Source organism: Schistocerca cancellata, chromosome 8 (genome assembly GCF_023864275.1).
Source record: "Schistocerca cancellata isolate TAMUIC-IGC-003103 chromosome 8, iqSchCanc2.1, whole genome shotgun sequence".
NCBI classification, from domain to species: Eukaryota; Metazoa; Arthropoda; class Insecta; order Orthoptera; family Acrididae; genus Schistocerca; species Schistocerca cancellata.
In genome coordinates this window covers 200,856,286-200,928,374 of record NC_064633.1, presented here as the reverse complement: position 1 = coordinate 200,928,374, position 72,089 = coordinate 200,856,286, and the positions used below count along the sequence as shown (strand labels likewise).

The window sequence follows — 72,089 nt, the reverse complement described above, 5'->3', positions numbered from 1 at the left end:
CGGTGTACTGGTCTATAATGTTTGCACTTTTCTAGTGTAATATCATGGTCAAGTTAACATCACAGCACAGATATATTATGTAAAGCAAAATGGTCAAATGAAGGCTTGAAGTAAATTGGGATCTAAGGAATAGTGTTTATTCTTTGGTTACATATTTAAAAGTACTAACAGTAATAGCAGATTTATATATTTGAGCATATTACACTGCACTCTACCACTAAAAATATACAAATTGAACAAGAACAGTTAAAAATATGCAGAACTCAGGACATGCAGTAATTCCTGTGTTCAAGTATCTGACCTAACATAGTCTGTAAGCACCTGATACAGCTTACACATCTTTTTACGAATTTTTGTACTGGATAATATCTAACTGTATGCTACATACTGGTCAACTTAAGTAAAAATCAAGTTCATTAATACAGCACGGTTGAAATAGTGATACAGTCACACTGAAATACTAGAAAATATTAATCAGTTCTTCCAAAATTTGATCATACAGTAAAACCACGCTTTTGCACTTTTCAAGGGACTTGAAAAAATGGCGTAAACTGCGGGAAAATGTAAAATGTGGGAAATGACTTTTTTAAGTTTTACTGGTTGTGTATGGGGGCCCCTTTCCATTCCCGTAGTTTTGTATGATATATGTAGAAAATAGGCAACAAAATGCTCATCAGGGAATGTTCATTATTTAATAAAGGTTATCTGAATTGAGTGGTATGTTTAGCGGGTGGCAAGACATTCACCAACACTTTATCATGACAAATCGCATTAAAAATGACGCAAACCACGCGGCCGCCATGTTGGTTTACGTGTTTGCAAAGCTAATGTGGTGCAGTTGTTGGTTTTAGTATTTATACTTGCCTATGAAAAGTGCAGGTCAAGTGTATACTGCATTAAAGATCTCTCTAAACTGCATTATTTTTAGTGTAACTTTCCAGCGAAAGTGATGTCAGCCGATGTATACAATACCGGCCATTTATCCTGCTGTATGAGCAAGTAATAACGCCTAACCGGGGAATAATCGCGGAATATCCAAACCAGTGGCAGGGTTAGTGAAGTTAACCGGAGACTGAGTTTTGATAATAGCAGGAACATTTACAGAATTAGTGATGACAAGATTGTTAGAATAAGGAAGGAGAAGAAACGGGGACACCACACATATTATGGAAGAATATGACTATTCCAAATTTATACAAAAATTTCGTACTACTAGTTTTCGATCTCATGCTTGAGAGTGAAACTATTTCCTAACATAAAGCTTTTTGCTTGTAGTAGGCCATGACTTATATTCTGTCATGTTATAAAAATGACCAGTATTGCCAACACAGTCTCGCTTCGTGGTTTGTGTTACAATTGCTGCAATATTAGAGAGGCCTATTTTGCTTTATCTAGCAGACAGTGACTAAATAAACAGATAGAGAAACCACACCATTTCTTGGGCACTATTTGTATTAACAGCTATTTCAGTATTAGACGACGACATTTCGATTCTTCACGTAGCAAAATGTTTGACAAACTTTGATGAGATAATACATTCTCTTGCAGAAAGGAAAGCATGCCATGTGAGGCTCCAGCGAGATTATAGGACCTAGGACCTAAGGACTGAAAAAAAAATGTACTGCTTGCTTATCTCTTGTCTTTAGTGGTTTTGTGTATCCTATATTTAATTTTATGCCACATAAAACAACAAGTTATTAGTTAATAGTCAGTAAAGAGTGCAAATTTTCTCGAGTTCTTGTTCTCCCTGTTACAAATAATTCCACCCAGTACTAATGTTTTTCCACTGTCCTGAGTATAGTTTGATGGCATCCATTACAAAATATACACGTTTGAGTTTCTCAGAGCAAAATACAGTGACGTGCTGTAGAAGAATGCTGTGTGAAGAGGTGTGGCACTGCACTTTGGCACACTTAAGACCGAATAACATGTCTTACATTTACTCGAACATATGTTTTATGTATCAAACACTTCAGGAAGATGTGTGCTACAAAACGAGCAGATTTTTTTTTAAATTTTTGACATCCTATCTCAAACTCTAGAGGGAGGGGAGGGGTGTGCCACTATCTAGTATTGTCCCAGTTCGGAAATATCGTAGATCCTGAGATCATGTGCAGAGCAGTCTGAGTTATAGTGAGGAGGTGGGTAGTGTCCATGTGACCCATGTTTCCATTTACTGGCTTTGCTGTTTGCTGCTCTCACTTCAAATGAAAACAAAACGGATTTCTGTGGCCAGTAGCTATCAAGTGAATTAATTACATTAACATAAAAGGCTAAAATATATTATTAGTTTCAGATTTTATTTTATTTCCGCCTTACTGACAGTCAAAGATTAATCGCCTTGCAAAACAATGAAGTTATTTTTGTCAGTTTGCTAAAGAAATTTGGCTCTTGTTAATCTTTTACGCTGAGGCAGTCAATTTACTTGAAACACAAGTTTTTAATTCCACATTTTTGTCTAGTTTCAACTGTTCACAGCATTTTAAGTGGCTGTTTTCATCTTCTAGCAGGCCAGCCGGAATGGCCGAGCGGTTCTAGGCGCTTCAGTCTAGAACCGCTATGGTCACAGGTTCGAATCCTGCCTCAGGCATGGATGTGTGTGATGTCCTTAAATTAGTTAGGTTTAAGTAGTTCTAATTTCTAGGCGACTAATGACCTCAGATGTTAAGTCCCATAGTGCTCAGAACCATTCATCTTCTAGCATGTACAGCATTATGCCATAATAAAGAACCAAACATGAGGTAATACAGTACTGATAATTCAAGCAAAATTTACATCCCGAAAACCACACTGCAAACCTTAATATCAGGTCAAGGCCTACTTCATTGGAAATCTGAACATACGAATGTGCACTTAACCCGAATTATACATTTTCATATGGTTCGCAAAATTACGATGCTCTTGGAATATCCTCTGATATCTCGTTTCTTTTCTGACATAATGTAAGATCTTTCAACATTTTACACGCACGAACATATAGGCTTCCTATGTCATCGTAGCTGAGCAACTGCGGTGACGCCTCTTATCTGGCGCTCTCTGGCAACTCCTGAAACTGACCTGTGAACTGTGGTTTGAAAAGCATTACTTTCAAAGAAAATTTCTTTTTACGGAAGATGAACTATTGCGAGAATATACGATGAATTTCTTAAATCACAGAGCGTTTTTCTTTCGTTTAGAAATCAACTCATTGATAATTTTTAAACAAAAGTGAAACGCTCTGTGATTTAAGAAATTTGGAATTTTGACCCCAGATCAGACATTTACGTCGTCATTAAAATTTTTACTGGCACATTTGTGTGATGTAGCTTAAAGTGTAACAAGCGAAAAAAAGTTAGGCATTATATGCGAGAGCTTAGCTTCTCTTGTAACTTATTAACTTAGAGACAAATATAATATATGAAAGCTTTACTTTTCTTGTAGCAAAAGTATGCGTATTAATTTAAACCATTAGCTTTTCCTGTTTTTGTGTTCGCACTGCTTAACAGTGATGTTGCTATTGGCCAACTGCATCAACTGTCTTATGATCTGACTTTCCGCTGTCATCAGCTGGCGAAATCACGTGACATGAGCTATGACTGGCTTAAAAAAGCGCATCACAATCTCGATTTCACTGCTTTGGAAAGTAATATGTCGTGTTTGGTGGAATTAGAATTTATACTTTCGTAATACGAAAATATGCAGAGTAAATGTTGCTGTACTTCAAAGTTATTTCCAAATCGTGTTTATTCCCCGAGTTTCGTTTTGTAAAGTACCAGGAAATTCTACCCCACTGTATAAAACCATAACCATTCAAAAGATTGACAAAATTTTTCAGTTCCAGGCTGGTGATATTTAATTTTTTTATACTTTAGTTGCTAGATTACCTTTATTGTTAGTTTTATTTAGGGTTTATGATTTTTCTAATACTTTATATTTTTCTTTGATGTTTGATTTTGGTACTTATTATTTTATGTTTTGATCTTTTTCAGAGGGAAAGTATACTGTCACCTAAAATGAAAAAAGTGCATTTTTAACCGGGAATTTTTTTCCTGGTCCACATATACATGACAGTGTAACGTAACAGTCGCAACACTCACTGCTGTAAAAGTTGTTACCGTTTGGCAACTGAAGCGACACTAGCGTTCCAAGGAGCGAGAAAGTAGACCTTCAGATGCGTCGTAAGCATAATATTTGTTTTGTATCCCTTTCCTACGTGATTTACGAAATATTTGAACTAATTTTTTATCTCCAAGAGTTTGTGCAATATCAGAAGACACAGATGTTTCTCAAAATGATTCTAAAGTAAACACAAGTAGGGATAAAAATTATGAATCCAGTGGCAAGTTATAACACATTCGTGAAGAAACACTTGTGACACTGAATATAACTGTAGCTTACCGTGTTGATAGCAACGAAATAGACACACGTAGATTCACACATATGAAGCACAGACACGTCTGCATGCAAAAGGGATCGACACTCCATTTGTCTTTCCATAGGGCCAATCTTTTTTAGTCATTTTTCGTCGCCTGTTGCCCCAAGCATGACCTTCATCTTTATATTACTCTAAGTGGAACAAGCAACTGCCAAATAGTGCGGGAAATATGAGTGTAAACCCCTAAGTCCTCAAAGCCAATAACACTATTAAAAGTACTGTCCTATGTTAAATTTGCCATTAGAGACGTTTCGTCCAATGATATATGCACTAGTTTATCAGTACCGAAGAACGTCTGCATTAAAAGGTGGAACATATTGTCACTCAACCCACATTTTATTTGTATGCCTTCCACATACCTCTGTAATGTACACACTGATGGAAACATAAAACATTTTGACAGAACTTGTTTGCCTGAGTGCTGTAATATAATAAATCTAAAGCAAACGGCTTATTTTCGTCTTTACATCTCGACAACAAGTCAAGGGAATCTTTGTTTTAGTGGAGGGGATCCTACAGTCTTCAAAATTTGTTTGCACTTCTTCACTTGGTCCTTATGATAGAGTTTCTGTTGCTGTCTGTACTTGACCTTGTCCCATAACAATTTTGCATGAAGTCTAGCGACGTGCACATTCCGATACTCCTCCCGCTATTTCTAGATACGAATAACTACACTTAATTTTACAACTTCATCGTCAAAGCAGGTCTGTGTTGACGATTCAGATGAATCTGACACTGATATATGGAGAGTTGAAGTGGCTGCTTCTGTACCATAGGAGTGTTTTACAACTTTGGACGGATTGTCGAACCTTTGTGGCACTTTTCTCCTCATCGTCTGTTGAGGAGGCCATTTGGAATGTCAAACAATGTGGTTAACTGCATTCCACACGAGTCTATTATTGTCTGTGTTCGTGAACTGGTTTTATTCGACGTGTAGCGGACAAAACTAAAGATATTATAAAGGTAAACAGGGTATTTTTTTCATAAGATCTTCTTGTATGCTATTCACAGCCATTTCATCCCCCTAAAACAAAACATTAACCATCAATATTCTCGTAATTTGCAAGTGAATCCTGACGACACAGTTAGTATATATAGCCCTCAGGGTCCTTAGGGAACCAACAAAAAAGATGTGATGTCTTCTTGTTTTTGCTGGAATTCATTGCGCTATGCTACACTTCCATTTGTAAAGCCGGGTTCACACAGGCAACAAAAGGATCGCCACTGCTAGTGGCGAACTGCAGTTGCTTTGTAGTTGCATGTGTGAACTCCTAGTTTACGGTGGCGCCATTTAAGAAGCGCAACTTTTCTCACGCCACAAAAAGTTGAACTTGGTTCTACTTTGTTGCACCATTTTGCATTCTCCACAATCGAATAACGTCATTCGATTGCCACCTCACGGCTGGATTCAAACCTTTCTACTTTCTAGTGCGTATTCGCTCGCAGATAGTGCTTTTGTTTATGCGTTTGCTATTAATATGTCGAAAAAGTGGTCAACAGCGACAATTATGAGATTCTTGGAAGTGTATCAAGAACGAGAATGCCTTTGGAACCACAAAAGCGAATCATACAATGACAGAAAATTGAGAGATGCTGCATTAATTGAAATAGTAAACAGTATGAGTGAATATGTACCTGGAATTGATGTAGCTACAACAAAATTAAAAATTCGAAGCATTCGAAATGCTTACATGAATGAACATAAAAAAGTACTGAAATCACTTAAGAGTGGTGCCTCTACAGACGGTATTTATAAACCCAGCCTTGCTTGGTTTGATTCTGCAGACCGGTTCTTAAAACATGCAGTCGAGACAAGAGAGACGAGAAACACTTTGGTAAGTAATATTTTATATTTATTATGTTTCCAAAACATCTTATTTAGTAATATGTACAGCCGTTTTATCAGCTGAGACAGGTGACGCCATTTTGCAAGCTGCGCAATTACAAAGAATTTGTGGCGTCCTGTGCGAACGGTAGCTCACAGCGCCACTCCAGAATGACTTGACCTGTGGCGATACTTTCGTTGCGTGTGTGAACCCGGCTTAAGAACCATTGTACAAACGAAAATAAACAACTGCTATTCGCTTTCGCGTCGAACTCAACAGTTTAACTTACTGGCCGCTTGGCTCAGTAGGAAACAAAATCGAGGCGAAGTGTCGCGACTGTTATGTTAGACTGTGGTATATACCCTGTGAATGTTCCTCAGAAGTTGCAAGTTCTTCCAGCTTCTATCGAAACAGTTACATCCATCAGCCACCACGCCGAGGCTGTGGTTGGCAGCGGCAGGGTTGAAATCACGATTTGTTCCGACTTAAGATTTGCTGAGTGGAGCACCCTCGTGTCAAGAAAGTGAACTGTGTAACCTATATAAACACTGCTTGAAGACAAACGCAGTGCCTGCGTAATTTTATTGTCAATCACGCCAGTTTTTTTCTCCACGAACATTATTTCATAAAACTTAAATCGCGGGAAAATTGCCGATACGTTAGTGCAAAAACAGGTGCGAATTAACATTGTGAACATAGGAAATTTGAAAAGAAGTCGTAAACGCCAAGAAAACGTTAGTTCTGGGTACATGAAAGCGGGGTTATACTGTAGTTTGTACATTGGCCTTCTTATGAGAATGAGATCACATGAGTGTGATTTGCATGATGACATACACTATGTGATCAGAAGTATCTGGGCACTTGTCTGAAAATGACTTACAACTTCGTGGCGTCCTCCATGGGTAATGCTGGGAATATGGCGGTGATCCACCCTTAGCCTTGATGACAGCTTCCACTTTCGTGAGCATACGTTTAATCAGGTGCTGGAAGATTTCTTGGGAAATGGCAGCCGATTCCTCACGGAGTTCTGCACTGAGAAGAGGCATCGATGTCGGTCGGTGAGGCCTGGCATGAAGACAGCTTTCGAAAACATCCCATAAGTGTTCTGTAGGATTTGGGTCAGGACTCTGTGCAGGTCAGTCCATTACTGGGATATTATTGTCGTGTAACCACTCTGCTACACGCCATGCATTATGAACAGCTGCTTGATCATTTTGAAAGATGCAGTCACCATCCCCGAATTGCTGTTCAACAGTGGGAAGCATGAAGATGCTTAAAACATCAATTTAGGCCTTTGCTGTGATAGTGCCATGCAAAACAACAACAGGTGCAAGCCCCCTTCATGAAAAACACGACCACAGCATAACGCCACTGCCTCTGAATTTTACTGTTGGCACTACACATGCTGACAGATGTTCACCGGGCATTTGCCCCACACCCTGCCATTGGATCACCACATGGTGTACTGTGATTTGTCACTCTACACAACGTTTTTCCACTGTTCAATTTCCCAACGTTTATGCTCCTTACACCAAGCGAGGCGTTATTTAGCATTTACTTGCGTGATGTGTGGCTTATGAGCAGCATGAAATACAAGTTTTCTTACTTCCCGCCTAACTCTCACAGTACTTGCAGTGGATCCTGATGCAGTTTGGTATTCCCGTGTGATGGTCTGGATAGTTGTCTGCCTATTACACATTATGACTCTATTAAACTGTCAGCAGGTCTGTGTCAAGTCAGCAGACAAGGTCGGCCTGTACAGTATTGTGTTGTACGTGTCCCTTCATGTTTCCACTTCACTATCAAATTGGAAACAGTACCTATGTATGTTTAGGTATGTGGAAACCTCTGTACAGCCGTATGACACAAGTGACACCCAATCACCTGACCACGTTCGAAGTCTGTGAGTTCCACAGAGTGCCCCATTCTGCTCTCTCACGAAGTCTAAGGACTACTGAGGTCGCTGATATGGAGAACATGGCAGCACAGTGCACAAAGACGTATGTTTTTGGGACTGTCCGGATACTTTTGGTCACATAGTGTACGTATTGCTACCTCTGATACTTCCTTTTTCGTCACACCGTTGTTAAAAACATTGATTTCAGTCCAACATCTAAAATTCATTGAAGGTCCTCTTAATCAGGATTTTGCCTGGTTTATTAGAAGTAACTTTGATCCATTAAAGTTTTGTAATGTTAACTTTCGCTGTCAAGAAATGTTTGTGCTCCTTTTTTTTATTTAACATCTATAATGAATTTTGTGTGTTCTGGAGCACTGCATTTAATCTTTTAAGTTTTCCAGTAGTGGCAAATTCACTGTCATAATTTAGAAATGTGTCCCCTGACTAAGAATTTTTGGTTTATTTCTGTGTACATTTTAATGGAAGTTAAATATACCCGCAAAATTATCATCATTTTATTTGTATTCTGTTCACAACAGTTATCACTCCATGCTGCAAGTTTATAGAATCAGTTTCTTTGACAGTTTGAAAGACACAGGGTGCAACTTCATAACTTCCCCATCCTGATATTCCTTCATGCCATATATTCATCACACTGGTGTTATTCTGGAAATGGATACCAAGGTTGAAATTCAAAAATTGACTTTGGTAGTACATATTAGTAAGAGTTAAGGTTGATTGGTTGATTGATTGATTTCTTTATTAATCCATGTAACAATTTACATTGTGTGGATTTCGTCAGCAAAATCATATACAATACAACATACCTACAATTATACACATAAAATTTGTATTTCCACACATTTTTGAGGTATCTTAAATTAGTTTTATATCCTTGTCTAATTTGTAATTAATCCATGTAACAATTTACATTGTGTGGATTTCGTCAGCAAAATCATATACAATACAACATACCTACAATTATACACATAAAATTTGTATTTCCACACATTTTTGAGGTATCTTAAATTAGTTTTATATCCTTGTCTAATTTGTAATTTTCTTGTAGTACTGTACAATTTTTGATTTCATATTATAATTATTTCCTCATGTATTACAATGCAGGCTACTTTAATTACATTACATGTTTTAATTCAGATAGTCCATTACTGCATAATAACTTTTATTTAATAAAAAAAAATTAGTTTTGTTTTGAACTGTCCGATTGTGCCAATATCTTTTATTTTTTGGGGTAATTTATTATATAATTTAACAGCATTGTACAACAAGCTCTGCTGAGTTTTAACTTTATTTTTCCTCTCTAGATGCAGATTGTATTGGTTTCTAGTTTCATAGCTGTGTACTAAAGAATTTTTCATACAGCAGTCAATATTTTTTTTTACATACATAACACTTTAAAAAATGTATTCACAGGGGACAGTTAGGATTTCCAGCTTTTGGAAATGTTCAAGGCAGTGAGCCCTACTGCCACTCTTGGTTATTATACGAATTGCTCTTTTCTGTAATTTGAAAACTATTTGAATATTATTACTGTTGACTCCCCAAAATATTATTCCGTAGGTAATAACAGAGTGGATATAAGAAAAATATACAGATCTGACACATGTAGTATCACAAACTGCAGTCAGAATTCTCAGAGCATAGCATGCTGTAGCGATTCTGTTACTAAGTATTTTAATATGTTCTTCCCACTTTAACTGACTGTCAACATGCATACCAAGAAATTTTGTGTACTCTACACATTCTATAGTTTCATTGTTTAACTTAAAGTTGTTATAGTGTGGTTTTCTGCAGACATAGAAGTTAACAGCATTTGTTTTTTGAAGATTTAGTGTTAGTTTATTATTGGATGCCCACTCACGTACACTGTTTAGTGTTTGTTTGGCTTTTTCTTTTAGTGCATCTGGTGATTTGTCACTGATTAGAACATTTGAGTCATCTGCAAACAATATTGTTTGTCCATGCTTGATGCTCTGTGGGAAGTCGTTTATGTAAATGAGGAATAGTACTGGGCCAAGGACACTACCCTGTGGGACACCTATATTTACATAATTTGGATCTTAAGTATACTTTACAATATAGTTTGAGCAACTTGAAATATGTGAAATTTCAGTTATCTGTCTTCTATTTTTTAGATATGACTGGAACCATTTGTTCACAAGTCCCCTTATTCAAAGTTCATCTAACTTATTTAACAATATGTTGTGGTCTACTGTATCAAACGCTTTAGTTAGATCAAGAAATATACCTGTTGTGTAGTTCCCATTATCTAATGCTTCTAGAATGTGTTTTGTGAGGTGTGCTGCTGCTGATTCTGTGCTTTTCCCTGATCGAAATCCAAACTGGTCAACAGACAGTAAGATGTATTTATTTAAATAATTCATTAGCCTATCTTTCATAATAGTTTCTAATATTTTTTCAAAGCATGATAGTAGAGAAATTAGCCTATAATTTTCAATTATTCCTGCATCACCTTTTTTGAAGAGAGGTAGTAATTTCGCATATTTTAAATAGTCTGGAAAGTAGCCCTGCTTGAAAGATTGATTTATAATATCAACTAAAGGTGGAAGTAGGCTCTTGATACAGTCCTGAATTATAAAAATGGGGACTTCATCCAGACCAGCTGACTTTTTGTTTCAATTTGCTGACTGCTTTATAGACTTCTTCCTGTGTTGTAGGGAATAACACCATTGAGTGTGATACACCATTTTTTGGCTTTTTGACCTGAGGGGCTGTTACAAAATTTTCCTGTAATTTTATTCCTATGCTACTAAAATAATCATTTATATAGTTTGCCAAATACATTGGGTCTTTTATTAGAGTCCGTTCCTCTTTGATTTTCAAGTTTGACAGATTCATTTTCCTCGTACCAATTTCCTACTTCACAATCTTCCATACTGCCTTATTTTTGTTTTCAGCAGAGTGCAATATTTTGGAGTTATGAGCTCTCTTTGCTGCAAGCAATATTTTCCTATATCTTTTATAAAAAGAGTGAGAAAGCAGGATTAGTTGGCTGTGTTTAATGGAGCTCAGCTACTTTAGTGTTTCAGATGATTTTTTGATTCCTTTTGTGACCCACTTGCTTTTTCCTGCTGTTGATAATGGACATAATACTTTAGGAAATGTTTCTTCAAAATTTAATTTAAATAATGTCATGAAATTTTCGACTTTTTCCATTTGCATCTACCTCTGAGTATACTGAGTCCCATGTTTGTCCTGCTATCTGTTTGGCAAACTCATGTCTATTTTTTTTTAGAAAAAATTCGTCTGTAAATATGCATTTTCTTTGTTTCTTCTGGAGCCACTTTTATATTAATGATTTGAGCTGAGTGATCAGATAATCATAGCTCTGCTACCACCACTTCACAGTTATCTTTGCCTAAATCTGTTAATACCTGATCAACAGCTGTCTTTGAGTATTTTGTTATTCTGGTTGCACTGTTAACCATTGGAACTAAATTGAAACTTTGAGCAAGACTTTGTAATGAGTCCTATGTAGAATCAGGATTCAGTTTATCCACATTTAGGTCTCCACATATGACAATGTGGTTCTTTGGAGTGGATATCTTGTTAAGAACATGATTAAGTTTGGAGAAAAAGATATTGAAGTCTCCACTAGGAGATCTGTATATACACAAGATAATCAACTTCCTACACCTGTATTGGTCCCTGATTTCAACTGCTGCCAGTTCAAAATGTTGCTCTTCACTGATTACACATAAATCGCTTCTGGTCTTATACTGATAATTTTGTTTTACATAAATAAAACACCCTCCACACTTCATAGAAGCCCTACAGTATGCGCACGATAAATTATAAGACTGCACAACTAACTGATTAATTTCAGCCTCATTGCACAAATGCTCAGTGAGACAAACAACTGAGCAGTCTGTAGAATTCTAGCTGTTGTGTCTTATTTGCTAGGGAACATATATTTTGGTGGACAACTGTTCGGTAATTTTTTCCAGCATTATTTGCATTCCCACTTTTTTTCGTTTTAATGTCGTTCTGTTTTGGTTCAACTGCTTCCTTAATATGATTACACTCACGTTTTTTGTTTGCATATGGTATTCTTGGATAGTTACCCCCTGTAGACCGTATTAGTTTCCCTTATTTTTTATAAGTTTACATAAATCCAGGAGCATTTTACTGAAAGTTATTGCGCCTAGTCTGTTTAGGTGCAGGCCATCCCTACCCAGACATTTGTCGTCGAGAAATTTATTTGGGTCAACAAATACGACACCAAGTTCGTCGCACTCCCAGCTAGCACTCAAGCTTATTTCAAGGTGGATATTGAGTTTAGGTTCAGTTGAAAATTCAAGATTGAAATATCAACCTGTTACACAGCTTATTTCAAGGTGGATATTGAGTTTAAGTTCAGTTGAAAATTCAAGATTGAAAAATCAACCTGTTACACAGTTTACATCAAGCTGTAAAAATTTAGCTTGAATTAAAATAATTTTCCCAAGCTTGAAATAAACTGTAATTTCCCTGGAAGGCTGTACAGCAGATGCACGCGCAGCATAGCTTCCATAGACGTCCACAGGAAGCGCCACAAGCGTTTATAAGCCTTGCAGTTGCACTGACTCTGCTAGGTTTACGGCCATTTTATTTTTGTGACGTGCGTTAATGATTGTTGACTGTTGTGAAGTTTGTTTTATACTGGAAAATAGTTCGGAAAGTGTGTGGCGTCCCCTGCCTTACTGCTACACCGGGTCTGAAGAAGATATATAGTGTATTACAGGTACTCTGGTGCATTTTTTCTCTAGTGGTACGTTAATATTACAAATGTTAAATATTATTACGTAACGTAAAGAAATATCATATTCTTTTATGTAGAAAAATTGAACCTAGATGAAAGTGAAATGGATTACCAGCTAAGAAAACATATTACAAGTTGTTCAGCAAAAAGAGGTCATTTTAAACTAGCTCTCTAGTACGTGGCACCAATAAATTAAAGCTTAATGTTATTTTACCTTTTTAAAATCTCGCCTTTTTATATATATCGCCCTATTACATTTTTTTACTTGTAAATATTCGCGTGTGTCACACCATGAATGAATAATCGTGAAGTGTGAAAAGTTTCTTTGCTAATACAAATAGTAATGACATGGTGAACGGCAAAAGTGCATCAAGAACCAGTCACTACATAGGTGTCAGTCTTTTTTATTTACATAGCTTTGACTGGTCTTCAAATGCTCTTAATTTTGTTGTTCCCTAGGTGAAATAATACTGCAAGGCCTACTGGTACTTCTTACTTTTATTGTTATTTGTAATGTGGGTGAAATCTAATAAAAGGCAATATTAAAATATGACAAGGAGAACATTTTTTGTTCTTTTACATTTCAGTTCCACTGAACTGGTAATTTCTTAAATTCATTCGATTTCATCTTTTATTTCATTTTGATTCAGTTTTACTGACCATAATATAATTGTGGATAGAATAAAACGTCTACATTTTTGTGAACGGTAGTTTCCTTATAAGCTTACAGTATGAGGTTTATATGATTTCAAGTAATTGTTTCTTTATAATTCAGATTAAATGGCCCTGGAACTGTTAGAAATAGTGATGTGTGGCTTCTTTGTGACGTCATCGCAAAATTACCCAAATGTCATTTTTACTTTCAAAATTTCAAACAAGAAGTTCTTTCAAATTACTTTAAAAACTCTTTGGAATGAAGTCACCAGAAGCAACTGCTTACTCAGTGACGTTTATACTAGTTAATGATTCTTACTACATCAGTGAGTTTGAAGCTAATTTGCTAATCTGGGGCATAAATCATATTTAAGTTGATCAGTTTCAACTTTTTACATTTTTTATGTTTAGGTATGGCTAACATTTTCTTTTCCTGTTACAGGATCATTATACCAGCAGAAGTCAGCGATATTTGATCCTGCTCTGGTCTGTGCGCTGGGGCTTCAGAATAATTAAATTTTAAAACAAAACAATTTTAAACACTTTGAAAATAAAATTTTTTAAACATACATGTCTTGATAATTTTTTTCACGCCATTTCCATTCTGATATTTATTTAATTAATTAGGTTCAATAAATTCAGATTAATAATTATGTAGCTTAAAACAAGCTGTAAATACCAGGTTGTATTCCACGTGTGTAGATACAGCTGGAGCCAAACTTCATAAGTCAAGCTTGAACTCTGCCAACTTTGATGTTTGTTTCAAGCTTGAATCCAACTACTAGGCCTGAATATTCCAGCTTTGATCAAGCTTATATACTTGAACTTTACATCTGGAAACAAGTTTGAAACCGGCTTACTGTGCTATCTGGGCTGTTCCCTAATGCCAGTGTTTATTTTGTTTGTATACGCGTTACTCACCGATCTTCTTTGTAGAATTCCGTTGATAAAAATTCTGGAGCTTGTAAACAAACCTTTGGCTGACCGAATTACATTACGAATATCATTTCTGATTTCTTCTTGTCTACTGCTTCTAATAGAGTTTGTCCTACGTGAATTATCACGCCTTTAAAATTTGTGTTGGAATCATTGTTGTTTTGGTTGGATTTTTCCGTGTTCCTAATGTTGTTGATGTTTCACAATTTGCTGTGGTCGGATTCCAGGGCGAACATCGACTTTACAGTTCGGAACCACTACATTTTTTAACATGGAATCGCCGATGTCAAAGAAATCACTTTTGTCGATCTGTTTTGCTGGATTTCTTTCACATTTATCTTTTTTCTTATACGTCACAGTATTCCACTTATATTTGCTTACAGATTTACCGCACGAATCGTTTTCCGACACTGTTTTCACTGGGATTTGCATATGCGAGTTTACATAGGTTTGTTTACTTCCCAATAACGGAGTTTGCACGCGGGAGTTTATTGAATTTCCACATGTTTCGCTTTCTGCCACTGTTTTTGCCGGAATATGCACATGTAAAGGCCGGTACACACGCAACGATCTGTCTGCGCAGATGTCTGTACATGCAAAAGATCGCTGCTAATGTGTTCTGTTCACACCATGGAGGTTTTACCTCCATGGTTCACACGACACAAACTCCAATCTACTACTCGCCTGCCATCTGTCGGTGTAGAAAAGAAATATCAGTGGCTAGCGACTACGCTCGCCGAAAACGTCAGACGTTTAATTAATTTATTTTGAAATTTAGGAATTGAAGAAATTCTGTTGTGGTCTGTGTGCGCAACTTAAGTTGCAAAAAATATTCCGACAAAACGCAGGAAACAGAGAGAGCGGTCAAAATGGTATACATAGTGGCTGCTAAAGCGAAAGCATTTTTCGCACGTACATTTACTGCGGGAGTTGCAGGGCCACCCTGACTACTGGCGTAATTATGGATGTCGAAACTTACAATTGTCTCTTAACGCTCGTAACCTCTCATATTATACGAAATAATACTTGAATGAGAAGAGCAATTTCTCTCCATGAACGGCTGACCTGTGACATTAAGATTCCTGGCATCAGGAAGGAACTATAAGGACTTCAAATTTTCAACTGCAATTTCTAAACGAGCATTGAGGGAAATTATACCCAACACAAGTGAAGCTATTTACGCTGTCAAATGGCTCTGAGCACTATGGGACTTAGCTTCTCAGGTCATCAGTCCCCTAGAACTTAGAGCTACTTAAACCTAACTAAATTAAGGACATCACACACATCCATGCCCGAGGCAGGATTCGAACCTGCGACTGTAGCGGTCGCGCGGGTCCAGACTGTAGCGCCTAGAACCGCTCGGCCACCCCGGCCGGCTTTACGCTGTCCTGAAGGATGAGTTCATGAAGGTAAGTCAAGTACATTAATTCTGTCAAGTTACAAATAATATGCTGATGAAGAATCACAATATTTTTGCTGTTTTAGACGTATTTGAATCTCAAAATACCACAAACTTGGCTGGTATATTTCATCCACTGCAACACCAGATATTCGAGATTTTTGAACTTTTGATAATTATTTACAGTAAACAGTCCACAACGATTTTTATTATTACCGTTTCTCAGTTCGCCGGTGCACCAACTTCTCGTAATTTTTCAATTAATGCATTGTATGCAGCTGTCTTTTTGTTCCTGTCACTGTACTCTTTACTTTAAATCTTCCACAAACATGGGTCATTTCTATAAAGTTCAATGAATTCGCTGATAAACTGTCTAGAACAGTGACGAGCGTCAGCCTTTTTAATGCTCCGTGCGCACAAAGACAAACACTAGACTGAGCAAGCAGCTGTTTAGCGCCAGATTTGCGGCGATCTCCTGTACACACGCTCCAACTTGTCTGTGCAGATGTGGTTTGAACCCAAAGATTTGAGACGATTCGCTCAAACCTCCAACTCCAACTTCCAGGTTTGCACACACCTCATGTCGGTGCAAATCTCCTGTCCGCACGCAACGATCTGTCTGCGCAGATGTGATGTGCACAGACAGATCGTTGCGTGCGGACGTGCCTTAAGTTTTCACGCTTTTGTTTTTTGCTCGCGAACGGAGTTTGCACAAAAGAGTCCTCACATTTCTTTGTTTTGTTCTGTAATGGGTTTCCACATACGCAGCTTGCCGATTCACTTTTTAGCTTTGCGTTTTCTTCTTTCAGAGACTGAATCTCTTTTTTGAGAGTTCCGATATCACTTTGTAGCACTTTAATTATTTCTCCTTTGACTTTATGGTACTTACAAGTTCTGATGTCACCCACTGCAAACAGTCGGTGCATGTCCACGGAACTTCGTCACTAATGAATTTCAGGTTCACTTTAGCGCACTTCTCATGAAGCCAAAAATTGCACTTTACGCATAAGATTCCTTTTATCACACGTTTTCTGCATTGCTTAATGTAGAACCACAGATTTTTTCCTTTTTGGTAGAGACAGACGTGTCGTTACACTTTTCATTCGGCGCAATCTTGGGTTGGTAAATAGAGCACCTTTTCTAAACCAAGTACTACTCTAGAGGTACTAGGAATTTCATTTTTTTCCCCCTAGATTTCAAATGATGAAGTTTTAGTTTATTTCTGAACTCTGTTTTAGCTGTTCCAGACAATGCTGTGATTTGACAAGCTAACAAATCACATGCTGTACACGTCTCTTTTTGGTTGTTTAAAGGATAGTTTACTTTTAAAATGCTTATTATACATTAGATAACAGAAACAGTACTACAGAGTGCTGTCATGATACTGTTCCTTAAAAGCAGCATACAAATCCTGCAAAAGATATTCTGTCCCAGAATCCTGCCTCCCACAGTGGATTACACCCCCTGGAAATGATTGTATATGCTCATGGACAAGAGCGTTGTCATGAGTAAATTTTCATAGACTGGGTTAGCACTATTCTCAATTTTTATTAACAGCTGACACTGGATGCAGCAAAAATTTTGCAGAAAATATTCTTACAAATTACTACAATTTCCCCTACGACGTTTGGAACAGTATACATCATGATTGTTTGACATCTATTTTCTTAAGCACCTCCATATGTACTGCACCTGTGTCTTGCAACATGCCTAACTTGCATTGGGCCTAGAAGACTGTTTGTTTACAATGATCTAACTTATAAAAACCATCAAAGAGTGAATGTTTTTGGTGATAAGGTACATGTTTTAGCTGTAACACAGACCTTACCAACATTTCTCAACTTTGTATTTCCTTCAGATAATCTTCCTTCTCCTTTCTTCCTTCACGTCTTAAGGCCCTCATCTGCCATAGTTTACAACAATGATAAGCCTTTTCACTGTAGGCCTAGTCGTTCACAACACACTACAAAAATAGGCAGCAACATAACCTAACAAAGACGACTGACAAATCATGACGCAAGTTGCTGGCACATCAGTAGTTGATCCCTTTATACGAGGGTGAGTCAAATGGAGACCTTAAATTTGGAATAACAAATCGAAATTTCACACAGTTATCCTGTAAGTTGGTAAGTGTGCTACAAACAGTGTGCAGAATGGCCTGCAGGTGGCAGCATAGTGCAGATGCACACATACGGTCGCAGTATCAGTATAAAGAGGCCACCCCACATGTGACTTGCACCAGGGAAGAACAGCGTTCTGTTATTCAGTTTTTGTGTAGTAAAGGTGTGAAACCTATTGAAATTCATCGACGAACGAAGGTTCAGAACAGTGATGCATGTTTGCCACAGTAGCAAGTATACGAATGGAGTAGGAAGTTCACAAATGGTGTGACTTCAGTGGAAGATGCTCCTCGTCCAGGTCAGGCACAACGAGTTGTGACTCCACAGAACATTGCAGCAGTTGAAGCCATAGTGAAGGAAAACTGCCGAGTAACACTGAATGACATTGCAGCATGTTTACACAGTAGTCATGGGTCAGCACACCACATTGTGCATGATGGGTGCCATGGCAGCTGACTTCTAAAATGAGAGAATGATGTGTTGATGCTTGTGAAGAACTTCTTCGGTGCTTTGAACGAGAAGGTGATGGCTTCCTTGCAAGAATTGTTACTGGGGACGAAACCTGGGTTCATTTCCACCAACCGGAAACGAAGAGAGCGAGCAAGGAATGGCGCCATTCCTCATCACCAAGTGATTCCCATATGTTTGGACCATTCAAAGAGGCAATGGAAGGAAAGAAGTTCCGTTCTGATGAAGAGGTATGCCACACAGTGTATGAGTGGTTGCACGGACTACCAAAATAATTTTTTTCTAAAGGAATTTATGTACTTTGTAAGTGCTGGAGGACTTGCATTGAGCGTGGGGGAGATTATGTTGAAAAATGATACAGCTTTGTACCCCTTCTGCACAATAAATAATATTTTAAAAAAATATTTAAGGTTTTCATTTGACTCACCCTCGTATATGCTGGCCATCTGGCACATACACCCAGTATGTGCTATTATCGATTGTTGTATCTAATAGGTACTGTCTTGGCTCTTAAATCTCATTTTACATTGTTGGCATTGGGCCATAGATCACATTTTCAGTTAAAAAACAAAAGGCATTTAGAACCCTATTTACTTTAAGCCTTCAAATGTCTTTAAATTACTCAGACAAACCGATAAGCCAGAATAAGTCTTTGATCAGAGAACAAAAACTGTTATTATTTGAAAACTGTAGCCTAGTACCAGGATGACTGAGAACTTGAATTTAGCTTAAATTGTATGACAAATATGTAGGTAGGCAACTGTAACAATCCTCTGAGGCAGATGTAAGCTTACTTGGCAGTTTTCCAGCAAACTGCCAATATGAGCCACACACCAGTTACTCTTAACCCTCAAGTGTACATGCAGTTTTTCATAACATGAGCGGGCGCATGGTGTACTTTGCACATGTTTAAAGAATAGCTGTCTGCAATACCAAGGTAAACATATATGAGTAAAATCCAGTTTAATTAAAAATAAAATGAACTTATTTTATATGAGCTAAAGCACTGTTTATATATTCAGACTGAGAACATATTCAAGGATTCTGCAGCAAACCAAAATTGGGGATATTGGTCTGTAATTTTACGGGTCCATTCTTTTACCCTTCTTATACAGGGTGTTACAAAAAGGTACGGCCAAACTTTCAGGAAACATTCCTCACACACAAATAAAGAAAAGATGTTATGTGGACATGTGTCCGGAAAAGCTTAATTTCCATGTTAGAGCTCATTTTAGTTTTGTCAGTATGTACTGTACTTCCTCGATTCAACACCAGCTGGCCCCATTGAAGGAAGGTAATGTTGACTTTGGTGCTTGTGCTGAGATGCGACTCATTGCACTACAGTACTAGCATCAAGAACATCAGTACGTAGCATCAACAGTTTAGTATTCATCACGAACGTGGTTTTGCAGTCAGTGCAATGTTTACAAATGCGGAGTTGGCAGATGCCCATTTGATGTATGGATTAGCACGGGGCAATAGCCGTGGCGCGGTACGTTTGTATCGAGACAGATTTCCAGAACGAAGGTGTCCCGACAGGAAGACGTTCGAAGCAATTGGTCTGCGTCTTAGGGAGCACGGAACATTCCAGCCTATGACTCGCGACTGGGGAAGACCTAGAATGACGAGGACACCTGCAATGGATGAGGCAATTCTTCGTGCAGTTGACGATAACCCTAATGTCAGCGGCAGAGAAGTTGCTGCTGTACGAGGTAACGTTGACCACTTAACTGTATGGAGAGTGCTACGGGAGAACCAGTTGTTTCCGTACCATGTAAAGCGTGTGCAGGCACTATCAGCAGCTGATTGGCCTCCACGGATACACTTCTGCGAATGGTTCATCCAACAATGTGTCAATCCTCATTTCAGTGCAAATGTTCTCTTTATGGATGAGGCTTCATTCCAACGTGATCAAATTGTAAATTTTCACAGTCAACATGAGTGGGCTGACGAGAATCCGCACGCAATTGTGCAATCACGTCATCAACACAGATTTTCTGCGAACGTTTGGGCAGGCATTGTTGGTGATGTCTTGACTGGGCCCCATGTTCTTCCACCTACGCTCAATGGAGCATGTTATCATGATTTCCTATGGGATACTCTACCTGCGCTGCTAGAACATGTGCCTTTACAAGTATGACACAACATGTGGTTCATGCACGATGGAGCTCCTGCACATTTTAGTCAAAGTGTTCGTACGCTTCTCAACAACAGATTCGGTGACCGATGAATTGGTAGAGGCGGACCAATGCCATGGCCTCCACGCTCTCCTGACCTCAACCCCCTTGGCTTTCATTTATGGGGGCATTTGAAAGCTCTTGTCTACGCAACCCCGGTACCAATTGTAGAGACTCTTTGTGTTCGTATTGTGGATGGCTGTGATACAATACGCCATTCTCCAGAGCTGCATCAGGGATTCCATGCGACGGAGGTTGGATGCATGTATCCTCGCTAACGGAGGATATTTTGAACATTTCCTGTAACAAAGTGTTTGAAGTCACGCTGGTACGTTCTGTTGCTGTGTGTTTCCATTCCATGATTAATGTGATTTGAAGAGAAGTAATAAAATGAGCTCTAACATGGAAAGTCAACGTTTCCAGACACATGTCCACATAACATATTTTCTTTCTTTGTGTGTGAGGAATGTTTCCTGAAAGTTTGGCCATACCTTTTTGTAACACCCTGTGTATGGGAGTCGCCTGCACTTTTTACAGTCGCTTAGGACTTTGTGCTGGGCGAGATATACATGATGTATGCAGGCCAGGTGAGGGGCCGATGCTGTGGAGTACTCAACAACTGAGATTCCATCCAGATGTGGTGACTGATTTGATTTCAAATCTTTCTGTTGTTTCTCTACGTCAAGGATGCTTATTACTATGTTGTCCATACAGGAGTCTGTCGATGGTCAAATAATGGTATGTTTGCATGACTGTCCTGCGTGAATGATTTCTTGTATGTGAAATTTACAAGTTTGGCTTTTGTTTTGCTATCTTCAACTGTTGCACCAGACTGGAACAAGGGACTGAATGGAAGCCCGAGACCTGCTAGCGATTTTACAGAGTTTCATAATTTTCTCGTGTTCTCTGTCAGATCTTTTGCAAAGGTGTGACGCTGGTAGCTGTTGTATGCTTCACACACAGATCTCTCCACAGACAAACAAATCTCTACTAACCTTTAGTTGTCATTTGTGCATTCTCTTTTGAATAATGAGTGCAACAGCCTTTGCTTCCTCAGCATCTTCGGAAATTTGTTATTAAACCATGATCAATCCTTTCCATCCTTTATCTACTTACCAGGAACACAACTCTCCAGACCACGATTTACAATCTGCTTAAACTTTTCCCATAATTCCTCCACATCCATCTTACTGAAACTAAGTGATGTTAGTTTACTGTCTGAGTGAGATGCTAATAACTGCATACCTGCTCTACCTAACAGAAACACTCTCCTAGTCTTCGTGACTGATTTATTAACTTTCATAAAACACTGCAGTCTACGCTCGGTAGGAAGTCTTCTCCAGATAGTATTGCATGATCTGGGTATTTACATGCTACTGACAGTAGAATCGGGTGGCCAGTGAAAACATCCAACTTGGTTTCACCTGTATCTGTTATATACGACCAGTTAACTTCACTGTCACACTCGACTTGAGTTGTCGAATGAAGGTGTTACCACACAGTAATCACCCACTCTAAGCATCAAACAGCACAGTTGCCTCATTTTGGGATTGTGCAGCTAGCTTGTAATTGGGTCACTATCTTGCACATATTGCAGTAGGTGCACTTTATACACAGGTGCAACCGCTAATGTGTTAACAATGGACAGTAGAGCACATCTTCATTTATTGGTTTTGGTGGATGACTCTCAAGGTGGAAATACTTGTTAAATAAGCTGGTGTCTTCTCACTATATTCCGATTAAAATTACTTTTTGATTGATGTTTCAGTGGGTCGAGTGGTAGGAGACAGACATTCAATCCTAGTTCTTTCTCGAGCGCCACGTGCTTGCTGTGTTGCCTGTTTTGTAAGTATGTATAGTGCCTTTAGCCCTATTCTGTATCATTTGGTCACTCTGCTGGTCGGTTCGGTAGGCGAGCGCACCAAGCGGTAGGTTTACTGCAACTGATCCTCTGTGCAATTCCATAAGCCATTCGGTAGCAAGTCAGTGTGGCTCCCGAGGAACTGAGGTGGGCCTGTACCATGTTGCTGTCTATCCCTGTGCCAGCCAATCAAAGACAAATGACAAAAGCTGTGGCCACGCTCACCCCGCACAGCACACCGCAGTGCCCTCAGTGCCCCACACCTAAAGCAGCCAGCCAACACAACTACCAGACACACTACTGCCACTACTGTTCTCGATTGCAGCCACAGTGAGACTCCTCACAGCTTCGTCAATGCCCCCTGAGACGCTTGGCTGACTCATGGCAGCTGAATTGTCAGCCCCTACTGCTTTTGATTATACCCATGTCCCAAGAGGTTGAGAGTTGTCAAAACCTTGAAGAAAAAAATAACCATTGAATTTGAAGACTGATAAGAATTGTTCAACTGATTTAGTCATTCCAGGATTTGTTAAACAAATGTACCTGAAAGTACAAAGGGATGGTTGTTGCTTTTTGATGGGCCCTCATGTATGGCTGTAGTTCTTAAACCAAATTACAGACAGCCTCCCTGCTCAGTCTGTAAATTGCCACAAAGTTGCTCTCGGGTATTTCAGAGGGGTTCAGCTCATTCTGCAGATTACATTGTCAAACCACATGTTGCTGCATTTCCTCGGGCCACCTTGCCTGCATTTGTTGCTCTTGCCTTCTTCTTAACAATACCACGTGCACTTCCATGATTCTCAGCTGAAATGCATGCACTTTCCACTCTGATGTTTCCCGATGATTCATCAATAAAATCTAATCATTAAGTCTGAAAATAAAAATCATTCAATATTTCTAAAATAAGGGGAAGGGGAAAGATGAGAGTGTACTTGTCAGTTACAGCTTGAAGAAAGGTAACTTTAACTGACAGCAGTCTCTTACAATGTTGCCAGCTGGTGTTGCAGAGATCACTCCTCATTTGGCTCCTCCCCCTCCATCCTGTGTAACCCGTCCTGCCTGATAAGGCTCTGTATATTCTGTCAAAACAGAGTGAGCATGTGGGGGCCAAGAAAGAACTGTTGCTAGCTGATATCTGACTCCAATCACCAAACTGATAACCACTAAATTATTACTTTAATAAATGATCAAGGCTGGTTTCTGTATTTCTTAAAGTAATGTGATCCACAGCCACAGAGCACTCCATTTTCTGGTGCTTAGGTGTGCTGCAGTTGTCCTTGATGCACAGATTAGGTTGAAGCAGTTTCATGATTGGCTCTTATGGATGGGACAGCTGATGCTACTAAACTGGATTAATTAAAAACACTAAATTTCATAATTTCTAGCCATATGGTCTATACAAAAGTGTGACTTTTTACGCCCATACTATTTCATCTAGTACCAAGCCTAAATAAAGGCACTTTGATACTGTTCAAATTCAGAAATTCTAATCGGATTATGGATATAGAAAAACAGTGAAATTGACACATTTTAATATTAGTAAAACATCATTTACGAATGACTACTGCAAGGCTACTGCATTGAAAAGTCTATGGAATGCAAGAAAAATCCTTTAAAATTGTATTTATTAATCTGCAATTTGTACTGCTACACTACAGTTGTAGTTGTTTGTGTGATGTTCATAGACCACAACAGCATGTCAACCACTTTTCAGGACAAGGTGGGGAGCAATAATGATATAATATGTAGGAAACTGAACACTGTGTTGGCACTGCGAAGTCTCCAAACATTACATAAAGAGCTCATTGTGAAAGTAGCCAACCTTTTGATTGCCCAAAGTGCATAGTTTAAGAAACGGTTAATTTAATCTCACATACTCTCTGCTGAACATTTTAATATTGTCAGATGATGTGGGTAAATCACTTATGAAAATATTCTTACCAGATTTATTACTATTGTAGTGGACATGCATTGGAGAACATAGCGCATCCACATTGCTTTCACACATCAACTTCTGTGCGGCCACATGCCTGACGCAGTGAGTGTGGCATAGCGGTGAAACACCCATTGTTAAGTGTGTGGCAGTCAATGTGTTAAACCAATGTGTGTACCTTTCCCAATGATATGGTATACGCAATTTTTACAGATGGTCAAACAAAGGGAACTCCAGGTTGGTATATCAGCAATATTAGGAAAAAGGATAGTTTGCTACTCACCATAAAGATGACCTGTTGAGTTGTAGACAGGCACAACAAAAAGGATGTTACACATTCACACAGGCAAGCACACCTCACATACACGACACCTACCACCACCAGCTCTCACTGGAATGTGACTGTCACACGAATAGGAATATGGAGTGTGGCAGGGAAGGGGAAGGGATAGCAGGGTATGGGTGGGGATAAGGGCACTGTCCGGCAGGATGTGCAGGGACTAAATGGTGGCCTGACAAGACTGCCAGGCATCCCATTGGTTAGTGGGCACACCGTTGGACAGTGGGGTGCGGGGGAAAAAATGGGGAGTGGAAATGGAGAGGAGCAGGAGAGAGGAAAGGATGAGCAGCTGCACTGACAGAGGGCAGCACAAAATGAGAGTGAGGGGCTGTGAAAAGGGAGGAGGTGATAGGACAGAAAGGACAGTAGGTTAATGTGAGGCTGGGATAATTTTGGCTAAGGAGATAACTCCCATCTGCGCAGTTCAAAAACGCCAGTGTTGGGGGGGGGGGGGGGGGGGGGGGAGGATCCAACTTTCCATGGCCCTTCACCCTCATTGTGCACTCCCCTCTGGCAATGCACCTGCACGTCCTCTCTCCTTTACTGCTCCTCTCCCAATTCCTCATTTTTTCCCGCACACCCCATGTCCCAAACCTGTGCCTTGCTGTTTTGTCAGGCTGCCATCTAGTCCCTACATGTCCCACCAGACAGCGCTCTTCTCTCCTTCCACTAATACTCTGGTATCCCTCCCTGTTTCCTGCTCTACTCCAGATTCCAATTACATGCTTTATCTGCTGAAGAAGACTTAGCTGAAAGCTATAATGTGCAACATTCTTTTTGTCACACCTGCCTGCAACTCAACAAGTCATCTTTACAGTTAGTAGTAATGTTTATAGGGGTTCAGCCATTCTTAACGTAAAACCCAATATCTGCATGATCTTTGAAACATTAAAGTGGAAACCCACTGTTGTACTGAAATATTAAGATGACATAAGACTAAGGCTACCCTGTGTGTGACAATATGAGGTCTGTTCAAAAAACTCTGGGACATTCATAATTTTTCGCCAGTGGTGTGTTGGAGCAAAATGCCGTTGGTATACCTGCACACACCTCTGATTAATGTGTAACTATTGTAAGTTTCATCGTAGTATGTCTGCTAGTTATTGTTCAGTGCTGTACAGAGTAGAACGCTGTGTCGCACAGTTTGCGAATTTCAAGATAAAGGAGTTAGAGGAGCAACACATCTCCATTAAATTTTGCATGAAACTCAAGAATACCTTTATAGAGACACACCAAATGATGCAAGAAGCCTACAGTGATGAGTGCTTAAGCTGCATTTGATGTTACGAATGGTTCACACAGTTTAAAAATGGCCATACGGAAGTTACAGATGATCCTCGTTTAGCACACACTTTGACAACTAGAGACGACGCTCATGTCAGGAACGTCAAGAAAATGGTGCATAGCAATCAGAGATTGACTGTCCGAGAGGTTGCTGAAGAACGTAACATTTCAATTAAAAAAAAAAAAAAAATTCACCAGGTCAGGTCAAATATCAATGCCATGCTGATAGTTTTCTTTGACTTTGAAGGATTAGTCCATCATGAATTTGTGCCATAGGGACAAAATGCTAATCGATGGTACTATCAGGAAGTGCTGTGACACCTGCAAGAAAATGTGAGAAGAGAACGGTTTGAAATGTGGTGAAGTAATTCATGGCTATTGCAGCATGATAATGCACCCACACATTCATCCTGTTGGTGTATGACTACTGCACAAAAGACGTAATCACTGTCCTGCCTCATCATCCATACTCTCCAGATCTGGCCCCTGTGGACTTTTTTTATTTCCAAAGTTGAAAACCCCATTTAAACGACAAAGATTTCCAACAATTCACAGATGCCGCTTTGCTCGATCCAGCAAGAGGCATACCAAGAATGCTTCTGGAAGTGGAAGAGGCACTGGGAGTGATGTGTCAATTGTGGAGGAGAGTATTTTGAAGGGACCATATACAATAAGTAAAAGATAAATGTAGAAAAATTTTGTGGATCAAGTATGGAATTTTTTGAACAGACCATATATTACCATTTGATCCTGATGGCTTTAAAAATTCTTTTCTTTTTGTGAGCAGGTTTATTACTTTTCCAATTACAGGAGAGAGTGCTATTTTTTAAAAATATCCAGAGAGGCTTTTTGGATTTATAATAATGGACAGCATCCTACTGGACAGATTTGAGTTGACCCTCAATAAGAGTATCATCTGGCTGCAGTGCCAGTGCTATACTGAGGTCACACTGAGCAGCTTCGTAATCACCGAGCCTGCGCCAAGCTTGTACAATGCTTTCACACTGTGCATCCAGTTCCAGGGCATGGCTGCAGTACATCAAAGCCTCACAGTAGACACTGAAATGTAACTTTGTTACAACCAGATTTAGCAGGCACGCTAGTTCTGTGCTTGCTGCAGCACTGATACACTCTGTTGAGAGCACAGCCCGCTGGCAAGAATATCACCAAATAGCAAGATTTTTATATTACTATTTTAAATCAATGTTAACAAAGAATAATACTCTACTGTATTAATTACACGTTGTGGGAACTGTACTCATTTACTAATAGTAGGGGGAAATTATTTTCAATATAACGTTTACTTGTTTATGGATGTGTGCATTGTATTGATGTAAAGTGAGTAGGTCACAGATGTAACCTTATAGCATTGTGAGACGGTATGCCGTATTTACAACTTTGAAGTCCATAAAGTGGAAATATTTCACAGTTCACATTAGTTCATTTTCTTTCATGCCTATCATTTCACCATATATTTCTTTTTACACATCTGACAGAATTTTATAACTTATGTTTTAAATTAATCTGTGATCGTGCATAAGCAGTCCGTCAACACCATTCTAGTTGACTAAGCCCACGTTTCCAATTTTATCCCCACAATTTCGTAAGATACAGATTATAAATATTTTTCTCCATGTCTGCATTTTTATTCGTACATGTTTCTGAAAATAATTTTGAATAAATATATCAGTGCTCTGATCAAAAGACAGATGGAGCAGTCGGAACGTTTAATTTGGAATTCTTTGGTGCCTTAGTGAAGCATGAGAAGTTATACATCCTGAAACTTTTGGACCCATAGAAGATCAAACTACGTGTCAAATTTCAAGTGTTCCTTGATGTTTCTGTAAAACAGACTGACAGAAATTTTGATTTACAAACAAATTTGACGGCTTACATATGCATTTATCAAACAAGAACCAATTAATTGCTGGACTATTATCTGTAACTTTGAGATACCTGGCAAATGGTGTAGATTTAAAGTTTTGTATCCTGCACTGCACATCGTACACTACTCTCTAGCGATAAAATACTTCATGACACAATTACACACAATGTGACACCTTCTACAAAAGTGAAATAAGTTTGACCAATTTGGTTGGTACTGCACACCTGCTTGGCGGGAAACACCGAAATTGACAAACAAGTTTGACTCTTTACAGAGGCCTTTATGTATACCATGTATCTCTAGTAAAACTGCTCTGTGACCTGCAGTGAAGTTGATACAAGACATAAGCAATTTACTTACATTTGGATGGATGGTGATCTGAACTGCAGCTCTCCCAAATGCAAGTCGAGTGCCTTCCCACAACAGCATCTCTATCTTTCCTATTTTCTCTAGCCCACTAGCATGCGTGTGGTAGAAACCCTTGTTTCCAGGCTGAATGGATGAACTGTCTCAGGCAAGAAGTTTCAAACATTCTGTATGTAGATAACGATTCAATTTTTTTAGTGTCCAGAGATTAATACAGTTATTGGTGGTGAGACTGCAAACTAGCTTAAAGTTTCATACCTACCTGTGGTGGGCTGATGTCAGTCATCCTGCAACATAACTTAACATTTGGTAATTTTATTTTCATGTATATAAAAATCCTTTCTTTAAAAATATCCAAAGCTTTTAGTTTGGGAAATTATAATTAACACTGTTGTAGTCATGGGATACCTATTAATGAATAACACTATTGTCTCGCAGATTGAAGATAAACCCATTTCAGAATTAGCACATCTGGATTTGGTAACAATTACATGGGTTTTACTTAAAAAACTTATACCACTTTCTTCTGCTGGTATGGTCCACCAGTAAATGTATAACATTGCACTTTACTTTTTGTACCTGTCACCCCTGAAATAGTCACTTTGCAAGTTTGCAGCTCAAACACTCACTGAAACATCATCTTGAAGAGACGTTTCTCAGATTTATAGTAATGGACAGCATCCTGCTGGACTGATTTGAGTTCACCCTTAATAAGAGTATCATCTGGCCGCAATGTCAATGCTATACCAAGGTCACGTTGGGCAGCCTGGTAATCCCCGAGCCTGTGCCAAGCCTGACCACGCCTGTACAGTGCTTTCACACTCTGTGCATCCAGTGCCAGAGCACGGTTGCAGTACATTAGAGCCTCACGGTAAACATTCTGACGTAACTTGGTTGCAGCAAGATTTTGTAGGCATGCTAGTTCTGTGGTTACTGCAGCGTTGATACATTCTGGTTGGGAGCGCAGCCTGCTGGCAAGAATATCACCAAGTAGTAAGATTTTATTTTAAACTAGAGTGAACAAAGAATAATACTTTACTGTATTAATTAACACAAATGAGAAATGTAATCAGTTATTGGCAGTAGGGAGAAATTATTTTCAATGTAACGTTTACTCATTTATGGAAATGTGCATTGTATTGATGTAAAGTGAGTAGGTCATAGGTGTAACCTCAATAGCATTGTGAGAAGAGCATGGCATGCTGTATTTACTGCTTTGAAGTCTATACACTGGAAATGGGAAATGACTGTTAACAATTTCAATTCAAACCATGACACCCTTGCATTTTGTGACCATTGCTCTTATCAATGGAGTTATCCTGGCATGCCCCACAGTCTGTCCCAAATCATAATTCTGGAAATAAAGCTCTTGTGTTCTGCATGTTCAATTCAGTTATCTCCTGCATACTTCACTGGGGTAGCTCTGTGGGAGGAAGGATACAACAGAGAAACTCATAAGTTCAGCCTAAGAATTGTTTCCAGAATGTATCTTTCAGTGTCTGTACTCCTTTTGTTAGAATATGGATGAATAAAATTATCATCCTCTCAAAGTATGAGGGTTGACTGAAAAGTGATGCCTCTACCTACATAACTCTTCAACAGTTGGCAGCATTGGTATGCAGCAGGTACTGGCTTGTTCCATAGCCTTTTCTCTACAGCTCCAGTTGGCAGGAAGGCTTAGCATTGAACAGTTGTGTTGTTACAGTGTAAAGTATGGAACCCTGCGTAGACAGTCAGTCAATGGGATGTAGGCAATGTGCAGGCATTGAATTCTCGACAGCAGAAGGTTTCACCCCAGAGGAGATTCATCAGAGAATGAAAGCAGTTTATGGTGATTGTGTTGATGTGAATACTGTGCATCTTTGGGCAACTAAGTTTAAAGATGTTGAGGCAGGAACATCTGACCTGTGTGATAAACAAAGAGTTGGACATCCTGTGACAGGAACCACCGAGTTTCACAAGCAAAATGTTGACAGATTGATTCAGGACGATCGTCATATCATTCAGAGAGAAACTGCAAGAACAATCGGCGTTTCACAAGAATGTGTGGGTCACATTATTGCTTTGCTTGACTATCGGAAGATGGGTACCCTGGTTGTTGACTCCTGAAATGAAAGCGCACAGACTTACAGTACTCACAACAACACAATCCTTATAAACTGCTTTCATCCTCTGATGATCCTCCTGACACCTTCTGCTGACAAGAATTCAATGACTGCACATTGCTTAAATTGCATTGACTGACCGTCAGCGCAGGGTTCCATATTATACACTATAACAACACAACCATTCAATACTACGGCTTTCTGCCAACTGGAGCTGTAGAGAAGAGGCTACGGAACAAGCCAGTACCTGCCGTATACCAATGTGGCCAACTGTTGAAGAGTTACAAAGGTGGATGCATTACTTTTCAGTCAACCCTCATATATTCAGAGTTGCTTTTAGGGCATGAGTAAAATTTTTGGGATGGAAGTACTCAGCAAATACTGCGTGTGTTTGAGAGAGAAAGAAAGGGGTGGGGGGGCAAAACATACTGTAAACACTATGGTGGTTCTACTGATGTGAAGATGGCTACAAGAGAAAAGTGGTAATATTAAATGATGTTTTCAGAAATTATAGTCCTAAATATGTTTTAAAAAATCTTGACAATGGAGACTACTGTACTTAGTATTCTGGAATTGACCACACAGCAGAAAAATATAAATTTTGGGGCATATCCAGAAATATATGAGAAGTGAGGATAGTAAACTGACACAAAGTATCTAAATATAGAAAATTAATCTTGGTGTCAGTCAACACTGTAAATATTGCATTTGATACCAAAATTGTGAGAATGATAGACTGGTACTCACCATATAGTGGAGAGCTGAGTCACAGATAGGCACAATAAAAAGACTGTCAAACAAGTAAGCTCTCAGCTGAAAGGCTTTCAATGGAATTAGATGACACACAACTCTCTCCGAAAGCTTACTTGTTTGACAGTCTTTCTGTTGTGCCTATCCGTGACTCAGCATCTCTGCTATATGGAGGATAGCCTTTTCATAATATTGTCATTATTCCATCCTGGATCTTCCACTGTATTTGATACCAACAAGACATAGCAATTAGAGACAACATTTACGGACAGTAAGTCATGCAGAAGGCATGTTGTTCACAGATGAACACAAATGGCAGTTTTTCTAAATAAATATCCACATAAATGAATTCATGGCTAAATAGAGAATAACTTCACTACTTTACAACACTTTTCTGTTAAACAACACTGATAAGCTAACAACTGCTCTCAGTTCCATTCACACCTGCTGCTGAAAAACAGGTGTGTACAATCAATGTTTTATCAAAGGCAGTAGTGTTTCGCAGAAGTAAAAATAGTTGGTTTGACAGTAAATGCAGCATGTCTGATGCTCAAAATAGGTGAGACTCTCTCCTCTCAGGGTTTCAGAGATCTGCCCTTTCTTTTTAACCTTCTCCAACCTAGCCCTCTTTCCTTCCTAAGAAAGGGCTAGTGGTTCTGGGAACTACAATAGTTTTGTGTACTTTCACGTTTGTGTGTGTTTATTGACTGTACTAAAAATTTTGCATCATGAAGTTATGTGCTAGTCAGCAATTCTGTCTCATAATTTTAAATATAATTATTGACTTAGAGTGGTGGCTTCAAGGACTAAACTCCTTTCTTACATCATTTTTTTATCTTATTTATGAAAACATGTCAGATCTTACCATTCTATATACCGGAGAGCTTTCTGATATTTAGATTCTGCATTCGTCATGTTTCCTTTCCTGAAGTAATGGTTTCCAGAGTTCTTTATCTTCACTATTGCATCTTCAATGTAATTCACCTAGAAAGGGAACAATGTAATAAAGTTACTTAATATTTCTCAGGAACATTCTATGGTAAAAGCAATGAGAAATGTGCTTATTAATAATATAGATAGAGTAAAGAAGAGAAGGGTGAATTATAGTAGTTGTGGTTGTGGTGGTGGTGGTGGTGGTATTATGTGGCTGTGGCTCATCATTGGCATTCTAGAGTTTGAATCATGTTGAATCATGGCTTCAAGTACATTGTTACTTTTTAGTCTCTTTACCTAACCTTTATATGTTCCACCTGAGGATTATTTGTGTTCCCTTCCTCTTATACCACCAATACATCTCTCATCATATTCTAATTTGTACAAAAAAAATATTTTTTTAATGCTATACAAATATGAGTGGACATAACCAACCACCTGCAGCTGAATGGCAGTTCACATCCTGTGTACTCCTTCTGTTTTACTACTTGAACCATTCAAAAACAGTCCTAACACTGAATTCACCACAAAACAACACTCAAATTATGGGGTTAAAATACAATCATGAATTCATACAGATGGTCACTAACTAGTGGATGTCTTTTTCAAGTAAATAATTAAAAAGCTCATTTGGGCACTGAAATTAAATTACACACACACATAATAAAAGCAACACACCAAACAATTGAAAAATCCATTACAGAATGACAATAATAATATGAAAAGGATAGACTGCTACTCACCATATAACAGAGATTTTGAGTCGCAGACAGTCACAACAAAAAGACTGCTAAACACCCAAGATTTTAGCCAAAAATCAACTGCACTTAGCTGTCCTACCCTTTCCCCTTCTCTAACCCGTATGCTCCCACAAGAAGCACTTTACTGTCCCCCACTGCTACCCTGCTATCTCTCCCCTCCCATTCCAGCCTCCTCATTACCCCCATCACCCAGAATGTTTCTCCCATCATCCGCTGTTGCTTGCAATCTGGCCTTGTCAGCCAGAGGAGGCAGTGGTCGTGTGTGTGTGTGTGTGTGTGTGTGTGTGAGAGAGAGAGAGAGAGAGAGAGAGAGAGATTCAGAAGATCAACACTTCCACTATATGATGATCAGCAATCTATCCTTTTCATACTATTGTTATTATATCAAACTATTCATTTAAAAAGTTGCTGACACAATAATATTAAGTGAAAACCCAATAATCAAATGAAACAATCTTAAACAGTTGATTTATTTTCATTTAATTCCTATCATTATATGGCACAGATGTTCAAAAATAAAGAATGTTTTGATATATAAAAAATACTAAGACAATGTACAAATTTTATTTGAGACTTGAGTAAATACAAGCAGATGACACTGTTATTAATTTAATGTATCAAGCATCTGTTGACATATCTGTAAACACTGTGCTTCTGAATACAAGTTAGCTAGTAAGATGGGCATCGAGAATGAAGCTTATAAAAATGAAGTCTCGCTTTTCAAGTAGAACTTCTTCAATATGGGATGCTGATAGGCATCCTGACTGACTCTTTGTCATTCTTTTGTGTTTGCATATGTTAAACCAGAGAAATGTGGTGGCTATTCCAAACATCTTTATGTCAGACAGTGAATGAGTAATATGTGCAGCCTGCCAATGGACGCCCTTCCACAACTTCTAACTGATGCCTAAATTTATAACAGTTGACTAGTTTGATTGTTGCTATTCTGGGACTTTCTTGGAAAAATAATCCAGAACCCTCACATTCTCAAAAATGTCTGGGTGAATCTATTATTTATTTCTTGAAGCACTGGAGTTCATTTTTTTTTAAGGAATTGCAATAATGTATACAACTGTGTGATGGATAAACTGTACTCTTCCAAGCCAGGAAGGAAAGGTTATTTAAGAGAGGGCAGCGTGGACATCATCACATCCAGAACACAGGCACTGCTGAAAATAATGAATGACGATCACACATTTTACTTCAATAAATGTTAAAAATAATACAGCTGTTTGGTGCAACTTCCTTCAATTCTCTTAGACAAATGAAGTTGCTCTGGTTTACTTCCGACATGAAAATCTTACTGTAAATTACATGATCAACCACAGGAATTACCAGTAACCACTGGTCTCCAGATAATGCTAATGGTGTCTCTGTACATAGTGTTTATGTTATAAGCATTTCTCAGCACTCACAGCAAAATTACACTGTAACATTTCTTTCATTCAACTTACTTACGTTAACAATGGAAGCCCATATATAGCCTACCAAGGTAGGTCATTGATGTTTTGCTAAAAAAGTTGAAGCACACACTGGAAACATATTTCTACACATTGCTATGTAAACTGAAGGTGAAGTGTGGAGAAAAGAAAGGGCAGGCGAACTAATGATACCAGCTGCATCGGGACTTTATGCAAAATCAGCCGTGTCAAGTGAAAATGTGTGCCGGACTGGGACACGAACCCAGGATCCCCTGCTTACTAGGAAGTTGCATTAGCCACTGTGCCATCAGGACACAGTATTTATCACAAATGTACAGACTATCTTGGTACACTGCACAGCTGATTTACATTCCAACCTAGCACCACCTATCCACAGTGGCCACCCGTGTCCTCTATTCTCACTAGTTTGAGCTTCCCACTAGAGGTCGAATGTAATTGTGCATCCACACTGAATGTTGTTTATTCGTTGCCCATTGAGGTGAATCAGTTATATGAATGACACCATGCATTTATATAATATTTCTATACTCTGATTAAAATTAATGGTATTTGATGTTTGTCAAGTCACACTACAGTGATGTCACATTGGGTACCAACTGCACCTTTTTCAAGGCTCGGACAACAGTGAGAGGTCAGCCAAAACAGGCAGAATACAGTTGCTGCTATGGTTAACAACATTTAAATGGGCTATTGAGAGTGTCATAATGGATTACACATGCACACCACACTGCAAGTGAACATACACTTTAGTACAATGGCAATGTCAGATGGTATGTATGTGAACTGAGAGCTTTGAATGGAAGAACAAACTTCAGAAGTGAGAAGTGTCATGTAACAAGAAATTTGATCAAAGTGTAATAGAGTCAACTGAGAACATTTTATAACAGTAATGGAAATTCCTAAATGGAATAATATGTACAATAAGTGAAAGGCAACTGCTCACCTATAGTGAACTGATGTGTGGCATGTAGACATACAGGTAACAGAATTGATTTTGAGCTCTTCATAATTTCTTGCAAAGTCACAACAACCACATAGACATCCAAACAATGTACCCAAGACCATGGTGGAGCTCATTATTGATTGTTGAGAGCTGTTGCCTAGGCTGATGGATGTGGAGAGGGGATATGGACAGATGCAGAAGACAAGGAGGGACAGCGGGATAATGTGAGGCTGGTCTTTCAATAGATGACTCGGCAGCTGCACAACGAGAGGGTAGAACATACAAAAGAAACAGAGAGAGGGAGAGGGGGGGAGCAGAAGGGAAGGAAGTTGGAGACGATGGACAAGGCAGGGAACAGATAGACAAACAGAGAGGGGCGGAAAAAGGGGGAAGGAGGCAGGGAGAGGGGGACAGAGGGGAGGGGGGGGGAGAGAGAGAGAGAGAGAGAGAGAGAGAGAGAGAGGGAGGGAGGGAGGGAGGGAGGGAGAGGGGGGGAGAGAGAGAGAGAGAGAGAGAGAGAGAGAGAGAGAGAGAGAGAGAGAGAGAATATGCCTGTGTGAGAGAGGGGGGAGGAAGAGTGGTTGGACAAGGCAGCATACAATGTGGGCACAACAAGTTAGCAGAGGTTTAGGCCAGAGGGATTGCAAGAGTATAGGGTATGCTAGAGAGACAACTCCCACCCGCATAGTTCAGAGAAACTTATGCTGGAAGGGAGCATCTAAATGCCCTGCATGGTGAAGCTGTTGAAATAATGTGTTGTGGCGTGCAGCTTGTTTGGTGGCTAGATGGTCAAGCCTGCAATTTACCTCAGTTTGGTGGTGGCCATTCAAGCAAGTAGTCAGTTAGTTGCTTTTGAAGCCCACATAGAATGCTGTGCAGTGCTTGCAACATAACTGATACACAGGGTGTATCATAATTAATTGCATACATTCACAGAGTTGAAAGTATGTGATACCATAAACATGTTTCAGTTAACATGGGCTCTAAAAATGCAAACCAATGCTATGAGCACTACTTCACCTTCAATATTTTGAAAAATCTCTGCTTTCCATATTTTGAGAAGTGGTAGTATGGATCAAAATATGAAAAAAAAAAAACAGTAAACATGGGCTCTAAAATGTGTATATGAAGAGCTTGGAAGGTAATGTCCCTGTTCTGTAGCTGGACTGAGCCAATATGACATGTTACCTTCCAAATCATCTGTCACTGTGAGATTACCTCTGATACTTCTTACCGCAATTACTTTCTTGTACTATCACTTTTCTTGAATTTTCTTGGTGTACTAGATGTGCTATGCAGTGCCACCAATTCTTGCTGTGTGACTTTGTCACCTTCTGAGTACACTCTAGGACTGGAAGAGAACTTCAAATGATTCAAGCTATGAAATTATGTAACCACTTTTTAAATAACTCTTCTGTAATTTGTTACACATAACAGTTACAACATTAGGCGAACAGATCTCTTTATTAATTCTTATCTCACAACAAACTATTATAACATGCATCGTCTTGCTCTGACATTAGCAATTGAGAGAGTGACTGTTCTAACAATGGTTCTTTAGTTGTTTTATCATTTATATTCTTGCATGTGTCCTTTTGCTCCCTGTCCTCTAAGGCACCACCAAGCCATGATGTACAAAGAACAAGCGAAATTTGACAGCAGACAATGATGCACAATTGCCATTGCACCTTGTCGAAGTATGGACCTGGCAGCTGATTGTACATATGTTAATAATACCTCTCACAGCAGGATGTCCTGACACTAACAAACCACCTAAACTACATTTCAAGTTAGCATGAACATCTTTCACCAGCCTAAGATGATATATGTGAGACACGTTAGTCCGAAGAATGCCATATTACACCTCAAGCTGGAACACTTCTTCGTCTTCACTACTGCGAAACACACCTCGTCTACTGAACAAGTGCTCATAGCTCTTAATATTATCATTTTAGATCCCATGTTTACTGGACATTTGTTTTCTTGTTTTGGTCCATAGTATTGCATCTAAAAATATAGAAAACAAAGAGCTTGCAGTAGAAAAAATTTGTTTCACAGTATCGACTATGAAGAAGAGCTCATAAAGTACGCATTTTAGAGCCAATGTTTACTGAGTTTTTTTGCTTCATGTATTGCGTATTTTCAACTGCATGCATTTACATCATTAATTATGATACACCCTTATAGTATGCCTGTTTTTGCACAGTCCTGCCTTTTACTGGGTAGAAAACACCTGTGACTGGACCGTGGTAGGTGGTGGTGGTTGGGTGTATGGGACAGGATCTGCACCTAGGCCAACCACAAGAATGACCCATGGGGCACAGGATTGGGAGCAGGAATGGACAGGGATATTCTGTGGGTTGGGTGGGCAGCAGAACATTACTTTGGGTGATGCAGATAGGATATTACACCTATCAAGACACAATGAGAGGTAGTCAAAGCTCAGGTGACAGATGAGGTTGAGCTTTTAAAGGCCAGGATGATACTGGATGATGGGTGCTGCTCAGTGGTTCATTAACAGGTTTACTGGTGTCAAGTGAGAAGACCTGTTTATGGAAGAGTGGGATAGGATGTCGTCTGTCAATAAAGGCTCTCGTAAAGTTATCGGCATATTTTGACAACTCCTAATCTTCGCTGCAGATGCGGTATACACAGGTGGCAAGGCTGTCAGTAAGAGACTTTTGAGTTGTAACAGATAACAGTTCTCAAACAGCAGGTCGGTTGCTGGTTTGCTCAATTTGGCCAGAAGTACTTATAGAGCCATCAAAGAGATGAGAGCAAAACCTAGGAATGTGGCTTGTTGAACTGAGGACTAGCGGCAATGGATTTGATAGTAGGTATCCAGAGTATAGGGAAAAGAGCACAGGTTGTCTGCGCCACAAGTACAAATCATAAAAGTGTCACTGATGAATCTGGGCCAGACAAGATGACCCATAAATAAGTTGGCATAGGATGGTGCCATGCAAGTACACATGGTAGTATCACAGATTCATTTATAAATTTGGCCTCTGAAAGCAAAGTAGTTGTGGGTCAGGATGCGGTAGGCCAGGAGAGTTAGAAAGAGTTGGTGGGTTTTGTATCACGAGGAAGTATGGAAAGGTAGTGTTCCATGGCCAGAAGGCCATTGGCATGAGGGATATGGTGTATGCGGATGTCACACCCAAGTGACCAACAAGGAGTTTCGTGATAATGGAACTCAAACTGAAGAAAGGTAGAGAAGGAAGTGAGCAGTGCATTGAATGCAGGATGAGAAGTTATGGACAATAGTTAAGAGGTATTGTTCAACAAAGGCAGAGGTTAGTTCTGTGGGACCATTGAACCTAGCCACAATTGGGTGACCAATAGGGAGGCCTGTAGGTTTAGGAATTTAAAGAGTAGATAAAAAGTATGAGATATATATTTTTTTTGGGGGGGGGGGGGGATTGCTTGTGTGAGAAAAGAAAAGGGTACAGTTGTCAGGTTTTGAGGTCAACATAAAGCCTTGAGGAGAGGCTGGAAGTCGTTGGATTTCTGGTATGAGACCATGGCAGGGTGCAGAGCTATCAGAAAGTTGGTGAAGACCCTCAGCCACACAGTCACTGCAATTTATGACCACTTTGGTTGATCCTTTGTCCTTGGGAAGGATAATATGGTCTGAATTGATTTTCAGGTTATTGATAGCTGTGTACTGTAGGGGGGATGTTGGATTCACTGGTGAGGGATTTAGGGAAGAAAGGTGTGTGTATGCACTAACCATTAGTCCTGTATAGGTGAGAAGATTTTATTCAGGTTTAATTGAGTTAACAGGTGAATTGCAAAAAAATTTTGTTAGTTGTTTCGTCACAGCTATAATTAATACTCCTTGGCAACAAAAGGTAACTTCCTTTCCACAAAACAATTAAAAAATAGCTTTCATTATAGAAGTGCCATTTATAGTGTTCGTGACTACCAAGCAGGGCACTCAAGTTCAGTTCCCAGTACTTTCAATACTTTTTCCTTGACTGGAGGACTGGAATGAATGGCACTGCGTATAATGATGACAACTGAGGAGCTACTGGAAGGAAAGGTGCAGGCTACTGTTTGTGAGAGCCAAATCTACGAAAAAGGCTTGTTGAATTGAGGACTAGCTGCAGTGGATTTGATACTACACTATGTGAGCAAACGTATTTGGACACCCCCAAAAACATACATTTTTTATATTAGGTGTATTGTGCTGCCACTACTGCCAGATACTCAATATCAGAACCTCAGTAGTCATTAGACATCGTGAGACTGCAGAATGGGTCAGTCCGTGGAACTCACAGACTTCAAACATGCTAAGGTGATTGGGTGTCATTTGTGTTATACAACTGTACGTGAGGTATCAACACTCCTAAACATCCCTAAGTACACTGTTTCCAATGTGACACTGAAGTGGAAATGTAAAGGGACACATACAACACAAAAGCGTACAGGTCAACCTCATTTGTTGACTGACAGCGACTGCCGACAGTTGAAGAGGGTCATAATGTGTAATAGGCAGACATCTATCCACACCATCACATAGGAATTCCCCCTGGATCAGGGTCCACTGAAAATACTATGACAATTAGGCGGGAGGTGAGAAAACTTGGATTTCATGCTCTAGCAGCTGCTCATAAGCTACACATCATGCTGGTAAATGCCAAACGATGCCTCAGTTGGTGTAAGGAGCGTAAACATTGGACAATTGAACAATGGAAAAACATTGTGTGGAGTGACGAATCACAATACACAATGTGGCGATCCGATGGAAGGGTGCGAGTATGATGAATGCCCGGTGAACGTCATCTGCCAGCGTGTATAGTGCCAACAGTAAAATTCGAAGGCGGTGTTGTTATGGTGTGGTCGTGTTTTTCATGGAGGGGACTTGCACCTCATGTTGTTTTGCATGGCACAATCACAGCACAGGCCTACGTTGATGTTTTAAGCACCATCTTGCTTCCCACTGTTGAAGAGCAATTCGGGGATGGTGACTGCATTTTTCAAGACGATCAAGTAGCTGTTCATAATGCACGGCCTGTGGTAGAGTGGTTACATGACAATAATATCCCTGTAATGGATTGGCCTGCTCAGAGTCCTGACCTGAATCCTACAGAACACTTTTGGGATGTTTTGGAATGCAGACTTCGTACCAGGCCTCACCGACCGACATCGATACCTCTCCTCAGTGCAGCACTCCGTGAGGAATCGGTTGCCATTCCGCAAGAAACCTTCCAGCACCTGACTGCACGTATGCCTGCTAGAGTTCAAGCTGTCATCAAGGCTAAGGGTGGGCCAACACCATATTGAATTCCAGCATTACCGATGGAGGGCGCCATGAACTTTTAAGGCATTTTCAGCCATGTGTCTGGATACTTTTGATCACACAGTGTAGGCATCCAGATTATAGAGGAAAGAGCAAAGGCTGACTGTGTCACAAGTCCAAATCATAAAAACGTCACCGATGAATCTGGACCAGACAAGATGACCCATAAATAAGTTGGCATAGGATGGTTCCATGCAAGTACACATGGCAGTATCACAGATTCATTTATAAATTTGGCCTCTGAAAGTGAAGTAGTTGTTCGTCAGGATGTGGTTGGCCAGGAGAGTTAGAAAGAGTTGGTGGATTTTGTATCACGAGGACGTATGGAAAGGTAGTGTTCCATGGCCAGAGAGCCATAGGCATGAGGGATTTGGTGTATACGGATGTCACACCCAAGTGACCAACAAGGTGTTTCGTGATAATGGAACTGGAACTGAGGAAAGGTAGAGAAGGAAGTGAGCAGTGCATTGAATGCAGGATGAGAGGTTATGGACAATAGTTATGAGGTATTGGTCAACAAAGGCAGAGGTTAGTTCTGTGGGACCATTGAACCTAGCCACAATTGGGTGACCAATAGGGAGGCCTGTAGGTTTTGGAATTTGGAGAGTAGATAATAAATAAAAAGTAGGAGAGTTTTTTTTTTTTTTTTTTTTTTTTTGGGGGGGGGGGGGGGGGGTTGCTGGTGTGAGAAAAGAAAAGAGTACAGTTGTCAGGTTTTGAGGTGGACATAAAGCCTTGAGGAGAGGCTGGAAGTCATGTTGGATTTCTGGTATGAGACCATGGCAGGGTGCAGAGCTATCAGAAAGTTGGTGAAGACCCTCAGCCACACAGTCACTGCAATTTATGACCACTTTGGTTAATCCTTTGTCCGTGGGAAGGATAATATGGTCTGAATTGATTTTCAGGTTATTGATAGCTGTGTACTGTAGGGGGGATGTTGGATTCACTGGTGAGGGATTAAGGGAAGAAAGGTGTGTGCATGCACTAACCATTAGTCCTGTATAGGTGAGAAGATTTTATTCAGGTTTAATTGAGTTAACAGATGAATTGCAAAAGGGTTTTGTTATTTGTTTGGTCACAGCTATAATTTATACTTCTTGGCAACAAAAGGTTACATCCTTTCCACAAAATTATTAAAAAACAGCTTTCATTATAAAAGTGCCATTTACAGTGGTTGTGACTACCAAGCAGGGGACCCAAGTTTAGTTCCCAGTGCTTTCAATACTTTTCCCTGATGGGAGGACTGGGATGAATGGCACTGGGCATAATGATAACTGAGGAGCTACTGGAAGGAAATATGGTGGCTACTGTTTGTGAGAGCCAAAATTACATTTGAGAGTGAACTGTGCAGACCACTTACCTCTCTGTACCAATGTTCAATGACATCTTAGGCATTGGATGACCAGCACTCGATGGTGTGCATTCTCTACAAAGCCCGATCATCGAGTTCTTTTCTTTTGGCACTTCTATATCTATTTCTACAACAATATCTGATATTCTAGATATTTACTAGTTTTATATCATAAGCTGTAATTCAAAGTGAAATTCAGTGTATGAAAAGTCCCATGTGCTAAGTTAATTTTAGGTCCTTAGAATTTATATGAACACACAGTTCTTTTGCAGACCTTTGTTGTAAACACTTGATTAAAAACTGAGCAAGTGGAAAAGTATTTTAGCTTTGTGCACAAGATAGTGTCTTAGGTATTAATTCTACAATCAATGTAAAACTGAATGGTGTACTCAACCGATCAGGTAGCTGAGGCTGTAATGTACCAGTTCTGTGAGTCAGAGTTTCTGTGTTTGACTCCTGTTTACTTATTTCAAAGTCATGTTAACCAAATGATACCATTTAAAGAAAGGGCTTTTACACATTTTTCTCTAAACTCTGCACGCACACACTCAACTGAGGAAGTGCCAGTTCACTATGTCTTAAAAAGTCTTACGCTGTGTGTAAGTGTGATGTCCTAAAAAGAACAATAGATGAGCACAACAAAAAAATGCATTTTTAACAGGCTACCTCTTTGGTAGGAAACTGCCAGTCTTCAGGATATGGTGGATAAATGTCTTCTGTGCCATCATTCTCATTAATCCCCCAGTCTTCACCATAACAAAGCTCTCCACAGCCAGATACCACACAATCCTACATAGAAACAAAACAAAAATTCTGAGGTAAACAACACAAAATGATAACTGTTTATTGACAAATATGTATGACAACAATTAGAGGAATCAGTTTGGTGCTCCAAAAAAGATTCATAGCATTCACTGACAGTATCGACTTGTAATTGAGCCATCTGCTGGAATTACAAGGTGTTTCACATACAAATCTTATGCTGTGCCTGATGTTGCATGGGAACCAATACCGGGGGGAGAGCTGGTTCCTCAGATTCTGGCACATGGTGCATTGGTTTTAGCCAAATGAGGGAAAGTTGTAGTGGCTTTGCAATGAAGTTCAGGAAAAACTGTTGCACCATTTAGCACTTCAGACTGATATTAATAAATTTAATTTATATAATTACAATTAAAACAATTAATTATATTAAAGTAATAATATTCATAAAATAATTTATCAACTATTAATAATGTAAAATATTTGATTGTCAGCAGCATCTCTTCATAAACTGAAACTGAAACCTTCCAAAGTAATGTTAGTGCATTAACTCGTTGCTCTCCTATTCAGTTTTTTGTAACAGATACTTCTGAAGCCACATCAAGAGAGTTTATGTATGCTGATGAGTGAGCACTTGCAATGAGAACAGAGATATTCATAAGTTCAGAAACCTTAAACTTATATTTTATTCTCTCAGGGACAGGCGTCTTTGATTAGTTTGGTACACATACCGTGACAAAAAAAAAAAAAAAAAATAAATAAATAAATAAATAAATAAATAATAATAATAATGGAAACAGCGCGAGAATTACATGTTTGAACACACATGCAGATCATAGCTCCCTACCAGGTAACTATTGATGTATGTCCCTGCAAATGGAGCTTGCAGCAAAGTATCACTATGACACAAGTCTCAGTGGTCCACCTAAACAACAGGTTGGCCAACAAAGAGCTTACAGCCTACTTTGAAGGAAGGCTACTCTGTCATAACAGGAACCTGAAGAAATATCTATGGGTCACATATTATTGGACTCTCATTTACAAATTACATCTGTTAATAACATCTGCCTAAATTAAAACTTGCTATAACATTCTCCAGAAGCTCTGTAGCACGTCATGGGGCTCCTCTGTGTCAACACTCTGTACTTCAGCTCTGAGACTGGTATACCATGTTGCAGAATATTTCTCCCCTGGTTGGATAAATAGTACTTGCATAAGACTGTTAGACACACAGCTCAACCATACCATGTACCTTATAACTGGCACAATGAGATGTACACCTACTTGCTCACTACCCATGCTTATCCACATACCACCTCCACCTTTACAGCGGCAGTACAAACTACAGGGTGTCCCAAAAAGAAAGACCCAATTTTAACTTGTAATAATATTGAGACAAATGTCACTACGTAACTGAAATAGCGCTAGATGTAATCGGTATGGTCTAGAGTCTCAGAAAAAAATCCGCTAGATGTCGCTACAAATGCTGACCTGGAGCGTGCAGCCAGTCTCACACAATATGGCGTCCGCACAACAGAAGCCATATTGTGTTACTGAATTTAATTGTACTGAATCAGTGATCACAGTTCAGCGGGCATTTCATATTCAATTTCATGCTCAACTGCCATCACCAAAGAACATTTGATGGTGATATAAACAATTTGAAGAAACAGGGTGATTCTGTAAAGACAAAAGTCCTGGCCGGCCACACATTCCTGAACAAACAGTGGAACAAATCTGATGAGCACTTGAGTGGAGCCCCCGCAAGTCTATGCGTTGTGCTAGCCGAGAACTTGTGTTACCGCACATGACAGTGTGGCGTGTGTTATGGCGTCGTTTAACCCTCACACCATACAGATTACAACTGGTGCAAGCTCTTCGAGATACTGACAAAGTGAAGCAAGTGGACTTTAGCAATGCTATTTTAGAAGACACTTTTACTTCATGGTTGATATTCAGCGATGAGGCAACTTTCCATATTAGCAGTAAGGTTCATCGTCATAATGTGCATATATGGGGGCTCGAAAATCCTCATGAAACAATTGAAGGTGAATGTGATTCACCAAAAGTGAATGTTTTTTGTGCTGTTTCACAAAGCAAGGTTTATGGACCCTACTTTTTTGAGGAAGAAACCCTAACAGGACAATCACATCTTGCAATGCTACAGAACTGGTTATTCCCACAACTTGACTCTGACAATTTCATCTATCAGCAAGATGGAGCACCACTGCACTGGCATAACAACGTGCGCAGTTTCCTCAATGCCAACGTGCCTCAACATTGTGCAGGGCGTACAGGACCGCGAGACAGGCTTTACACTCTTGGCTTCCTAGGTCCCCTGACTTAACACCATGTGATTTCTTCCTGTGGGGATATGTTAAACAATGTGTTTACATTCCTCCCTTGCCTCGTGACATTGATGAACTAAGAACCAGAATATCAGCTGCTGTAGCTTCAGTGACAGAAGACACCTTACGCTCAGTTTGGGACGAATTCGGCTGTCAGCTAAGTAACATCTGTGCAGCCAATGGAGGACATATTGAACATTTATGATGGATTTTCTGAGTAATTTAGTATGCAAGTTGTTGGTGTTAAGCCCATCTTTCTAATAAATAATTCTATTTAAAATCAGGTCATTCTTTTTGGGACACTCTGTACAAAAAAATCCTCATCTCCCTGATCACACACACATTCAAAGCATTAGCAAAGGAAGGCTTCGCTCTCATCACTCAACTCCGGAAACTGCAAGGATGTTAGCTGACAATGGCTTCAATATTAATGACTACTGCAGACATACATGGCCGATTAATGCTACTATGGAACAACTAAGATGCTGTGCGAATCGACCTGGCTTTGAGTTGTAACACAAGATATGGTAAGAACTTGACCAAATTAGAACCAACACTTAAAAGTGTGCTGATGTTATGTGGAAGTGGAATAAAATATCTTCTTCAAGTTGTGACTGTGGCATTGAACAGCAGACTTTCACCATGTAATTCAAGACTGTCCTCTGACAGCTTACCCTGTTACCAACAGACTTGATTGTAGTGACGGAGGGATCAATAGATTACATTTGTGGCCTTCTATGTTAGTCTGTAATTTGATAGAACTGTAAATAATTTTTTGTGATGTAGCCACAAGCTAAATAAAATAAATAAACTGGCCAATTCAGATACAGTTGCTCGATGTCAGTATTGTAACCGACTATTACAGTTTCTTCACGAAAGAAAAGTGGATCCTTAAATGCTCTTTCTTTCTGATGAAGCATGGCTGCATTTCTTGAACTCTCATTTACATAATATTTTACCAGCCAACCGTAAGTTGATTGGTACGTGAACAATACACTGCAGTCTTTTCTCAGAGAAATAACAATTAATGAAATTACTCAAGGTTATTTCGTAAGGGACAATGAAAGAGCAGATCTCACAATGTTTCTATTACAAAGTACTTTTTATGATAGGAACTATCCATGGCTCATCAGAAAAAAAAGAGTATCTTTCTGTCATGCAAAAACTGCAATACCTATCTGCAAAGCACATGTCGAGCAAAGGTGTCCGAATTATTGAACTGATGCCATGCGATTACTTTGTAAGATTTCAGTAGGTGGCAGCTGTGTGATTAGATTCTACTGATACAGCTGTCTCAGTTGCTTAATGCAACAACGATTTCTTCATACTTCTTTCCGAGACCTAGGAATGTTTAATTCAATTAAGGCTGATGTCCAACATACAAGAGAGTGAGGAACAGGCCACAGTGTGTGTGGCAACTGAGACCTGCTGTTGCAGCATGGTCTTTGCACAGGTCTTCACAACCACAGAATTCTACAGCAGGGCTCTGCAATAGTGCTACAGCACCCTGCAATGTGATGTCCTGCCATCAGTGGCAGACCAGGTTGCTACACAGTGTAGCAAAATGCTGTTTCCACAGCCAAGCATGTGATGGAAGTCTGTCTCCTGTAATAACACACCTGGCCAGACGGAATATAAGGGGTGTTCAGAAAAAAAGGTGTGAAACAACACTGTGGATATGACTGAAGACTTGATTAAAAAATAATCACCAGAGGTCTGGTCATAAATATCCTACTGTTTCATGTGCTAAAGGATTCCCTGTTCCCAGAATTCCTGTGGCTGTGACAGGAATCAATCCTCCATGTGTCCAGTTCATCATCCGAGCTGAAGTGCTTACCTTCGAGATGTTTTTTTTAGTGGACCAGGCACTCGGAAATTGCAGTGTGACAAACCAGGGGTGTTGGGTGGATGATCACACTGCTTCCACCTGAGCTTTGGCATTACATTTGTTTGACATTGCAGACATGTGGATGTATGTTATCATGTAGCAGAATCATTCCCTCCAAGAGCGGCCCAGGCCCTTTACTCTTGATGGACTGGCATAAGTTACAGTGTGTCTCAGAGTACACGTAACTATTAATTAATTTTTTTTTCGTGAGGAATTTGATTCAATGAGGATCACTAGCCATCTCAAACACAGAAAAAGACTGTGAGCATAATCTTCCCTGCTGGAGGCACAGCTCTGAATTTTTTACAAAGAGGCGATGACATAGATCCATGCCGGACACTACTTTTGTGTCCCTACATGTCTCACTATGTTATCCCAAAGCAATGTATCAAAATTTCAACCAGTTGGTTGTTATGTCGCATCATACCTTTTAATTTGAACACTCCTTATACAGTTTAAGATATCCACCTCTGTCCAGGGCGTCTCAAGACGTGTCTTCGTTGCTCATCAGGGCTCAGTTCAAAGCAGGACTCATCGCTGAAGACAGATCTACTCCAGTCAATGAGATTCCAGGCCACAGACGTGCATGGACATGCACTGGACAGATGTGGGATACCAACCTGAATACCACACGCCATACTGCCGACCACCAGGAGTGATAGTCTGGGGTGCCATTTCTTTTCGTGGCAGGACGTCTTTTGTTGTCATCCGTGCAATCCTTACAGCCCAACAGTGCGTCTGCAATATTTTATGCTATATTGTGCTGCCCTTTATGGAAAGTGATCCTGGGCTTATGTTACAAAAATATAACGCCCGCCTGCACACGGCAAGAATTTCTGGTTGCTTGTCTTCGTGCTTGCCAAACATTACCGTGGCCAGCAAGGCCACCAGATCTCTCCCCAATCGAGAACATTTGGAGCATTACGGGTAGGGCCCCTAAATTGGTCCAGGATTTTGGTGATCTAAGGTGCAAATTGGACAGAATTTGGGATGATATCCCTCAGGAGGACATCCAATAACTCTATAATAAATGTCAAGTCGAATAACTGTTTGTGTAACAGCCAGAGGTGGACCGATACCTTACTGTTTTCTTGGTTTGTGACGCTCATTCTCTTGAATAAATGATCCAATTTTTCTGAAGTTGTAGTCATTTGTTTCTCTATATCTGTACATCACATCTACTAATTTACACTCCATCTGGCTAATTCCTTCATGGTCTGTCTGTTTTGTCTTAAGAGTGTATATAATTGCTCCTAGCTCAGATACAGCATTACTTTGGCATTGTGCATTTGACCAGTGCAGTCTCTGCATAAATCGTTGGCACTTGCCATGGCAATGGAGAACTTGTCTCACAGCTTCCCACACACGAAACATCACAGTCGGAAGTGGCACCCGGCATCTCTGGTGTCAGGAGATCAGTACCTAAAAGCAACGTGGCAGAGAGATGATCTGTGGCGTCTCCTCTATGTGGTGAGTGGAAAAGAGCTGTTTTGTACACAGTAGGGTTGGGCATGCAGCATCTAATCACCTGAACAGGAATTCTGGACATAACACTAGGGAATGTATGGAATGTCATGGTTAGGACTCAAGAGATCATAATTAGGTGTGTTCAGGGCCAGGAAGTACAACTGTCTTGTTGATGCTGGTTCCTCACCAAAAGATTTTTTCCTGCTACGGTGGACACAAACTACGCAATGAATGAACCTGAGGTTGACAATGTTAATGCAGAGGCAGTCCAGAACTTACTGAGGAAGATGGTGCAAATGCATCAGACAATACAGAGCTGCACAAGGAGCTGAGTGCTTTAAAGGACGACAGGAAGAAACAACCCTTGTCTAGTGTGTCAGCACCCTTCCAAGTTGCTATAACTACTAACCTAGTCTTTGCTTATTCAGTTATGGTGGTAGAGAACATGTTAGTAAAACACCCGATACAGAAGCAATTAACTGCAAGTTAAATTATTTTAATAACTGGGAATGTACATGATCTCACCTTTAGTGGACGGTCATTCTCATCAGTGGGCTGTTCAGCAACACACTTAACAACACCCATTCCCGCTCTGACCTCACCAAAAGCAACATTTTTCCCATCAAGGTGTGGGCAAGCTACAACAGTGATAAAAAACTGTGACCCATTGGTGTTGTGACCAGCATTTGCCATGCTCAATACACCTGGCCCCGAATGCTGCAACAAAGTAAAACAGACATTGCTTTATTACAATGTTAACTGCACAATATGTTCTGCGTAACTAAGGTCTTTCATCAAATACTGATATTTAAAGTTTTTTAATTCACTCATTCAAACACTGCGTTCTATAAGACTCATCATGAAAGAATACTTTCTGGGACATGGAAAGAATCAAGTTATACATTAACCAGCTGAAGCAGTCATTCCAGGATATTTCTGTAAAGCATACTGACAACTGATTCTGATTATTAATAATCTATTTACATTGATAATTATTGGAATTACTTCTAGATTATATGATGTACAGTATACGGGGAAAAGCAACTACTTTCATAAAAAGTCACTGCTCTTCATCTCACACTACTGAGCTGTTATTTTTGTCTACTAGTTCATACAACATTATAAATGAAATTTGAATTCCTGGGGCCAAATATTCTGAAAAGTGTAGGGAGTGACTAATAAGGCATTATTTTGTTTTAAAATGTCTTGGGATGTCCTGTCCTGTTTCCCATCTAATGAATACTAGGAACCTGTTGCAGACTTTTGCACCAGAACTGCATTTTAAACCCTAGACAAGGATACACTGCACATATGTAAATTAATTTTGCTTCTAGTATTGTGATTGTCAGTTTCACAGTTTGACCAAAATTCACTCTTGACAACCACAAATACGGAGTAAATGTATTGGGATATGAGAGCAAGAATCCAAAACTCCATGGAGAGGCTTCTGTAAGTTGTTCAGTTATCGGCTTCACACATCATTTTTATTGCACAGTTCCGTAAAAAGTACGCAAATTATGTTAGCTAAATTTAGTTTTATTCCTCTGATATCATTTTGTTAATGTGACTGCATTTTTTAAATTTGTTGAGTTCTACAAGAAGTAAGATTTGTCAAGAACCCTTTACAACAGGCAGATTGAGCAACTGTTAAAGGTTTATTGTCAGAAAAGTGGTTCAATGTTCTGTTATAAGTTACTGTCTTAAAAACTTCTGATAATGCAGGAAGGATGGCAAAGGATCTGTATCTAGATTCACTGTCTTATCTCAAATTTTATAAAAGGGTACTACTCTTCCATATCTTAGTCTTTCAGGAAATACAAATTGACTCGTCAACTGACTACAAAGGTATCTCACCAGAACTCCATCATATGCAGATTCTGTGTTACTCACTGGTCACAAACAGTGTAAATACTAAATAACAAAATAAGTCTGCAAACTGCTCTATTTTAGCCATGGAATGAAGTCACAGATATTTTGTGGTGATATGATCAAGATTTTTCTAAATGGTGACAACAGCTTCAGTACACAATAATACTAATAACATCACGCTAATATCATTATTTTACAGTCATCGTAGGTAGAGAGAATGGAAAATATCAAAACAGTGGTGCAAAATACGATAATACAATGTCATGGGGAATAAGTATGGAGTCAGTGAAAAGCTATTTATCAAAACCAGGAGTGATTAATTACAATTTAAAGCCATGCTGGCTATTTTTACTGCACAGTCATGTTTGTTATATTAAACAATATAAGTGTCCTTTATCAGTTTGTAAACAGTCAAAGACAAGACCTATCAAGTCACAGCAATGGATGAAAGTGAATATGTTACACGAAAACAGCCATCTCTGATAAAAACAGCAGGTCACAGCACATGCCAATAAAGACGATAACTACCTCTTAAAATTAAATCTTTTTGATCTCTCGCATTTTCTCGGGATGATTGTTATGTATAAAATGGAAACAAATCTCGGTAGAACACCTGGAAGCACACTATTAATTAAATGTTTTTGTATTGCTATTTAGCCTGATGATGAAGTTATACCACAAAATGTATTGCAATATTAAATAATTTAAGCCAGTTATTACAAAACTTGACAAGTTGCAGTCTCTGAATAATCTTTCCATAAAGGATTGATTATGACATGTTTTTCGGGCATTAAGCAATGAAATTTGTGATGAAAAATGTGTTTAAACTATGATATGAATCAACCAACATTGTGCAATGTGAAGAGGTGCTGCTGCAAATTTAGAAAATTTTCTCTGTTTATAAATTTTGGTACTGCTGAATTATCATTGTTCAAAATGATTTTTTTGAACTCTGATAATACAATATTGAAATTTAAATCCTCAAAATAATATTTTTTATTTAGTTTTGGGCTGGCTCTAAGCACTATGGGACTTAACATCTGAGGTCATAAGTCCCCTAGATTTAACCACGCCCGAGGCAGGATTCGAACCTGCGACCGTAGCAGCAGTGCAGTTCCGGACCGAAGTGCCTAGAACCGCTCGGCCACAGCTTTAGTTTTGGACGCTGACAATTCAACGTTACCAATATTTATAATCAGAGGAAAAAAAATCTTGCTATCCTCATTGTGATGCCATAAATGAAAAACATTTTTTCACTACCAGTTTCTTTGTTTCAGTTTCACATGTACACTAAATCAATAAAATATTAATATTCATAACTTCAGTAGATTCTGTTTTACTGACACTAAATGAAAGGACACACTTTTATTACTGGTACTGTATCTTATATCCCATCCAGAGTGATTCTTCAACTGCCCTCTTTAAACATGAAGACGGACCCAATACAGTCAGCGACGATAGTGTAATCAACATCACGGCGTGAATGGCTGATGAGACCACAACCCAAAAAGCTGGTCACATTGGCACAACCCAATACCCGAAGCTAGCATACAGGGGACAGCACTGCTGCTCTCTAACATTTCTCTATTTACTTTTTATGTTGGTTATTGGAACATATCTGCACACAATGTATATCAGACTGACTTTCACTACTGAACTTTGATTGTGGTCGTTTCTTTCTTGACTATGTATTTGCATGTTTTATTGACAATTCTCAGCTTTATATTATTGACTTGTATGGATCAACTGCATAGACTTGGTACGAACGAGCCTGGCCTCAAATGATTATTAAAAACCGTAGTACAAGAGACTACTCACGAAAAAGCAGAAGCGTTATCAACAGGCATACACAAAAATAGAAAGACAGCTTGTTGGCTTTTGGAGTAATCAATTTGTGAGATAGAGTACAAATATGCACAGAAAACAAACACACACACACACACACACACACACACACACACACACACACACGTGCACTTGCCTATGCATCTAAATGGTGCCAACTGGACACACAACGCTGATGCTGCGGTTCAGCAGATGGACTAGGTTGAATTGGGGGTTGTGTCAGGTGAGTTGGGTAGAGCCAGAGACTGGCCGGAGCAGGAGGGGAGGTTGGGGGTCAGGCACGTATGGGTGGAGGTTGCGAGGACGGTGGGTTATCAGAGATTGTGGCCTGGACAATTACAGGAGCAAAGCATTTGTCATAAGGGTAATTTCCATCTGTGTAGTTCAGAGGAGCTGGGTTACAAAGCAGCCACTGAAAACTTAAATTGAGCATGTTATGCTCAGCTGCACGTTGTGCCATTAGGTGCTCAACTTTGTTTTTAGCAACTGTTTTACAGCAGTCATTCATCCTGGTGGACTACTGGTTGCTAGTCATACCAACATAAACAACTATGTAGTGTTTGCAGCAGAGCTGGTATATGAAATGATGGGGTGAGCTAAGCCTGTGACAGGGCTGGAGTAGGAAGTGCTGTGTCTTGCACCATGGTCTTCCTCAGGGGCCTGAGTCCTGTGGCATAGGGATGGACTAGGATGTTGTGTATGTCTGATGTGTGACAGAACACCACTTTAGGAGGGAAGGATCTTGGGAAGAGTGTCCTTTATTTCAGGACATGATGATAAATAATCAAAGCCCTGATGAAGGATATAGTTCACTTGTTCCAATCCAGGGTGATATCTGGTGACAAGGGGGGCTCCTTTGTAGCTGATCCTTGGAGGTGGGAAAGAGGATTGGGCAAGTGACTTCTTGTCACTGTAGAAGTGGTTCTAGGATGCCTACTCCCTCTGCGAGTTACTGTTACTGTATAATCCTTACTACATACAAAACATTCCTGAAACTGAAACCCTTGCACTCCAATAATTGGAAGAGCATTCCAGACATTTCTTCTACAAATTGTACAGCCTGTTGATAACATATTGCCATCTTGGGACACCACTATCCATCAACAACTATCTTAGCCACAGTGATACCCACTGTCATCTCCTCATAGCACCCAGACCATGCATATCTGACTTCTTGAATTTACTTATCGTCCAAAACTCCCTCCCAACATCCCACAAAATCCAGAACCCAAAAACATTTGTAAAACTGTTGTTAACCTCTCAACCAAACAGCTCAGCCCCACAGAAGTTTCAGTCCTATCCAAAAGCCTCACTAGTAGCCAAACACCCAAGTTTAGACATGTTGCACTTGTCAAATCCCTAATCTCCTCTTCTGGAGGAAAAACTTGTTTGCCACCAATCCCTCAAACATAACCCCAACATCGAACCTTGCCTCTCCCAGTTCATACCACCAATCAACCATGACCCTCCCATCTAACCACTCTGTGGAAACCTTCCAGAAATTACTTACATCTGATTTGGCCTCATCCTCCTTGGCCAGATCACTTGCTAAGCACACTAGCCTTTCAACAGAAGAAAGGACAGCCATACACAACCTCAAAACAAATCCCGACTTATATCATCCTCCCAGTACACAAAGGCTCCACCACTGTTGTGATGGACTGCAGTGACTTCTGGCAGAAGGCTTCTGCCAACTGTCCATTTCCTCCATCTACAAGCTCTGCCATTGTGACCCCACCCCTGAAGTCCAACATAACCTCCATTTACTGCTCAAAGGCCCTTCCCAGCACCTCTCTCCCCAAATCCATCTCCCTCCTCATCCCAATTACATCCCCCACACCCACTGTCTACAAGCTGCCCAAAATCCACAAACTCATCAATCCTGGACACCCCATTGTAGCTCTCTATTCTGTTCCCAATGAAAGGATTTCTGCTCTTGTTGACCACTGCCTCCACTAATTGCCCGAAAAACAGACTGCCACATCAAAGATGCTAACCATTTCCTTCACTGACTGTTCACCATCCCCACCCCCTTTAGCTCCAGAATACCTACTTGTCGCTGTTGACACCACCTCCCTCTACACCAACATCCCTTGTGCACACGGCTTCGCTGCTGTCGAATGCTACCATTACCAACATTCTTCAGACTCCAAACCCACTACCTCATTCCTTGTTCACCATACCAACTATATCACACATACCACATTTTACGGACTACAAGATGCTACAGACTACAAGACACACCTTAATTTTTAAGTATTTTTTAAAAATAACATTTTTACCATTTTTATTGATAGATTGCAAAGCCAGACCAAAAAAGTCCTTAGTTTATACAACCGAACTGACCTTTGAAAGTCCTGAAAATTGTCATCTGCACTTTCTTCTTCATCTCCTTCTTCGTCGTCATCGTTGTCCTCTTCATACATAAGATGGTCTTCACTACCATCGAGAGCGTTACTTATCTCAAATTTCTTGAGAGACTTAACAATAATAACTTCTCTTACTCTAGACCATTACTGTTTTATCCATTGACACACCTGTTTGATTGTAGGTCATTTTTAGCTCCCTTCGGCTTGAATTCATGTTCAGTTTCATCCACCATCCATTTGTTCCACTTCTCCCCGCAACTAATGTTCATCACATCGGTGCACTGCTACAGACAGTTGAACCCAATGTTGCTAGATAGTGATAGGCTTCCCATGGCGTCAAATATATGGCCATTTTTAAGATTCCCAGGAATTTTAAATAAAATGCTGGACATTTTTATATTAATTCTGAGTGTAAGGTGCACCGGAATTTTTGAGGCAATTTTTTGAAGAAAAAAGTGCATCTTATATTCTGTAAAATATGGTAACTATGTTTCCTTTGAAGGGAAGGAACTCAAACAAATCTGCAGCACAGCATTGGGCATTTGCATGGCAGCCTCCTACACCAATCTCTTTATGGGTCATCAAGAGGCAACCTTTCTAGCTTCCAAAAACACCCAACCCCTTGCTGGTTCAGGTTCATTGATATAATATCCTCATGAGCTGGGCTCAAGAGCAAGACATCCTACCCTCATTCCTTCACAACCTCAACACCTCTCCCATTCACTTCACCTGGTCCACCTCAACCCAACGTGCCACCTTTCTGGACAATAAACTCCACCTCTCTGATGGCTCCATTCACACTTCTGTCCACATTACATCCATAACCACCAGCAGTACGGGCATACTGATAATTGCCATCCCTCCCACACACCAAAATTCCGTACAGCCTGGCCACTCGTGGATGACATATCTGCAGTGACAAGAAACTCCCTTGCCCAGTACGCTAAAATAACACAAAGGCCTTCACAGACAGGCACTTCCACCCAAACATAGTCTGCAAACAGATTCCCCATGCCATATCTTCATCCCCACCCCCGTCCAAAAGAATCAGCTACAAAGGAGCAGACCCCCTTATCACTTAATATCACCCTGGACAGGGACAGCTGAACCAGATCCTTTGTCAGGGCTGTAATTATCTACCATCATGCCCTGATACTACCCGAAATTGTTTCCATCTGTCCTAAAGTGGTGTTCCGTCACCCACCAAATCTCCACAACATCACAGTCTGTTCCTATGGTAGTCCCAATCTCAACCCCTTGCCATAGGGATCATATCCCTGTGGAAGTCCCCAAATCAATAATCTTCTCTACTCCTTTCGAAGCGGGCAATTTCACTGTCCTAACCTGGCCATTACTGCTTGAGAACTATTCGCAAATGTTCCACTATACAAAATGAGTCATGTTAGATGTGCTACACCTTTCATTTTGTGAACAGTTCAATAATTTCTAATAAATACCTGTACACAAAGGAACACACAGTTTTCCTGTTTTATTAATACTCTAAGTCCTGACCCATTGAGATACTGAAGTAATCATGTTTTTTTTTTTCTTTTCTTTTTTTTTTTAATGGAATGGTATGTTTTAATGGCTTTTAATGGCATTTCAGAATTCTTGAAGTGGTGTGAACTTTGGTATAATGCTAGTTAATGTTGGTGTTGAAACTTTCCATAGATATAACCTACAACTCAGAGGCAAGGGGGGCTGCAATCTATGGATGCAACGTAAACACTGTTAAGAAGTCTCTCATGCATGCACCATTGTCATATGCGGTATGAAGACCAGGGCTACCACGAGATATGTATTACAAGGTCAGCTATGATCTCTGTAAACTGAACTGTATGCTAACTTTTAACGCATCAGAAAGGGATTAGGAAAACTATTTCCAATATGTGTGTTTCCCCAATTTTAGATGAACAGTTTTAACGGAAATAACAATTTTCACGCCTCCTGCTGCTGTCCATCAACCAACCACCTGCCTTCTTAGGTGTACCATCACTACAGTCGTGCCTGAAAGAGAAATACTTCACGTCTATATTCAAAAATAAAATATTAAATCCTACATTGTTAAAAACCTTCTCTAAACTCTCTTGGTGCAAATAAGAATTTGGGCATGTTCCATAAAATTCTTGTTACTAGCCAACTGTACAGAGGGCATTACACCCCTATTTATTCTTTTTATTTACGTATATTTCAATCGATCAGGTATCAATAAGAGACGACATGCTTTGTAGCTGGTGCAGCATTTTTGCTATTTAATCACTATTATTGAACACCAATATGAAGCTGACGTACACTGCAGATGACTTATGAATAAATGTCAGGAACAAATACTGGAGATATTGATTTTAACGTAAAATATTAAAAACAATGAAACATAATTAGGAAAAACAAACTGACATCTGCAAACATTCGCAAATGATTTCATTGGTACTGTACTATATGTTTCGACTTTTAATCCCATGTCTTCAGGCAGTAATGGATATAATTTACAGTAGTTGTATCACTTCGATGTTATTTCTTTTCTGTAGTTTTGTTTTATAAGGTCATGATAGGCCTGACCTAAAAACGACTGTTTTTAAAATTATGAAAAGTATTACCAGAACGTAAACAGGGAAGGGGCTGGACGGGTGAGGAAAATGACAAAGGTTGAGGCCAGGAGAGTTATGGGAATGTAGAGTATATTACAGAGAGAGGCTGTGAAGCAGTCATTGAAAAAAAGGATGTCATGTTGGGCAGCAAGCTCAGCAACAGGGTAGTCCACTTGTTTCTTGGACACAGTTTGTCAGTGGCCAGTCATAAGGACAGACAGCTTGTTGGTTGTCATGCCCACATAGAACGCAGCACAGTGGTTGCAGCTTAGCTTGTATATTACATGACTGGTTTCACAGGTTGCCCTGCTTTTGATGGGATAGATGATGTTTGTGACCGGACTGGAGTAGGTGGTGGTGGGAGGATGTATGGGACAGGTCTTGCATCTAGGTCTATTGCAGGGATATGAGCCATGAGGTAAGATGTTGGGAGCAAGGATTATGTAGGGATGGATGCGTGTATTGTGTAGATTCAGTGGACGGCAGGATACCACCGTGGGAAGGATAGTGGGCAGGCCGTTTCTCATTTCAGGGCACAACAAGAGTTAGTCGAAACCCTGGCGGAGAATGTAATCCAGTTGCTCCAGTCTGTGGCCGGACAGAGAGACTTTGGGAGGTTGTGGGAAACTGGAAAGATAAGGCATGGGAGATTTGTTTCTGTACAATGTTGGGAGGATAGTTACGGTTTGTGAAGGCCTCAGTGAGACCCTCAGTATATTTCAAGAGGAACTGCTCGCCTTGCAGATGCGACGACCATGTGGAAGGGACTAGGCTGTGTGGAAGGGACTTTTTGGTATGGAAAGGGTGGCAGCTGGCAAAGCAGAGGTATTTCATGTGGTTTGTAGGTTTGATATGCACAGAGGTACTGATGTAGCCATCCTTCAGGTGGAGGTCAACATCTAGGAAGATGGTTTGTTGGTTAGAGTAGGACCAGATTAAGCAAATGGGGCAGAAGCTGTTAATGTTCTGAAGGAATGTGGATAGGGGAGACCTCTCCTTCGACCCAGATTGCAAAGACGTCATCAATGAATTTGAACAAGGTGAGGGTTCAGAATTCTGGGTGTTTAGGAAGGATTCATCTAGATGGTCCATGAGTAGATTGGCATAGGATCGTTCCATGTTGGTGCCAATAGCTGTACCTCGGGTTTGTTTATAGGTAATGCCTGAAATGGAGAAGTAATTGCGGGTGACAATATAGTTGGTCACGGTGACTAGGAAGGAGGTTGTTAGTTTGGAATCCATCGGACACTGGGAAAGGTAGTGTTCAACAGCAGTAAGGCCATGGGAATTAGGGATGTTAAAGTAAAGGGAGGTGGCATCAATAGTGACAAGCAGGGCACCTTGTGATAAAGGGACAGGAACTGTGGAGAGTCGGTGGAGGAAATGGTTGGTATCTTTTACATAGGAGGGTAGGTTCCGAGTAATAGGCTGAAGGTGTTGGTCTACAAGAGCAGAGATTCTCTCAGTGGGGGCACAGCAACTGGACGCAATGGGGCATCTTGGGTGGTTGGGTTTATGGACTTTAGGAAGCATGTAAAAAGTAGGAGTGTGGGGAAAGGATTTGGGGAGAGACTGGAGATCCTGCTGGATTTCTGGAATGGGGTCACACTGTGTCAAGGTTTGTAGCTGGATGTATCTGACAGCAGGTGGAGTCCTTCTGCCAGGTAATCCTTGCAGTTCAAAACAACAGTGGTGGAGCCTTTGTCCGAGGCAAGGTTCGAGGTTAAGAAATTCTGGAAAGCTAACAGGGGATGATTTGGGGGCAGTGGGTGGTTGATCATGGTTAGATGGAGGGGTGAACTGAGTCAGGCAGGGTTCAACATTGGTCTTTGTTTGAGCCTGATTGGTAGAGTTGGTGGCAAAAAAGTGTTTCAACTGTAGGAGCAGGAGGAGAGAAGGTCTTTCACAAGTCCTGCATGACTGAATTTGGGAGTGGGGCCAAAGGTGAGGCCTTGGGAAAGGATTGATATTTCTGTGGAGCTAAGGCTTCTGGAGGAAAGGTTTGTGACTGTGTTTTGGGTCTGTTTAGGTTCTGGATTCTGTGTGGTGGTGGGAGAAAGTTTTGAAGGGCTGAGTAAATGTAGTTGGTCTGCGAAGCAGGGTTTGTCAGCTATGAGGGGACGTGGGGGAGGTTTGGAGGCCGTTGTAGAGGTGGTGGACAGTGGCACCCCAAAGTGGGAGTAGGAAGTGACGAAGGAGGCTGGAGAGTTTTTTTGAGGTGGCGTTGTGCATGTTGCTCTAGTTCCTGGAGGGCAAGAGTTATGTGTGTTATGGGTTCCAGAAATTTGGGATTGTGTAGCAGGAGAATTTTATGGATGGAGAGGAGGTATTGCAAGGAGGTTGGGCTTAGTTGATATGGTTTTGCAGGACTATGTTGGTCACGACTAAGGATTGGTTGAATATGAACAGATGGAGGTCACTGTGGAAGGAGGGGTGGCAGTCGGAGATGGGTAAATTGACAGTAAGGCGATTTGGGGGGATTCCATAAGCCAAGCAACAATGCAGAAACAGTATGTGGACTGGGTTCTGGTTTCATTTTTTATTATTTATATATTTTCTTTGATCTCATTGTGACTTCACATCAATTTTATTGAGTATTCGTCTTTCACTATCGCTGACTCCCTCAGATTTCATCTTGTTTCCCCCGTTTCTTCCATCTCATGATTTTTCCCACGTTTCTGGGTGTATTTTTTCGGGCGTAATTTTTCGCATTTTTTCCATCATCATGGATCCTTGCTCCATCCGTCTGTGTCAGTACAGAAAAATTTCCTTATCCTCAGCCAGAACCGATTTCCATATACTGTTCCTGCATTTTTGCCCTCATTCCACCAACATACCCAATCTTTTTACTTCTCTCCTTTTTTGCTAATCAGCATATCACTGTCCCCTACCCCTATCCCCCCTTCTCCCTGCCCCACCCCACTTAGTTGCACCTCCCATCATGCACTGCCGCTGTTGCTCGCAGTGTTGTTTCAGCTTTCAGCTGCCAGAGGCTGCAGTCGTGTGTGTGTGTGTGTGTGTGTGTGTGTGTTGTTACATTTCATCCTGGATTTTCCATTGTTTGAAAAGTATTACCCATAGAGATCCAAGCAAGACAATTTTTAAATGGTGTTAAGAAAGTTCGAGGACTATGTATATTTAGTATGTTGACACAAAATTTCTTCTTATTATTTAACTTCAAATTCATAATGTTCAGTAAATAATTAGTAATATATTCTTCACGATTAACTCTGTTACTCTTGCAATGCTGGCATAGTTTCTCAGGTCCATGTTTGAAGAAATTTGTCAAAATCATGATGATGGCATCTTCATAACTGAAGCAGTTCTTCCAAAACATGTTGGATAGAGAATAGTAAAGGTGGAAGTCCGGTAGTGCAATAATATCTAGAGTATGTGGAATCATATCTCAACTAAGTTCCTGATAACTTATGTTGTAATGATGCTATGAAAACATGCATGTTCCAACAGCACTTGATGTGATATTCTTACTCAGTGAGTTTTCTTTAATTGCAGCTTCAAGCTGTTCTACTTATTGGAAATATAGGCCAGCAGGTGTGGTTACATTCATAGAAAGTAATACATACAGTGTAACAAATTGACACTGACAAACTTCAGGGAGTTGTAGAGAACGTCTTGAGTAATAAATTGGTTGTAAATGTCATCCACCAATGCCAGATGTGTTGATGTTTCATACACAGTCATGCTGCCACGCCACCACTTTAGAAGAAGATGTAAGTTTGTTCATTGACAGACATTCGTTGCGACTGAACACAACATTGCTGCAGAGACCGCTTAGCACAGTGACAGCTGAGACATTCACATACAAACTTGCACCTGCTGCCAAGGGTGTGCCCTAACAATAGGTGTTGCCCCATAATTTCAATGCTCTTAAGTCTTAGTGCTCTTATTATCACTGTTATTTTGTGGATGGGTATATATACTACTTTTCACTGTTAAGATTCACTCATTCCTTCCCTTTTCTCCATCAACATAGTGAAAAAATTTTTCATTGGCAGCAACACTCTTGGGTATGGATGACTGACGATGATCGTGAGCTTATTACCAACATATTTTGAATATTTCTCAGTTATTCAGCTGGGCGGCTTTGTCAAGTAACTGCAATATTTCGACAAGCCAACTTCTTGCATCTTCAGATGTTCCGAACGGCTGATTGCCTTTTGCTGGGTGCTAGCTTTATATCCACTACTTTCCTCCCGCTCCAACTCTAGAACCAGCTATTTACAGGCAGGGACCTGGTACATTGGTGGGGAAAGTAATTGTCAGTTCACAATTCGATATCATCAGACTCAGAGTCACCAATGCAGATTGCTGTTATGCTTTGACCATGCACAAGGCTGGGTCCCATGCCTTCCTTGAATGAAAATGGACTGTTGCAAAAACGTGGTGCTGTCATAACTTACAAAATATCTGAGAGAGATGCAGTGCTCTGCCACAGCAGCATTTGTCCATTGTTCATTGTCTGTGTGGCTTTTACCCTCATATGCTCTGTGTGTCTCTCCTGTACCATCCACAGTGTCAGGCCTATATACATTTTTTTCACACTGGCAAGTGATGCGATAGACTCTCAGTTTATTGAGTTCTAGGCCATCCTTGTTTGATCCCAACAAGGCTTTTGCCTTGGCTGGTGGGTGGAACATGCACCTGATGTTATGTACTTACAGTATTATTCTGAGTTTTGCTGATGAGTTACCGATGAATGGTGTAATTGCCATCGCAAGAAGTTCCCCTTCAACTTCAGCAGGCTGTGGCCTCCGCTTTTTTGGTATTATTGTGCAATGCATCTAGTGCTGCTGTAACTGTTCATATGGAACATGGCCTACAGAAGCCACAATTCAGATGTTACACTTTCTAGGTCTGAGATTATGCTTGCTCTGTGAACTAGTGTGCCTAGGGCGCCTCCTCATTGTTAAGGGACATGGGAATTAGAGGCATGCAGGTACAAATCTGTATGTATCAGACGATTGATGAGCACATCCACAAATGGAAGTCGATTATCTTCTTCTACCCGCAATGTGAATTTGATTTTTTGTGCAGCAAATTATTGTTGCAGGAAGTGTTATAGGTGATGTTGAGCTTTTGGCCAAGTTACGAAGGTATCAATTACATATTGAAAATAGCACACAGACTCATAGACTGCCGACTTCAGTGTTTGTTCTTCAAATGCCACCATGAACATACTTACCACCATTTGTGATAGTGGGCAGCCCATCACCATTCCATCGGTTCTTCATAGTGAACCACCACTTTTGATGGTGGGCAACCCATCACCACTCCATCTGTTTCTTCATTACAATTTCTGTTGAATAAAAAGTAGGTTGACTTAAGCACTAATTCAAACAGTTTAGTTAGTGCTGGTGTCACGAAGTTTACGAAGCCTCTTCGATGTACCCTTGTAAAGAGACACACACAACACCAAAGCTCACCATCAGGTCTTCTTGGTCCATTCAGAAGTTCTGTTGTGCTGCCATTTGCCCACCAAGAGTCAGAGCATCAGTATCAGGTGATTTGCTAATTCACATTTGTGCGCAGATGTTGCTAGCAACTGGGCACAATGTCATTCCTTCCTTGTGGACTTTAGCTAGTCTGTAAAGTCTAGGCAGCATGTCTTTTTGACATACAGGTGAGAACGTATCAACAAAAATTGGTAGAATATTCCGGAAACATAATGTCGTGTGTGTCCCACCCATCAGCCAAGATGAAAGCCTTGTTGGGATCATCAAAGATGACCTAGGACTCCGGAAACCGGGAGCCTCCAGCATCTCTTGCCTGTATGAGAAAATGTATGTAGGCTACCCGGACTGTACAGGAGAGATTCACAGAGTATAAATGCCACACAAACAACAAACAGCCAACAAAGTTGCACTGATCTCTCACAGACATGTCAGAAATTACAACGGCGCTAATATCTTCAGGGATTGTATTTTAAAAGAGGCTATATAAATCCAACTACAGAAGGAACAAGTAAATAATGACTAGTTTTCAATTAAACAAGACCTGGGACTCACTGTTGACCATAGTCAGACCACAGTAGCAATCTGCATGGAAATCTGCTCGCCACGTTCACTGAAGAGGACAAGGCCGCACTGTCACCGTGCCAGCAGAGATCCACGTCTAGCAGTGGCAGTAGCGGGACTGAGACAACGGTGACACCCTTCCCCCACCACTGCACCAGGTACACTGGCTAGATGCTGCAGGTGAGTGGGGTGGGAGGTAGGAGGGGCGGGAGTTGATATAGTGGTGGCGCCCAGTGAAAGACAATCGTCATTAGCAAGACCTGAAGATGATAAGAAGTCAGCTCGCACCTCCTGTACGATGCCACCCAGATGATTACCCTAGAAATATTAAAAAATCTTCCTAAGATGGGAAAATCTAAAACCAGGAACAACATTGTTTATGTACAAAAATATGGTTGCAACAATACATAATTTACAAACAAAAATAAACACAGATAAAATACCACGTACAAATGTATAAATTATATTAAACTGGTAATTTGGTAACCAAAATTGCAACTGTACAACAGGATGCATCTCCACAATCAGAGAATGTAAAGCCAAGAAGAAAAATCAGTTTCTTGATGTCTGACTTACATCTCTCAACTCCAAGCCTAAGCCTACGTAGTGTTTTTAATGTTGTCAAACCCTTTTCACTGTATGGCAGGAGACAGCCAGGGTCAAATCCAATGAGCTATAAGCATAAGCATCTGGTATTCCAATATGCTAATCTCTGAGATGGCAGTGGATATGAACGCCCAATGTGGACCCCGAATCACATGGGAGAAGCTCTGATAGACCCCTGACACATATGGGGTGCTTCTCCTGGACTTCAGCCTTGAGTGGTGAGGCTTATATCCATGTAGCTGGGTGTTCCTTGACATTTCTGCCTTAGCGCTCCCAAATCTAGTTGCTGCATCTCAAATAACATCTGTGAGTGCAATGCTTACAAGAACTAGGCAGCCACAAAGTGCTGATCTTAAAGTTGTGTCTATGAAACTATGTTACGCAATAAAACTGACTGCATAACAGAACTCTGGAGCAGTCTCCTGCCTCTCACCACCACATAATTCTCCGTTTAATTATTAACGCTTCCTCTGTTCTTCTGCTTGCTCCTGCTACTCCGTTTCATTTGTTCTATATTTCCAAGAGGCAGATGTAAGCTGATTTTGTTTTACTGAAACTTATGAAGGCTGATAACATATCTGTGCTAAATAATGTCAGCGAGTCCACAATTTTCCATTAACTTGACTTCACCGATCTCTTTGCAATTTTGTTGCAAATTCTGAACAAATTGTTCTCAGTGCAAACAATGCCATCTGATTTGTTCTCAATATGGATGCTAACCATAATGAACTCATTGCTTTAGCAGAATCTTCCTCTTCACAATTTGATGACAAATGAAACCGAGGCATTGACAGAAATATAATTGCATGAGCAAACTTGTAATCAGTTACAATATACAACATAATGAGAAATTCAAAAGCTCCTGTAAATTGTAAAGCTAAATGGATTAATTTAGATTGCAGCTAAGAGAGGTGTAATATGACAATGGTCAGTGTAGGCCAACTGGCAACTGTGACATCCGAGCACACCTGAAAGTTGGAGCCGAAGCTTCAACTTACAATAGGTTTCCCTTTCTCCCTCCCTTCCAAATTCGCAGAGTCTCTCCCATGGTGCTGTGTGACTTGCATCTCCAAGAGAATGGATGCAACAGAGTTTGTGTTATCCTCTATCTTACAGTAATTGCTGAGGAAAAATTGGAAAGCCCTTGACATATTCATGTTTTGAACCACATGCTCAAGAGGCATGCTCTGATACTGCTACTCATAGCACACTGCTCATTGAAAGGCAGAGGTGCAGCTTCAAATCTCAGCACATTTTTACCATAATTTACATATAATGAATGCAAGGGTTATGTCATAAGGAAAGACAATTACTCAAACAATAGAAAATTCAGGACAGAATAACAACAATGTTATGAAAAGGATAGACTGCTACTCACCATATAGAGGAGACGTTGAGTTGCAGTTAGGCACAACAAAAAGACTGCTATACATTTGAGTTTCAGCCACAAGGCCTTTTTCCAAAGTAAAGACATTCACAAGAACAACTTGGACACACACGACCACTACATCAGCAGCCATCAACAATAGTCACGTGTGTTTGACTTGCACTTGTGTAAATGATTTCTGCTTTTGAAGAAGTCCTTGTCGCCAAAAGCTCAAATGTATAGCTGTCTTTTTGTTGTGCCTCTTTGCAACTCAACATCCCCTCTCTATGATGAACGTCAAAGGATTCATTTTCAGTGTTGACTTGTTTAGTATGGCATAATCCATTGCCCCATATAAAAAAGAATATGGACATTCTGCTGCAGTGTATCATAAGCTACAACAGATTTTCTGAGGTTCCACAACCCATGCCAGTTGGCTTGCAGTGAATACAATTTCCTACAAACACATTGTACTTGGTGGTTCTTGTACGTCAGAATTCTGTCTACAGTTACTACTCAACATTTTGGTGTTATATGGTGATCCAAAAGAAAGCTTGTTTATGCCACTTGTAATTTCCTTGTCATCTTCTTGATCTTAGGTGGAATGTGTTGACTTGTAATTTTAAAGGAGTTGGGGCTTCAGCTGAATTTTTCTCTCAACATTCTGAAATGTGCTACGACATTTAAGACGGCAATATGAAGTTTCTGTTGCCAGCAACAAAAAAATGGTTACTTGTGCATGTATTGAGAAGGACTAGGAACAAATCAATATACTGAGATATACCATTAAAATCTGGTTCCTCCAACAACTACACAATTTTTAGAACAAAAAATATCCAACAGTGAGGAGGCACTTTACTATATCAGTCAGGTGGGAATTACTTGTGTGTTTTCTTTTTTTTAGATTAAATAAGAAGATAAAGCAACATAATAGTGTCAGCTGCATTTAAGTTGATGGAAACAGCATCTGTGGAATTCAGTTTTCAGAGCCATCTTCAATATGTAGTGTCAGATAAAGTAAGCTATTTGGTACGAACACTGGTACTCCAAAACTGATGCCACCCATTGAAACCTGGGGTTTTGAACTTGTGGTAGCTATTAGCAGTTTTTTTTTTTTAAATTATACTATAAGTTTTAATGCAACAGTCTTCCTGATAGTCTTGCAAACCAAAGAGGTCACACAATGGAATTTCCCTTCAGTAATACTGTAAAAATGCTGATTTTCATGGTCTGAAACCCAAGTGCTTGGCTTGATTGTTAATGTTGCTCCTGAAACAATGTGAACTATTTACTATCCTAATGCTTCAGTGCAAGATGCCATGAAGCAGCATCTTTAAGATAATGCCACTAGTACTTAAAGAGGGGACAGAATAAATGATTATGGCTGTTACAAGCTTATAAATAATACACTGCAATGCAATATTATCTTGTGAATGAAGATTTTGGCAATAAGACTGATCTGCGAGCAACAAAGTTTCAATAGCCTAAAAATAACTTTTTGTTGAAGTTGAAAGAGTGTGGATTTGATAATAGGTCTCAATAGCACAGTACTATCTGGCATTTGAGATCACACAACAATTTTAGAACTCTTGAACAACAGTTAAGAAATTGTGAAATGGGTCAGGTTCCCCATCACCTGTCTGAAGAGAGGAAACCAGATCATAAACAAATCACACAAAGAGCTGTTAATGTGCCATGACACAAAAAGGAAGCAATTTTTGAATAAGAACACTGCTCGATTTAAACTGTAATGCGTGACTAAAATAAAAAAACTTTGAGTTTCAATTCAAGTTTGATTTTGTTTTGGGATTATTTCACCTCACAATGATTTGTACAGGTTATATGGAAAATGCCAAGATACACAATAGTTCGGAACCCACGTTACATTGTAGATTCCCGTTCCCTTGTAGCTAGCAGGGGAAGTTACTTCAAATGTTGAGCAAAACAAGGGAATACGCCGATTTCCTCCAATAACACCAAGCCAAGTATAGCACTGCATTGTTCAAACAAACCTTCCATCTGCACACATTCATGTTTTTAGGGAGGGGAAAACCCTATATATAGGATGGCAACATCTAATGTATTTTATTATAGCTATAAAAACCAACTAAGACATATACCTTAAATAATTCTACATCCATTGATGAGGCTGTTGACTGTATTATAATACGTACTAATTTTGACAATGGCATATGTGAACTTAAAAAAGTGGTATAACTATCTTCAGGATACAAGAGTGCAATTACAGTTACCTTCCTTTCAAATGTTTCATCCTCAAAGACGCAGCCATATATGCTTTCTCCTCCAGTGCCATCAAAATTTGTGGTGTCACCTCCCTGTATCATGAATAAGCTAATGGCCTTGTGGAATACTGTATTCTTGTAGCACAAGGGTTTGCCTGTGCTGCCAATCCCTCTCTCTCCCGTACATAACGCCCTAAAATTTTCAGCAGTCTTCGGAGCAGTATTCTTGAAGAGCTCTAGAACTACTCGTCCCACTACAAATGAAAAAAAAAATGCTTAAAAGCTCTTGACATATGATACTATCATGCGCGCAATATTATTTTTAAAACAAATTACATACCTTTTTCGTCTCCGACTGTTATATCTAGATAAACGAAGTAATTGTTCTCATCCATTTAATTACAAGGTGAAGCTTTCATTATGTACATAGTACGAACCACTCACTGACAGCTGAAGCGCCAAATGTAAATATTTTGTACGAAATATTCTTTCAAGGGTGATTGATAGCTCCACACAAAAACATAATACCTGGTTCCAGAGTCATGTTATGTAGTATGCTACAAAGCTATTCTTCCATATTTCTACCATCGCAAACACTGTCATTCGCAACAGTACACATAAAAACCTTCTCATCAAGCAAGTTTCGAATTTTGTAAACAAAAAACACACACTTTCTCAGATTCAAATTCCAACAGTGTGTTCAGTCTTCAAAGAAACACCACTTTGCACTTATGGAAACTATATACAAAGTAAATCTCTGGAAGTGAAAAGTAAACAACAAGAAAGTTCTTGGCAACATAGCAGCAACAATCCAATAACACACGAGCAATTTATCTGCTACTAGCAGAGAAACCCGGCGTTGTCCAGGTATATTTATTCATAGCTGTGCGTCCATGCACATAATCTTACCAAAAGGAAGCTTAGCAAGTGATACGCACAACTATGTACAATGAATACATTGTGAATAAAATAACACACTATGGTAACAGGTTTCAGATCATCTCAGTTACTTCAAAACTCAATTTATTTTTAGTGCAGATGACTTTTCAGCGAAAACCGATTCAACAAGCAGCAGGTAGTTAAACAAAGTAATACTTAAATGGTAACGAGCAGCTTAGAGGAAGTAGGAGGGGAGGGTTTTTTTTTTTTTTAAAAAAAAAAAAGAGGGTGGGGAAGAGGGAGTGGACATAGGGGGGTGATGACGTTTCTAGTCTTCAGTGTGGCTCACGAATATTAGGTTTTATAGCAATTAACATAGTGTGCTGTTTTATTCAGTTTAATGTATTCATAGTATTTATATTATAATCCTGTACATCATATCCTGTACATTTTAAATAAACATTGAACCCTGACAGTATGATTTTCATCCTATATGTGTTTTGCACTTTAGCCTCCCCCCTCCCTAAATCTTTCCTTATTTGTAATTTTGGTATTTACTTTAATCACTAATTACATAGTTGAGGCTGCCACTCGCTAAGTCCACTTTTGATAAGATTATACCTTCTCTAAAAGAGTTTCATGCTTATTGACAAGATTGTGCACATTCATAATGTGGTTCAAATGACTCCGAGCACTATGGCATTCATAATGTGGTTTGAAATGTATGTCCTTTGTGTCTTGAGAGTGGCCTATGCTTGATAGAGTTAAATCCCAGCCACTATTTTTTGTCATTTTATTTCATGGTACACAGTTTTTCCAAAAGTAATTTTATGTATAACTGTGGAAAATATTTATTCTAATGCAGAGATCGGCATTGCTCCACATCCCTATTGGTACCCGCCAGAACCTCTTATCCTGCATGTCTCGGAATGGTCCATGCCACAAAACATGGCTTGAGGCTTTTGACACATGGTCATATTAATGTGACTGGAGAGTGTATTTTGCAGTGCTCTTATAGTCACGAAAAAAGACTAAACCTGTCAGTGATTTTGACACCAAATTTGACCTGCAAGATTTAATGGAGTCGATATAGACTGGAAATGAGTGACCTAACATTATTAATCACATAGCAGAAGAAATGAAAAACACAAGTGATTAAAACAGTTATGGAGATAAGATCAAAAATATCATTAATTATTGATAGGAGCACAACAATTAGCCAATTATCATCTTTAATAATTTCTTTACAAACCAAACTCCCTGACGTGAGAGAGACCACAAATATTTTCCTTGGTATAGTTGAGCTAAATAATGTTACCGATGAAGGAAGATGAAAGAATTTGTTACATTAATGAACCAGCATTTCCTACATGTTTCGGCTTGGCATTGTGCTAATTACACACTTAATTATCAGTTGGCGATGTAATAAAAAGAGACTTCCCATGATCTGCGAATTACTATAGGTCTTTCTTAGGTAATGTGTATTCAATGTACCACCATTCACTGAAGAACACCCAAGAGTTAAAACAGCATGCAGAACTACTTGAAATTGAAATTCTGAAAATAGTAAGAAACTTGGGTACGTGATACTTAGCATCATAGTTTCGTCAGCATTGTGGAAAACTTTAAAGCTTTGGTTGCTCACTTCACAGCTGTGGAAGGCGATAAAAGTAGCAAGTCAACTGACATATGAGTATTTAAGTACAAGAATTTATTGAAGTGCATCATTGAAATTGATTTCATTCCTGACTAACGTGTGATACCCTTCAAGAATTATTAGAACTAAATCTTAAACTATAGTCACGATATGTCACACCATATTCTGCCCATCTGAAGATCAGAAATCAGCTGCTGGTGTTCGAAGAATGGAAACTGAACAATGGTCCCCAATACTGTGATGCTCTCAAAGTAGTAGAAGAGCTGAACTTTGGAGGAATTACCCTGGAAAGGAGAGTAAAAAGCAGACATTTTGAGCCCAGCATATTTTATGATTATGTAAAACAGCAGATGGGGTAACACCTGCAGCCTGAGGATAATGGTATCTCTGAATTATAGAAGTGTTGGACTCAGTGGCTTGGTCTGAAAATCCTGGAATAACATATGGCGAGGCATGTATAAAAACCTTACTTAGAGAATTTCAGGATTATTTGATGGAGCGGAAAATTCCAGGATTCCTCCTCCTTTTTCTCAATGCAGCGGACTGTGTTCTCATATCTACCAGTGAATATCAAAGTGGGCTTTTGCAAATGAATCTCCTTATCACACCCACAAGTGTTTTATTCCATCTTTCTACAATCATCAGCACGATGTTCATTAAAGTGGTTAGTCCTCCACCACAGTTGTTTCAGCCTGTGTGTTATGAACACTTTTGGTTTATGAAAGGGAGACATCTTGCTACTGATACCAAGAGTAAAGTAAGAAGGCATGAAGACTACAGAACTGATGTCATTTTGTAAGATGATATAACGGTAGATAATGTTAATTAGAAAATAGTTTTATAGTTAAATACATAACCAGCTATATTAAAAACTTCAGTAACTGTCATTGCATTATACCAATATGGTAGTAGCTTCTAACTTTTTTTAAAAAAAAAAAGAATACTGCTGACATACGATTTTACCCATTACTTTGCATCCCAATGTATGCAGTATCTCTCGAGTTATTTAATTGTTGCAGCATAGGTGATTGCATCAAAAGCTTTAGACAAATCCAGAAATACATAATTTCTTTTGTCTAATGCACCTATAACAGAATCTGTTACACTTGAGATAGCGGTTTTTATACATTTCCCTTTTTGGAAACCATGTTGTACCAAACTCAGAATTCCATTTTCTTTAGGAATGTGGTCATCTATACCAGGCCTGTTCACTGATATGCTTGTTCGAGCTGGCTTGCACTCATGTCTGAGCAGTGAAGACTCAGCTGACTCACGGGACTAATGGTATGGGAAGAGAAGAGGAGGAAAGGAGGAATCTGAACAAGGCAGCTCAGTACGAGGAACTACCGCAACGAGTCAGTTCTGTAGCCACTAATATTAGTTCTATGGAGATGTATCTCTTCACGGTGGTGGATTATTGCCTTTCATGGCAAATTTATTTTCTAAGACTTGCATTGATGAGAAATGACGGTGAAGTGAATCTTACATTCCCTGTAACTGATGAGGTGAAGAATATGGGCGGCTAAGTATGAAACATGATATTTCCTATGACTGATGCAGGCTTATCATGAATGTCTTTTTTGGAGGAAATAGAAGTTGACATCAGTTTGTATTTTGTGACTATTTTATTCCCTTGTTAAACACAGAAACACTTGATACTTTTCACCAAAGTATCAACGTCTGGAACCAAATTCTGAGCGCTACTAATTCGAATATAAGGTTTAAAGTTGAAGTCTGGCAGTGTGCTTGTATGGATAGATTTCTTTGTCTTCATAAGAAAAGAAGTTTCTCACACAAATATGTAGGTCCAAACATTGAAATAATCAGAGTTGAAAACTTATAAAGTGATGAAAATTTATCTCGAAGAAACTGCTTATATGAATCTACAACTGTCAAATTATTATAAAAACTATCATACAACTATCTTTCACACTGCAGTTCTACAAGTTATAACTATAGCAAGGCTTTCTGCACTGATGTCTTATCAGTTAATATAGGTATATGTGACCTACCAGACCGTAATAATGCTTTCCACAGAATTTAAAAGAGCTGCTGTCCAATGTGAGTGCTCAGCCATTAAATATATATGCTTATGTTCGTGGCTACAGCTGACATAACACAAGGTCGTTCCTCTGAAGACAGAGCACAGTTTGCACTTTCTCTGCTCTCTGTAATGATTTTTGACAGCTCATTTTACCGCCAGCGCTCACTACACATGCGGCGAGCGAGCGCCT

General features: G+C 39.7%; 1 protein-coding gene across 3 annotated transcripts; it reads right to left on the bottom strand.

Moving 5' to 3' along the window:
• Positions 1–27,548: 27,548 nt before the first annotated feature.
• LOC126095078 (peptidyl-prolyl cis-trans isomerase D) lies at positions 27,549–68,032 on the bottom strand. 3 transcript variants are annotated; one of them, XM_049909761.1, is made up of 7 exons: positions 67,848–68,032; positions 67,660–67,769; positions 67,329–67,573; positions 48,924–49,115; positions 42,603–42,725; positions 32,067–32,185; positions 27,549–29,317 (listed from the first exon to the last, which is right to left on the bottom strand). In XM_049909761.1, exons 2-7 carry the CDS (start codon positions 67,712–67,714, stop codon positions 28,972–28,974), a joined length of 1,080 nt encoding a protein of 359 aa, XP_049765718.1. In that variant the 5' UTR covers positions 67,715–67,769; positions 67,848–68,032; the 3' UTR covers positions 27,549–28,971. The 3 variants fall into 3 exon arrangements, with proteins under 3 accessions (XP_049765718.1, XP_049765717.1, XP_049765719.1); XM_049909760.1 differs by having other exon boundaries at positions 27,550–29,317; positions 67,660–68,032; XM_049909762.1 differs by having other exon boundaries at positions 27,552–29,314; positions 67,660–68,032.
• Positions 68,033–72,089: the final 4,057 nt, after the last annotated feature.

Excerpts from the sequence above, each read along its gene's own strand:
- LOC126095078 (XM_049909761.1), bottom strand. The coding sequence starts at position 67,714 with ATGGATGAGAACAATTACTTCGTTTATCTAGATATAACAGTCGGAGAC. Across the intron at positions 67,574-67,659 it reads AACAGTCGGAGACGAAAAAG|TGGGACGAGTAGTTCTAGAG; the intron begins GTATGTAATTTG and ends TTTCATTTGTAG. Across the intron at positions 42,726-48,923 it reads AGAATGACCGTCCACTAAAG|GATTGTGTGGTATCTGGCTG; the intron begins GTGAGATCATGT and ends GTTTCTATGTAG.